At 37.0% G+C, this 65,720-nt stretch overlaps 4 protein-coding genes, 2 long non-coding RNA genes and 2 pseudogenes across 16 annotated transcripts; 5 read left to right on the top strand and 3 right to left on the bottom strand.

Annotated features, from left to right (window-relative positions):
* Positions 1 to 4,592: 4,592 nt before the first annotated feature.
* LOC103965420 lies at positions 4,593 to 11,550 on the bottom strand. The gene is made up of 3 exons (XM_048590240.1): positions 11,393 to 11,550; positions 11,209 to 11,262; positions 4,593 to 5,118 (listed from the first exon to the last, which is right to left on the bottom strand). Exons 1-3 carry the CDS (start codon positions 11,444 to 11,446, stop codon positions 4,879 to 4,881), a joined length of 348 nt encoding a protein of 115 aa, XP_048446197.1. The 5' UTR covers positions 11,447 to 11,550; the 3' UTR covers positions 4,593 to 4,878.
* A 1,307-nt stretch (positions 11,551 to 12,857) lies between these two features.
* Positions 12,858 to 15,036, top strand: LOC125480028. The gene is made up of 3 exons (XR_007260452.1): positions 12,858 to 13,257; positions 13,414 to 13,475; positions 13,618 to 15,036. It is a non-coding gene; the product is annotated as an uncharacterized LOC125480028 (long non-coding RNA).
* Positions 15,037 to 16,250: 1,214 nt separating this feature from the next.
* On the top strand, positions 16,251 to 19,199 carry LOC103965454. 11 transcript variants are annotated; one of them, XR_007260448.1, is made up of 7 exons: positions 16,251 to 16,324; positions 16,433 to 16,525; positions 16,652 to 16,705; positions 17,154 to 17,217; positions 17,540 to 17,637; positions 17,835 to 18,846; positions 18,982 to 19,199. It is a non-coding gene; the product is annotated as an uncharacterized LOC103965454 (long non-coding RNA). The 11 variants fall into 11 exon arrangements; XR_007260446.1 differs by having other exon boundaries at positions 17,835 to 17,908; positions 18,753 to 19,199; XR_007260451.1 differs by having other exon boundaries at positions 17,019 to 17,217; positions 17,349 to 17,637; positions 17,835 to 19,199.
* A 10,062-nt stretch (positions 19,200 to 29,261) lies between these two features.
* On the top strand, positions 29,262 to 30,482 carry LOC103965419 (LRR receptor-like serine/threonine-protein kinase EFR). The gene is made up of 2 exons (XM_048590239.1): positions 29,262 to 30,149; positions 30,321 to 30,482. Exons 1-2 carry the CDS (start codon positions 29,582 to 29,584, stop codon positions 30,479 to 30,481), a joined length of 729 nt encoding a protein of 242 aa, XP_048446196.1. The 5' UTR covers positions 29,262 to 29,581; the 3' UTR covers position 30,482.
* A 327-nt stretch (positions 30,483 to 30,809) lies between these two features.
* On the top strand, positions 30,810 to 33,718 carry LOC103965455 (receptor kinase-like protein Xa21). Its single transcript, XM_018651935.2, has 3 exons — positions 30,810 to 30,963; positions 31,059 to 33,059; positions 33,156 to 33,718. The coding sequence occupies exons 1-3, from the start codon at positions 30,810 to 30,812 to the stop codon at positions 33,524 to 33,526; spliced, it is 2,526 nt and encodes an 841-aa protein (XP_018507451.2). The 3' UTR covers positions 33,527 to 33,718.
* A 3,327-nt stretch (positions 33,719 to 37,045) lies between these two features.
* LOC108868556 lies at positions 37,046 to 42,883 on the top strand (annotated as a pseudogene).
* Positions 42,884 to 43,080: 197 nt separating this feature from the next.
* Positions 43,081 to 47,255, bottom strand: LOC103965456 (annotated as a pseudogene).
* An 8,202-nt stretch (positions 47,256 to 55,457) lies between these two features.
* LOC103965428 (lysine-rich arabinogalactan protein 19-like) lies at positions 55,458 to 56,159 on the bottom strand. Its single transcript, XM_009378484.3, has one exon. The coding sequence runs from the start codon at positions 56,157 to 56,159 to the stop codon at positions 55,458 to 55,460; it is 702 nt and encodes a 233-aa protein (XP_009376759.2).
* Between the last annotated feature and the right edge of the window lie 9,561 nt (positions 56,160 to 65,720).

A 65,720-nucleotide genomic window follows, 5' to 3' on the forward strand; every position in this document is an offset into this window, starting at 1 on the left:
CCACCAAGTTCTCTCCATCAACTACTCTGGGTCTTTGAAATTTGATTCCATGGCTAAAAACAAGGATCCACTTTAGAAGTTATAATACCTTTAGCTGTTTGATCAAATTTCAAGAACCCGAATTGATTGATGGGAAGGACTTGGTGGAAGGGATCCGGAGATGATCCCTTTCCCTGTAGCTATAAATTCACTTGACTAGATAGAGGGAGACACACACACACACAAACACGGATACCAAAAGCAGTGACAGAAATAGAACGTGTGGGTGGTGGCCTTGGTGGGCTTCCTCCCAAGCATGCAAAATCATGAAACCCTGGTAAAAATCTCTCTAAGCAAATGGCATATGGGTTATCTCTTTTATTTCTTTAGATATTTCTTGTAATACCCTGGAAAATTTTAAATATATGATTATATGGAATCTTTTTTTCAGAATGTGAAATGACGAAAATGCCCTAAGGGGGCTAAACGTAATTTTACGAGGATGTATTTTATCCTCATATATATATTTTTGTTATGTTTCTTGACATATTTGGATAGAGTTCGATCCTATGAACACGTAAGCAAAAACCGTTCGTGAAATAAAATTATAACGAAAATGTAATTAACGATTAAAGTTGAAGATAAAATAATATTTTTCTCCATTAATTTGGAGAACTCCAGATTTTTTTTGGAGCAAAGAGTGTGCCACTTGGAGGGCTATGAGAGTGGGGTGAAACATGGGACCAATCAGATGGAAAAGGGCGGAGGGACATGAGAGAAGGCAAGGGGGGTGAAAGGGGGAAAACGGGTCTGTTGACCCGTGTGACCCAAACCGGCGGGAGCCATGAAATCCGGTGGTCTCCCAGCCAAATTCAGGCGAGTTGCGGCCACTCACCACCTGGAACCAACTCACCATCATCTCCTCTTCCTATTACACCCCCAAAAATCAAGAGATTTAGATTTCAAATTGGGAAAACCGCACCGGTGGGTGCGGCGGTTCTTGCCCAAGATTCACAACTTTTGAAATGATTTCATCCAATTACTACCACCATTAGACTTCCCTTGAGCCCCTGAACAAAGCCCAAGCATTGGTTGGGACGTCGGAGCGGTTTTGGAGTCGAATCAAGAACACCCAATTTAAGGGTTTCTGGCAGGTCGAGGCCGATTTGAGCTATTTTCAGGCCGAATTGGACTTCGACCAAGGTATGAAAGTTGTTCCTCTCATTGAATTCTACAACCCTGTGAAATTTGGTAATTTTTAGAGTTCGTCGGAATTTGAGATTCCGTTCGCCAGAAACCAATACGCACGGCGGCACGTGACCAGAGGACCGATGCGGCCTTTTAAAACTAATTTCGATATTCTGAATTCATATTTGGAATGTATTTGGTGTGATTCACTTGTTTAAACCTACTTAGTGATTGTTAGTCACTTGAATGATTTTTTAAAATAAGTTAGAAATTGAATTTGTGAACTACGAATGGTGTGATTCTTTCGTAGGGAACGTAGGCAGTCTAATGGGGTTAGATGCAGCCATAATAAAATAACTAAGATTAATCTGTTCTTGGAAATTGTCAGGGAAAAGGAATTTGGTGATTATACTCTGAAATAATTTTTGGGCCTATCTTAGTATTTGCTTCCAAATATTAAATTTCAGGATGTTACATTTCTCTTATTATTACTTGTTTTAATTTCTTCTTGATAATTTTATATGAGTGTACATTTGTATGTGTGTGCATATATAAAATAAGAGTTGGTTTTCTGAGTTTTTCTCTCGTTTTTTTATTTGTTTATGGAATTTTATTCCATGCATATCGATTTCTTCTCAAATTTTAGAGACCCAAATATATTATCTTCCCCTTCTTCCATTTTCCCCGAAAAATTGTTTGTTCAAGCCAAATCCCAAAGAATTTGCATTCGATCCTGCATTTGATGGTCTTTTGCATGTAACTTTGTCTTTGTGTTTGTCTCAGCTGCTTATGTGCTGATATCATAGATATATCTCAGTTCTCCTTAGGGTTTTCATTGTTTTGTCAAGCTTTTAACACAATATTTTTTGTTGATGATTTTCACTGCTCGTGTTATTGTGTTTGTATTTGTGTGTTCGATTTTTGGAGGAAGTCAAATGTTTTTCTTCCCTGAATAAAATTAAATTTCATGTTATTTTTTTGGCATACTTTAATTTTTACATTATTTTTCTCTATGGCTATCTATTTTTATTTATTATTTTTGGCTACAGCTCTTTGCTTTTTGGTCGAATTTTTGGGTATAGCAGCTAGCTAGTTTCAGTGTAACGCTTGCGCTCAAATATTGGAATATCTGGTTCTAGGCCTGCAGTTGGCCAGTTGCTCTGTGATGGTCTGTAATTTTAAGCCATATTATATATATATATATATATATACAGACACTTTAACAAGAGGGATCTTCATTTAAAAAAAAAAAAAGAACATTCTCTTGACTGTTAGATTTGACTTTAATAAAATTATGTGGTTGAGATTAAATCACATGTCACAAAATCTTAACCACAAAATTTCATTAAAGCCAAATCTAACGGTCAAGAGGGTGTGCCCATGTTTTTTTTTTTTTTTAAATGAGGATCCCTCTTGTTAAAGGATTCCTATATATATATGTACAGGCTTATTTTTTTGTCTGATTATAATTGGTTCCTACTATTAAAAACTTCAATAGCTCTGCCTTTACTTTCATTGTTAGAAATTATAAGGGTTTCCATCACTCAAAAATCAGTATTTTTCTTTTACAATATATATATATGTTACAAATAAGTTTTCTAGTGTAGAATAGCCAAATCGAAGGGCTTTAGTTTTTTTCCTTTTCAACATTTTATGAATGCCATAAAGATGTATATGTGTGTTTACATATATATATATATATATATGTATATAATACATATTAGTGGAAATATATTCAAATCTGAAATATTTTACTAGTCATAAGGCAGCACATGAAAAACCTTGATTGAATTATTAATTAAGTGTTGATTAACGTGCTTGTTTCTTATTGGTAACATATCATTTGGTTTGCAATTTGGTTTAAAAATTGGGAATTGTTATTAGCACTCTAAAAATCTCGTTTGGCCTTCTAAACTTTCTATAATTAGAAAGAAAAATATAATTGTGAAAAGTGTAGAATGAAATTTTTGGGATGCTGTTACCAGTTCCAAAAAAATTTAGTTTCCTTAACATTATCAATTTTCTAGTGCTTAGCCATTTCATAGCTACGACACGTAGACATGCAAGCGCGTGAGTTATCAGTTTATTCGTTGTTTGGAACTTAGGTGGAGTAGCAAGCAGGCCGAAAAAGAGTGACAAGGAGGAACCCTTCCTCTTAAAAAGGCTTTGACCTCTTAGGCCTCGTTTGGCAGCTCGGACTGTACTGACTATTTCTGTCGGATAGGATAAATAACCACCGGATAGTACTGACTAAATTAGTCTGGTGTTTGGTGCAGTATCGGACTAGTGACCGTATTATTTATACTGTGTTTGATATTATACTATATAGGAGGCATCAAACTTTAAAAAAAAAAAAAATTAAAAAAAATGAAATCATATTTTTGTTCCCAGGTCTCTCCGCACCCCCCAAACACCCTCCTCTCTCTCCCTTCTTCTTCCCCGACGGTAGAAGAATCCCAAATAATTGTTTCCCAACTCTCTCCACCCCCCCCCCCCCAAACTCCCTCCCTTTCTCTCCCATATTCTTCTTCCCCGACTAAATAATCCGGATGTTTTGGTTGGTTTTATTAAGCGGGTGTATACCGTATTATCCTATCCGACCGGTTAAATTAATCCGGTGCTTATTTAGTACGAGTGAACGCCAAACACCGGGGTCCGTATAACTAATCCTATCCGATCCTTTATCCGATTTGCCAAACAGGGCCTTATCCTTTTGTCTTGACCGGAGTAACCGTTATTGTGGAAACATAACTACGAGCAGGTGAGCATTGGAATTGTTACGCGCATGTTAGGGTTTATGGTACTGCACATTGTTGTCTCGTCAATCACTATATTCAGTGCGGTTATTTAGATTAAGGAAAATTTTATTTAAATCCCTGCAACTTCTTTTTATACTCAACTTAAAATTTTGAATGTTAATTGTTTATTTTATCCTATTGCATAATTACTATTAAGTACAAAATGAAATTAATAATAAAACTCAAATTTATCAATAAACTCAAACACTATAATTAAACCTTACGATCATTTTTTGTTTATCCTATGTTCATTATAGTTAAAACCCTAATAGCTCTCATAAATAGGACTAGGTTTCACCACTACAAACATAGTTTTTCTTCTTGTAAAGACTATTGGTAAACTTTATTCTCCGTTTGAGATTAAATTTCATTCTACTTACTAGAATATGAACGCGAAATTCGTTCAATTCAATCAATTAGAAAACTATCCCAATGATCTGGTCTAATGTTCTTGCTGATGACTAACTTTTGATTGATTAACGCTTACGTGGCCTCTAATATCTACAGACACTTCCCACGAATTGTATTATCTGGACATTTGCAGGTCAAATGTAGTATTTTCAGAGGTAAAAACTCTTCAGGTACCAGTCGTGTTGAAAAAGATATTTCGTTTGCTAAAACGCGAAAGCTTTTTCATTTAGGACAGTTTGAGTTACTATCTATCTGGATTCCTAACGCCAAACAGAACGTAGTTTGTTGCTAGTTAATCATAATCAGGAAAGCAACAATTTCCTGATTACATTACAGCGTTAGGGTACGTATACAGTTTGAGATCAGATTAACAATTAAGCTCAACGGGTTCCACAAATACAACATAACAAGGGGACATTTTTTCGAAGCTTCTCACAAGATATGAGGTCTGGATATTTGCTGAGAGAAAACATTGCACCTCCAATGATGCCCTTTGAGTTCTTTAGGTTGGGATTTCGATATTGTAATTTGCAGTAGTTTCAAGGTACTGGTTGTTGCCAAAAGTAGATAAGAGCCAAAATTTCTGTTGCATCTTTCCAAGCATTCTTGAGATCATATTCTTCAAAAGGGCTAGTGCTGCTGAAACCAATCTTTGGTTATCACATATCGTGCTCCACCAGTACTCAAGAATCCATGTATTCGGATCTAGCTGCACAGCTGAGGCACCCCAACTTCTCTGCACCCAGGAAGTGTTTACCGACCTTTCCAACCGACCACTTCTCAACAACAACAATGTGGTAAGAAAATAGTATATGGTTGTACATCATGACACAAAACTCAAAACATCTCAAGGCTGACCATACAACACTAACATACATAATCTAGTAAAAACGTTTTCAGCTTTACCTCTGTGACTCTGCCGGATAAGATTGTGAAAGACCGGGAAGAAAACCCACTCGTGAGTAACCCGGCATTGTGCAAAGGCCATCCCCATATCCGCACCTCCTCAATCGCAGATTTATACAATGTGCAATGTGAGCTTAGAAGCAAACCATCCTAACATTTCATCATTAACAAGTTTGTGAATTTTGGAACAGACATTTCAAGTTTATCACCGAATAATGCTGAATTGCTATTAAACTTGTAAAGCAGAAGTTTGATTACCAAGTTCCTGACTATGTCCTATATAGAACTAGGATAGCTGCAATTCGAAACCCTCCCATGAACAAGACCCTGCATCTCTTTCTACAAGAACCTTAGCCTGCCATTCATATCATCCACAACCCAAGATTTTTCACTAACATTTCTCACCATCTCCGGCGATAGAATTGGTTTCAATGCACCCGAAACCATCTTATAAAACCCGCACATCGCCACATAAACCAAGCTTAAACCCAAAATCAATCTCCAAAACTCACACCCAAAACCCCATTTTCTCCCCATCTTCTTAGTCTTCTTCTTCGATTTCAATCTTACATCCGTTGAAAAATCAATGAGCTTATTTGGTGGTAACTATTCAGCAGTCAAGTGGCAGTTTCTGAGTTAAAAATCTAATGGGTGTAAAAATAAATCTCCATATTGGATTGGGTTTATGGGGATATATTAGGTATTAAATTTGGATATTAGTAGTCTAGTTAAAAATCAAATGGATGCAAAGAGTAAGTTGAGTGTATAAATAGGTTAGATGAGTTTAAATAAAATTTCTCTTTAGATTATCAATGATACATGGTTGATAATCGTTGATTATTGCGAATTTTATAGTAAATTTTAAATAAATTAATTATTCACTGAATTCGACATTTCTTGCAAACATAATATTGAACAAATTTTAAACAGTTAAATTAGAGCATTTTAAATGGTAGGTTTACTCAACAAAATTGAATTAGCAGAGAGAGAGTCTACGAGAGAACGACTAAGGTGCAATGAATTTAACGCTATTGTGGCATCCCAAGCTACTGCATGAACTTTTTTGGTCAGCCATGACCTTATTTAATGTCATCAGTTTATGGTAGGAATTAATGGCAAAACCTCTTTGGTTGGCCATGCATTCTTCACATCCAAAGACAATTTATGATTCAAAGCCCCATTAATATACACCCTGGTCCTGATTAATTTAACCATACACCATGTCCTCCTTATCCATTAATATACACTCTGTTTGATATTGGTTTTGAAAATAGTGAAAACACCATAAAACAAACTGATTTTCTCCACCGAAGATTATGATATATGTTTCTAAGCGGTTGGCCTTTGGAAAGTAAAAAACAAACTGAGCAATTATAAGATTTGACCAAGTAAATGGTTTCGCATTTGGTTATTTAGGATAATTACATGCGTGAGGATTATTAAATGATACATTTGATAAATTCGTCTAATTTTATGGTAGGAGGCTTTAGATTAGAACTCACTTTATGGTTTTGCATTAGAAGACAATCTGTACTTAACTTCTTAAGCAAGTCTGGAGGAAATCTGCTCTTAGTTGATGCTATGTCTCCGTCTCTTTTGCATGCTTTAATATGCTTTCTTCTGATTTCTAATTTTTAAAATTTTTTATTTTTGTTTTATTAATTTTATTCGGAAGATTTTCACAGAATGGCTTCAATTGAGTTAGGTTTTGTTCAATTTAATCTCATTAGTTTCATTCCAATTCAATGATTTTGTGTAACACTGAGTTTTCTATTGGAGAATAAATTTTCTTCATAGTTCATTCAATTTTGTTTTATTTTCTGATTTGGATTTTGAAATTGAGACTCCTAGCTTTGCGCTCATCAAGAATTTTTTTAGTAAAATGCAGGTGCAGAATGAATGACCAATCAATGTGGGAGAAGCTTTTAACTTTTTTGGGTTCAATTTTAAATGGATTGTTATCAACCATTGAATTGCTTTTGAAGTTTTCATTTGATAAGAGAGATGGAGGGGTTCTTTTGGGTGGAACTTTTGATCCGTGATATTTTTAGTTAGGTTGTGTTGTGGGTTTTCGCAAATTTCTACCGTGTTTATGCATGCATTTTTTGTTATAGATTTGGAAGAAAATAGCATTACAAGGTGTTGAGGGTTTGTTGGCGGGGGAAGGCAGCAGCGTTAAGATTTTGCCGGTGAGATATTAGGGTGAGAGAAAAAGGGGACAAAGAGCATCGAAGACACATTTGGGATTAGGGGTAGCAAAACAGGGGAAAAGAATGTGACAGAGGAATGTGGACTCTTAATTTTTTCTTAACTGGTTTGGGATTTTGCTTGCCTTTGGGGTCGTCGTTGGCGTCAAGCCATTTGTGTCAAGCGGTGTCTGTTTTTTCATAACTTTTATTACTAATTTTTATGTCATTTGCGATTTTGTGTCCTAGGATTTCTGAATTTTATCGTTCATTGTCGGTTTTTTAATTTTTTTTTTCTCTTCGTTTGTTTGTTTCATATGTTGTGTTTGTGCTGGGATGCCGTTTTGCAAGTTCTCTTTCCATTGGGACAGCTGCATTTTTAAAGTGTTGAGGGTGAGATTTAGATACTCAAAACACTCCTTTTTTTTTTTTATTTTTTTTATTTTTAAATTTTCCCTTCCAAATATTCGCATTTGGTTCTCTTCGGTTTTAAATGTTTAAAATTAAGTGGTTATTTGGATAAAATGGTTTATTAATTTATCTTATGTGTTGTGATTTGGAATTCAATTGGATCGGGTAAAATGCTTTATCAATTTACATTATAGGGAATTTTGTGTATTATGGTCGTTGAGTTTTATTGCTTATTGTTTGTTTTTTTTCCCTGTTTGCTGGTTTCTTTTGCAGGGGATCACTACAGTTTGGGCATCTTTTCGAGTTTTAAATTGCTTGAGGGTAAGATTTAGATAACAAATTTCGAAACGAGGCGTTACTATTCTTTTTGGAAACTAATTTAAAAGCTGTGCATAGATCTTAACTGTGTTGAAATGTCTTGATATAGTAGATCCACGAAATTGGAAATATCAAAGTTGTCAAAAATCAGGCTAATTCCTTTGTGATGACAAAATGTTAAAAGTGCTGGGAAAACAATGTTTGCATTAATTAAATGATAATATACCATTTTAAGAACCATGATTAATGCAACCCAATTGTAGTAATGATTCTTCCAACATAACTTATTTTGATGAAATTCTGATGCAGTCAACGAAAAGGACCATACCTGCATGTTTTGATGAGTTAAGGGATTAATGGTCATGGATTTTTAGTTAAGGTACCATTGCTCTAATTGGAATAAAATTGTGGAACCATTGCTACAATTTTCTCTGAGTTTAATATATGTCATTTGAAGGGAATAAGCTTTTGAATTTTAAATGAAAACAAATTCATTTACCGGGTTTCTTCCTAGCACGCTCTGTTCCTTGAAAAACCTTGAGTCTCTTGTCTTGCACTCGAATAATTTGACAATTGATGCTTCTACTCCACAAGCAGCAAGCACTCTTTCTTGCTTGTTTAATCTTAGAAATTTGATAAGATTACACTTGGCAGTTAATCCACTAAACACCATGATACCAGCTGCTTGCGGGAATCTCTCTACATCACTCCTATATGTTAATTTAAGAAATTCCAACATCAGGGGTAACATTCCAGTTGATACTAGCAACTTGAGCAGCTTGGTATCACTAGAGCTAGGAAACAATCAGTTGAGTGGAGCAATTCCAACTTCTATACAAAGGCTACAAAATCTCCAAGTTTTGTATTTGTACGGTAACGAACTAGAAGGACATATCCCGTATGAACTCTGTCAACTAAACAACCTAGCCGAGTTACATTTGGGTGGTAATCGGCTCTCTGGTTCTATTCCTTCCTGCTTGGGTACTTTGGCAGTAGCTCTAAGATATTTATCGTTAGGGTCCAATTTGTTAACTTCAAAAATACCATCTTCCTTGTGGGAACTCAAGTATATACTGCACCTAAACTTGTCATCCAATTCTCTAGTTGGACCACTCTCAGAAGATATCGGAAAGTTGAAAAATGTGGTGGATATGGATTTATCAAATAACCATTTCTCCGGAAACATTCCCAGTAGCATTGGGGGTCTTCAGAATATGATTAATTTCTTCTTGGAAAACAATCATTTAGAAGGCCCTATTCCCAGTTCATTTAAAACCTTGCTAAGCCTAGAATTCTTGGATTTGTCCAAAAACAATATATCTGGAGTGATCCCAAAGTCATTGGAAGCACTCTTGTATCTCAAGCATCTGAATTTGTCTTTCAACAAACTCCAAGGAGAAATTCCAACCGGCGGGCCTTTCGGAAACTTCTCTGCTGATTCATTTGTATCAAACGGTGCCCTCTGCGGTGCTTCCCGACTCATTTGTATCATTTGACACTCTAAACTTTCTATAATTAGAAAGAAAAATATAATTGTAAAAAGTGTAGAATGAAATTTTTAGAATGCTGTTAACAGTTTCAAAAAAATTTAGTTTCTTTAGCATTATTAATTTTCTAGTGCTTAGCCATTTCATAGCTACGACACGTAGACATGCAAGCGCGTGAGTTATCAGTTTATTCTTTGTTTGGAACTTAGGTGGAGTAGCAAGCAGGCCAAAAAAGAGTGACAAGGAGCAACCCTTCCTCTTAAAAAGGCTTTGACCTCTTATCCTTTTGTCTTGACCGGAGTAACCGTTATTGTGGAAACATAACTACGGGCAGGTGAGCATTGGAATTGTTACGCGCATGTTAGGGTTTATGGTACTGCACATTGTTGTCTCGTCAATCACTATATTCAGTGCGGTTATTTAGATTAAGGAAAATTTTATTTAAATCCCTGCAACTTCTTTTTATACTCAACTTAAAATTTTGAATGTTAATTGTTTATTTTATCCTATTGCATAATTATTATTAAGTACAAAATAAAATTAATAATAAAACTCAAATTTATCAATAAACTCAAACACTATAATTAAACCTTACGATCATTTTTTGTTTATCCTATGTTCATTATAGTTAAAACCATAATAGCTCTCATAAATAGGACTAGGTTTCACCACTACAAACATAGTTTTTCTTCTTGTAAAGACTATTGGTAAACTTTATTCTCCTTTTGAGATTAAATCTCATTCTACTTACTAAAATATGAACGCGAAATTCGTTCAATTCAATCAATCAGAAAACTATCCCAATGATCTGGTCTAATGTTCTTGCGGATGACTAACTTTTGATTGATTAACGCTTACGTGGCCTCTAATATTTACAGACACTTCCTACGAATTGTATTATCTGGAAATTTGCAGGTCAAATGTAGTATTTTCATAGGTAAAAACTCTTCAGGTACAAGTCGTGTTGAAAAAGATATTTCGTTTGCTAAAACGCGAAAGCTTTTTCATTGAGGACAGTTTGAGTTACCATCTATCTGGATTCCTAACGCCAAACAGAACGTAGTTTGTTGCTAGTTAATCATAATCTGGAAAGCAACAATTTCCTGATTACATTACACCGTTAGGGAACGTATGCAGTTTGAGATCAGATTAACAATTAAGCTCAACGGGTTCCACAAATACAACATAACAAGGGGACATTTTTTCGAAGCTTCTCACAATATATGAGGTCCGGATATTTGCTGAGAGAAAACATTGCACCTCCAATGATGTCCTTTGAGTTCTTTAGGTTGGGATTTCGATATTGTAATTTGCAGTAGTTTCAAGGTACTGGTTGTTGCCAAAAGTAGATAAGAGCCAAGATTTCTGTTGCATCTTTCCAAGCATTCTTGAGATCATATTCTTCAAAATGGCTAGTGCTGCTGTAACCAATCTTTGGTTATCACATATCGTGCTCCACCAGTACTCAAGAAGCCATGTATTCGGATCTTGCTGCACAGCTGAGGCACCCCAACTTCTCTGCACCCAGGAAGTGTTTGGCTTCCGAATCACATACCTACCGACCTTTCCATCCGACCACTTCTCAACAACAACAATGTGGTAAGAAAATAGTATATGTTTGTACATCATGACACAAAACTCAAAACATCTCAAGGCTGACCATACAACACTAGCATAAATGATCTAGTAAAAACGTTTTCAGCTTTACCTCTGTGACTCTGCCGGATAAGATTGTGAAAGACCGGGAAGAAAACCCACTCATGAGTAACCCGGCGGTGTGCAAAGGCCATCCCCATATCCGCACCTCCTCAATTGCAGATTCATACAATGTGCAATGTGAGCTTAGAAGCAAAGCATCCTAACATTTCATCGTTAACAAGTTTGTGAATTTTGGAACAGAGATTTCAAGTTTATCACCGAATAATGCTGAATTGCTATTAAACTTGTAAAGCAGAAGTTTGATTACCAAGTACCTGACTATGTCCTATATAGAACTAGGATAGCTGCAATTCGAAGCCCTCCCAGGAACAAGACCCTGCATCTCTTTCTACAAGAACCTTAGCCTGCCATTCATATCATCCACAACCCAAGATTTTTCACTAACATTTCTCACCATCTCCGGCGATAGAATTGGTTTCAATGCACCCGAAACCATCTTATAAAACCCGCACATCGCCCCATAAACCAAGCTTAAACCCAAAATCAATCTCCAAAACTCACACCCAAAACCCCATTTTCTCTCCATCTTCTTAGTCTTCTTCTTCGATTTCAATCTTACATCCGTTGAAAAATCAATGAGCTTATTTGGTGGTAACTATTCAGCAGTCAAGTGGCACAGGCTGCTGCGGCAGTTTCTGAGTTAAAAATCTAATGGGTGTAAAAATAAATCTACATATTGAATTGGGTTTATGGGATATATTAGGTATTAAATTTGGGTTTAAAGAGATATTAGTAGTTTAGTTAAAAATCAAATGGGTGCAAAGAGTAAGTTGGGTGTATAAATAGGTTAGATGAGTTTAAATAAAATTTCCCTTTAAATTATCAATGCTATATGGTTGATAATCGTTGATTATTGCGAATTTTATAGTAAATTTTAAATAAATTAATTATTCACTGAATTAGACATTTCTCGCAAACATAATATTGAACAAATTTTAAATAGTTAAATTAGAGCATTTTAAATGATAGGTTTACTCAACAAAATTGAATTAGGAGAGAGAGTTTACAAGAGAACGACTAAAGTGGAATGAATTTAACGCTATTATGGCATCCCAAGCTACTACATGAACTTTTTTGGTCAGCCATGACCTTATTTAATGTCATCAGTTTATGGTAGGAAATAGTGGCAAAACCTCTTTGGTTGGCCATGCATTCTTCATATCCACAGACAATTTATGATTCAAACCCCATTAATATACACCCTGGCCCTGATTAATTTAACCATACACCATGTCCTCCTTACCCATTTTTTTACCTCCTCCGTACCCATTAATTAACTGACCACAAAATGTTACTTTCAAAGGAGAAGGTACCGGTACACAAGATTGCTGGTGTCCCTCACGAATGGCACATGACACCTGAGTTTCTTCTTTTTATACGCGCGGTGGTTGGGTGAGTTCTTGAAGGCGGAGGATGCGTTGTGCTGTGAAGGTAGCTGAGGGTGATTGTTTTCAATTTTTGTTTCATTAAGGGTAAATTAGGAATTCTGATTGACAAAAAAGTATACTGGTTGACATTTTTTTAATTTAAAAACTAGGTAATTAGGTGTCTGGTTTTTATTGGTTAGGAACACCAGCTGGTGTACCCAGTACCCAGTAAAATTTCTCCTCTCTCAGAAACCTTATTTTCTCACAAACCTCTCTTTGCCTTCTCTCCTATCTCCGCTTCCCTCTGTGCCTTCCTTTCTTCCAGAAAACGCTCGAGTTAGTTAAATTGTAGTTAATTGATTTAGATCTTTTCATCGGGGGTTACAATCGGCAACGCTCTCTTGCTGAAAATAGCGAATTTGGTCTCGATTTGAAGAAAATTTGAAGCCCATAAAAGATTGCATCTCCTACTGCCGATTTGATTTGGGTAATTGTTTACCTTGAATGTTATGTGCTTGCGAGTGTAAATTTGGATTTTACATGGGTTTTTTGTTCAAATTTTTTGGTTCTAATTTTGGGAGTTTTGATTGTAGCTTCGGCTTCTGGGTGATAATGGTTAATTTGGTTTTGTTTTCGATTTCAGGAGCTGGGGTTTTTCGAATTTGTGACTTTTCGTTGAAGTCTGCAAAGACCTCTGTGTTTAATGTGAGTGGTTTTGAAATTCCATAGTTTTGGTTCTACTTGCAGCCTGAGGCGTGATTTTAGATATGAAATTTCCAAGCTTTTTGATTAATCTTAACCCAGATTAGTTAACTATAATTAAATTAATTTTTTTCCGGTTATGTAGCTGAAGTAGCTAAAGTTAAGAAAGAACAATTGTGGCTTAAAGTCTTGATAAGTTGAATCTCAGTTCGATTCTACCAACAGCCGCAACCGTTCAGACTTTGATATTGGTTTTGAAAATAGTGAAAACACCATAAAACAAACTGATTTTCTCAACCGAAGATTATGATATATGTTTCTAAGCGGTTGGCCTGTGGAAAGTAAAAAACAAACTGAGCAATTATAAGATTTGACCAAGTAAATGGTTTCGCATTTGGTTATTTAGGATAATTACATGCGTGAGGATTATTAAATGATATATTTGATAAATTCGTCTAATTTTATGGTAGGAGGCTTTAGATTAGAACTCACTTTATGGTTTTGCATTAGAAGACAATCTGTACTTAACTTATTAAGCAAGTCTGGAGGAAATCTGCTCTTAGTTGATGCTCTGTCTCCGTCTTTTTTGCCTGCTTTAATATGCTTTCTTCTGATTTCTAATTTTTAAAATTTTTTATTTTTGTTTTATTAATTTTATTCGGAAGATTTTCACAGAATGGCTTCAATTGAGTTAGGTTTTGTTCAATTTAATCTCATTAGTTTCATTCCAATTCAATGATTTTGTGTAACACTGAGTTTTCTATTGGAGAATAAATTTTCTTCGTAGTTCATTCTATTTTGTTTTATTTTCTGATTTGGATTTTGAAATCGAGACTCCTAGCTTTGCCCTCATCAAGAATTTTTTTAGTAAAATGCAGGTGCAGAATGAATGACCAATCAATGTGGGAGAAGCTTTTAATTTTTTTGGGTTCAATTTTAAATGGGTTGTTATCAACCATTGAATTGCTTTTGGAGTTTTCATTTGATAAGAGAGATGGGGGGGTTCTTTTGGGTGAAACTTTTGATCCGTGAGATTTTTAGTTAGGTTGTGTTGTGGGTTTTCGCAAATTTCTACCGTGTTTATGCATGCATTTTTTGTTATAGATTTGGAAGAAAATAGTATTACAAGGTGTTGAGGGTTTGTTGGCGGGGGAAGGCAGCAGCGTTAAGATTTTGCCGGTGAGATATTAGGGTGAGAGAAAAAGGGGACAAAGAGCATCGAAGACACATTTGGGATTAGGGGTAGCAAAACAGGGGAAAAGAATATGACAGAGGAATGGACTCTTAATTTTTTCTTAACTGGTTTGGGATTTTGCTTGCTTTTGGGGTCGTCGTTGGCGTCAAGCCATTTGGTGTCAAGCGGTGTCTGTTTTTCATAACTTTTATTACTAATTTTTATGTCATTTGCGATTTTGTATCCTAGGATTTCTGAATTTTATCGTTCATTGTCGGTTTTTAATTTTTTTTTTCTCTTCGTTTGTTTGTTTAATATGTTGTGCTTGTGCTGGGACGCCGTTTTGCAAGTTCTCTTTCCATTGGGACAGCTGCATTTTTAAAGTGTTGAGGGTGAGATTTAGATACTCAAAACACTCTTTTTTTTTTTTTTTTTTAATTTTCCCTTCCAAATATGCGCATTTGGTTCTCTTCAGTTTTAAATGTTTAAAATTAAGTGGTTATTTGGATAAAATGGTTTATTTGTTTATCTTATGTGTTGTGATTTGGAATTCAATTGGATCGGGTAAAATGCTTTATCAATTTACGTTATAGGGAATTTTGTGTATTATGGTCTTTGAGTTTTATTGCTTATTGTTTGTTTTTTTTCCCTGTTTGCCTGTTTCTTTTGACGGGGATCACTACAGTTTGGGCATCTTTTCGAGTTTTAAATTGCTTGAGGGTAAGATTTAGATAACAAATTTCGAAACGAGGCGTTACTTTTCTTTTTGGAAACTAATTTAAAAGCTGTGCATAGATCTTAACTGTGTTGAAATGTCTTGATAAAGTAGATCCACGAAATTGGAAATATCAAAGTTGTCAAAAATCAGGCTAATTCCTTTGTGATGACAAAATGTTAAAAGTGCTGGGAAAACAATGTTTGCATTAATTAAATGATAATATACCATTTTAAGAACCATGATTAATGCAACCCAATTGTAGTAATGATTCTTCCAACATAACTCATTTTGATGAAATTCTGGCGGAGTCAACAAAAAGGACCATACCTGCACATTTTGATGAGTTAAGGGATTAATGGTCATGGATTTTTAGTTAAGGTACTATTGCTCTAATTGGAATAAAATTGTGGAACCATTGCTACAATTTTCTCTGAATTTAATATACTTCATTTGAAGGGAATAAGCAAGGGACCAGTTTGTACATTACTCCTTTAAATAAAAATCACGTTGAATTTTTTACCGATGTCATTCTAAACATATGTGCAAGGACCAGTTTGTATTTAAAACTCGCTAATGGCTCTGCTGGAGGCTAAGAAGATTGCATCCTCGTATCAAAAGGAAGCAGACAAGTGCAGTTCAGGGATGGAAACATGTGAAGAAGCAAGGGAGAAAGCTGATGCAACATTAGAGGCACAGCAGAAACAGACTGCATGTACTGCCTCTTCCGTTCTGATTTGAAGAAGATTTCTCAAGCGGCTATAATTTCATGGCAGGTTGGATTAAAGCAGTTCCAAAATTTGGGATCGTTTGGGATATTTTTAGGTTTTTCTTATTCTTGAAAAGACCATGGTTAAGAGCAAATTCATCATATTTTAATTTTTATTGAATTCAGGTAACCATCTTCAGTTTTTTCGGTTTGATTTAAAGGAATTTTTTAGGCAGAGAAGCTAGGGCTTTCCGGTGAGTTCTTCGGGTTGTACATCCGGTTGGCTTTAATTTGTTTAAATTTGGGGCTTTTGTGATTTGGGACTTCTAAATGGTTTGAAATTTATGTTTTTCTAATTTCAGTTCCCACTCTGAAGTTTGTTCTACCTCATCATTAGAACTGTTTCCTTCTGCTCTTCTTCTTGAAACAAGGTCACAGATCCACAGGCCATCAAGGTATGTCATTTAATTATATATTGTATATGTATGTATTGTATTATGCATGTGTGTGAATGCGTTTTTCTCTGTTAATCTGTATTGGTTTTCTTCTGATTTAGTTAATGGAGTTTGTTTTTATTTCAGATAATTTGATTCATGCTAAAGTTATTGAACGTACGATGGAAACCTTTCAAAAAGGTTGGTTCTTCTATATTTTTATCCTTTTGGTCGTTTTGAATGGACGTCCTGTATGCTAAATGAAGCTAAATTGAATAGCTGTTTTTGTATACCGTATTTGCTTTGTTAAATTAGTTCTTTTTTGTTGAAAAATGTTATTTGGTTTTGCAGATCAAAGTTTTTCAGCAAGAAAATTGTCTGTCAAAATTAAATTTAGATGTGAATACTTATATTTATTTAGCATTTTCAATGCGTTTTTAGTTTTTGTGCATTGTGGGTTGTAAATGTCATTTAGTGCATTGTGGTCTTAATTTAATTGCGTGGTTGGTTTCAGGATTTCTTGAGTCTAATAACAACCTGGGTGATCAAAAGGAAAAAAACCATTTAGTCTCTGCTTGCAAGATGACTTCTTTTCATGCCTGTCCTCCCTCTACTTGAAATGTTTGTTTTAAATAGGGTTTGGTTTCAGGAGACGGTGGTTTTTCGGATTCTGAGGCTTTTATTTCCAGGCTGCGAAGCCCTGTGTACTCAAGGTGAGCAATTTCAATTTCTAGGGTTATTGAATTGAGAGTTTTCTTTAGTTTTTCATTATTTTGGAGTTGAGTTTGGTATTTTGTTTTGGTTTTATTATATTAATTATCATAAGCTTCTTTGAGATTACAAGATGTTATTGGACACATTACTGCAATAGAACAAAAAGTGGCTGATTAGCAGGCTTGAAAACGAGTGTGAAATTACATTCCGAATATTAGGTAAAAAACATTTTAACAAATCATCTTCAAAAGCTGTAAATACAATATAATTACGATTGAAGTTTTGTTTTTGGTACTTCCCTAATCCTGTGATTGAGTGCAGGGTAGAGCTGAAACTGGAAAAGCTTATGTACATGACTTTCTTTATGTTAATGGCAGACCAGTTCTCATAGTGGATGCTTCTGAGCACATCTTTCTGCTGTAAGTTTTATATTTTTCGCCATGTCCAACTCCATACCATAAAATCTTAATATTCTTGAGGTGTTGCATACAAATTTATATCAACAAAATAGTGTTAGTTTTTATGTCGTTTTGAAAATTATGATCAATTTTTTGCTACGCTTGCCTTAGATCAAGTTTTGTATGGTACTGTGGTCACTGAACAAAAAGTGCCATAGGTGCATGATCCTGCCCGTCCAGAAGGGAGCAGAGAAATACTAGGAATCTTCAATCTACGTTGGGTCCAGCAAAGGTAATAGGCATACAAAAGAATTTTTTTTACTATGAAAATTATTTTATAAGTAATGGATATGGACATTCTTTTAGACATTCAAGCCCCGGGCTTTCAAACTCTACAAAACATGTTTGATTTTACTCGAATGAGAGTCTCCAAGGAGGAGAAAGAGAAGGATCCGAATGGAAAGCAAGGCACAACATCGAACAAGCAATCTACCTTTTTGACGTTTATTTTCATTTACTTAAACTTAACACCACTTCAATAGAAAACTAAACTTTAATTAGAGAAAGAGGAAGAGGAAACATAGGAGTTTATCACTACAATGATTTATCGGTAAAATCCTCAAACCCAATTCTCAATTTTCAGTTTTTTTTATTTTTTATTCTTAATTTTTTTTCTTCACATCAATTAATTCCAGTAATGTTAGGGGCTGAATTTTTTAGGTTAGTGATTTTTTCGCACATAAATTTTCTTTCTAATCATTTTGGGTGAAATAAATAGATATGGGTCTTCTATTATTATAGTATTATAGTTTTATTTCACAATTAAATGACATCTTGCTGTTTTTTGGTAGGTTTTTCTGTGAGCTTATTCGCATTGCATATTTTGTTTACAAATGTTCGGTTTAATGTGGTGGTAATATGTGCTATGATTACCACCATAGTCCAACTGATGGCTTATTAATTTGGTAAATTATTTCAGATTTAGTGTCTGCAAACCTCAGGAAGTCTAATATTAAATTGTGAAAGTTGGACTGTGGCTTGGTTCTACTTCTGCATTTCCTCTTCATTAAAATGTTTACTTACCTGCTTTTAAGCGTCTTTATTTATGTATCTATTTTTTAAAATGAATTTGAAAGATGTTATGGAAATGGGAAAGAGCAGCAGTTTGAGAACATAGTATGGGAACTTTGGGAAGGAATACTCGAAAGGAAGACCGACAATGGGTTAGCGGTAACACCCTTTTTAAATCATATTCTATTTCGTAATATTACACTATTGCGTCAGGAATAGCAACATTTATTTGGTGTCACGTAGAAAGTTCGTTGTTGTATCATGTCATGTTTTTTTAAGTTGGAGATTTTGTAGGTAGCCAGTTCGAGGAAATGGCCCTCAGTTTCTAATTACCGAGCTAAAGTTCATGCTCAATCACCAAAGTAGAAATGATTGCTTCTTTGTTCAACTCTGTTGAATCAAAATGAATAGGGTTATAATTAGGATAGCTTCTCTCACCACTTACATTTACTTTGCTACATTGATATTTTTGTATTCTATTATCTAATTATAAAAAATTTACTTCTGTTGTATTTGTTTTATGGAGAGAATAAAGTTGGATAATTTTTCATACAGTTTTCCGTCCCGTAGCAACGCGCGGGTACAATTTCTAGTAAAAGCTGAACACGTATTAACCACTAATCAGCATTTGACGTGTGGCAAAAAACAACTCCCTTGGGTTAGCATTCTGGTTTTTGGAAAATATAATCGGTGCATTTGTTATTGAACTACCTTTATTATCCCTAATATTCATTGTTTCATTTCTCAAAAAAGAATTAGATTAAAGAAAAACAAAAACATAAAAAAATCCCAAATTTCTCTTCACACTCTACCACTTCCGCCGCCGCACCCTTTGCCCCAACCCGTGCATCCCTTCCTTCTTCCTCACCTCTCTCTCTCTGACCTTCTCTCTCTCTTCCACTTTTTCTTTCTCCTCCTCTCGTAAGCTGGGGAAGGACAAAAGGAACGCTGGTGAGTCAATGAGCTCATTAGCTCTTGAGTTGCCACGAACCATTTCTCGGGTTGATGTCGAAGTAAGAGTGGGATAAATGGAGGGAAGAGGAGAAAGAATAGTAAGATAGAGTATCCAGTGAACTCATTGACGGGCGATGGTTGCTTTGTGATGGGAGCTTGGTGTCAATGGCGTGGTGGGGGTTGGTGGTGGATTTTCTATATTTTCTTTCACAGTAGGTTGGGTAAATTAGGAAGAGTAAAAAAAAAAAAATCTAGTTGGCAATTTTTTACCTAAATAAAATAAAATAACACATGTCAAGCCTTCATTTGTTAGGAACACCAACTCAGCTAGTGTTCCCAGAACTCAGAAAAATTTCTCCATATGTTGCATGTGTATGTGTGTGTATATATGTCGAACTTTGCATTCTGCAAAGAAAACTCTGAAATACAAATTCCCTACCTGCAAATTACAATTCTAAGTTGCACCTTAGAGGGAGTGACCGAATGGCCCAACGTTTATTACCTGTTATCTTAGATTGACTAGAATCAAAATGAAAGCCAGTGCAGACGCCCTCGATAGGAGTCGAACGGTATCTAGATAAATTAATCTCTTTACGAGTTGAGTAAACAAAGAAGCAATCTCTGATTATAACAGTCTAATGAGGAAGAATTTGTTCACGTCAGGTCTTGTACTGTTTAATCAATATTTTATTGGTGTTCAGCTTCGTGGGTGCACGAAAAAATGAATTAGGTAAACAATCCCAACCTTTCCCTACTACGGTACATATCCAACTATCTGGCGACATGCTTGGATAAGTAACATGATGAACCGTGCATGTATCTCTACGTGCTATGATATCTTATTATGTGGATCATGTCTTGCTTGAGGGTTCCAAACCCCGCCCTTCTCTCATATAAGAAAGTTCAAAAAAGATACGGTAGTCAAAACTGCTTCTGTCCCTAGTTTTTTTCTTGGGCTGAGAGCAAGAGAGAGTAAGTTGTCTCCAATAAATGTATATGGCGATGTTTTCACTAGGCAACTTCATTCTGTTGAGGAGTGCGGGGCTAGGATCGTTGGGGAAGCGCTTTGTAAGTGAATTGAGTTGAAGCATGTTGATTCCGCTCAATACTTGGCCCAGTCAGAGCACCAATTGACCTAATCCTAGCCCACATCCCTGTTGTTTCGAGGAGGTGTTCCTGTTTATGTTACGAGAAATGGCTATGTTTTGATAGAGTGTATTGCCTGTTGTTCTTAGCAACCCTCACTCACGAAAGATGTGCAATAGTATTTTTTTTTGTCTTTTTAAGGAAGGGTATACCCCTTGTATTTCCCTAAACACCATTCACTAACCAGTATGTTGTGCAAAGGCAAAGAGATATTATATATATTATCTAGTGGAGAGGATCATACTCAGGTCAAATGAAACTCCATAGGCTTCCATGCATAGCTTAGTGCCTAAGAAGCCCTTCAGCTGTCCAGCTTTCTATTCTCGATGCCACCAGCTGTTCCTCAACCACATTCGAGCTCCCAGCAGATACCCATGCAGCTTGACCCAACAAACCTTGACAACCTTCTTTTGTGGTTTTTTTTATTCGGATATTATAATTTTTTTGGGCTTGTACGGAAATTTTCATATATATTATAAATAAATAATTTTTTTGTTTATTAATTATTGTTTATAATTTAATTAAAATAATTACAAAAAAAATAATTAAAATATGTAATTTAAAATAAATAAATAAAGAGAGAAAGAAATTAAAAATACCTTTTCCTGACAAAAGATCTTCGACACATAAGATTAAAAGCAAGGAAAGCTTTCGTCGCAAATCATCATGAATGGTGAAAATTTCATAATTCAAAGATATTAAAATTACTCGAAAAGCAAATATTATAAGGACAAATTTCGTTGCATCCTTGTAATTCTATGTTGTTTATTTTGATGTAGTGTGAACTGAAGACTACAATTCCACAATTGCGCATCTCCAGCTATGTGCACAAAATGGATGGAACTCATCGGCTAGCAACACATATTATTAAGAAAATATCAGTTTGGGTTTCTTGTATGTAATCATTTGCCTACATTAATGGAGCGATTAGTGCTGATAGTTGGTGGAACAGTATGTGCTGATAGTAGAGCAAGCAATTAGTGGAGTTGGTAGCCATAGCGGAATCAGTAATTATTTGATGGGTGGGCTACTAAAATTATTACTTTTAATTAAACTACCAATATCTTTTTAGACCCAATTTACTACCTAAACTACCCTCACCTCTCTCTTCCTTCTTCCTCGGCAAGCACCGAACGGGTGCGACCACCTTGAAACACCACCACTAGCATCTCGCCGGTGAGCCACATCACCATCACCCCTAGCTCATCCCATCTCTCTATTCTTGAGCCCAAAACCCAAACTCAAACAACTCTCGGACCTCGCATCAGAGAATAATCGGAAATGGAGAACTCCGGCAAGTTCTCATTGTCCCTGCCAAAGGTAAGCCTTGAAAACCCCCAAGATCTTCATAGATCATGTTTAGGAGTACGATTAGGATGTTTTTCAGATGTTTTAGTGTTGTTTGGACGCAGAAATACTCCGAGAGTAGCAAACCCAGTTTTCCGACCGCTTTCGAGCTGTTTTCTGGCCAACTCTGGCCATAGCCGAGGAGACCAAAGGTATGTTCTTATTCCTTGTCCCCTGAGCTTCGATTTGATATATTGGAAGGCTAGGTTTAGTGAAGATTTTGAGTGGTCGGAGCCAGGATTTATCCCAGCGGTTGCAGCAGCAACCGGCCAGAAAAAAAGAAGAAAAGAAAAAAAAAAAAAAAAAAGAGGAAGTCTAAATCTGTGACCCACATCCGGATCCGAACTCGGGATCTGGCCCAGCCCATCTCTGAATTATGCTTGGAATATTTTTTAGAATATTCTTGGAGTATTCTTTGTGTTGACTTTTTCAAAATTTTCTCAAGAACCCTCATAGGCTAATTTCGACACCCTAAGTCCGTTTTTTGACATCCATTTAGTGAAATTCCAAAGGTTTTAACATAGTTGACCATCGGGGCATCTCAGTTTACTTTTCAGAGTTGACCGTCGACTTTTTCATTGACTTTTTTATAAAATTTGCCCGGGACACCTTTTAGCATATTTCGGCATCCTGATTCCAAATCCATACTCCATTTTCCCAAATTCAAACATTTTAACCAAGTTTTGCTAATAGGTCCCAATATTATGCTTAGGTGCGATTACCACCTGAGACTCCGGCTTTTCTAGTTCAAGCAGCTGCGATCTCGCGAGTATCAGTGAGTGGGTTTTTTTTTTTTTTTTTTTTTTTTAATTTTTTTATATAGTATATATATAATTGTTAGTTTCCAATTATACATTCAAAAAGAGTTTTCTATAATTCGCCTAGATTAGTGTGATTATGAAGTTATGCTACGTCCTATGGGATGCACAGGTATGTGTATTATTATTGATGCCTTAATTATATTTATGGTCATAGATAGTATTATGGTGACATGAATTATCGATTTACCACTGTATAATTTTATTTACGTTATCTGCTCATCGTGTGCTGCATTGGTGTTAGTACTTGTCCCAGCCACAGCTAGTCTTTCACGTGTATGTTCACATCACACTGTACGCTCACTTTGGATCCATTATAGTTGCCAGTCTTGTCCTAAATTGCTATAGGCAATTAGGACTCGTCAAGTGATGCGCATATTGCCAGTCTTCACGTGATTATAGTACGAGAGCGTAAATCATTATTACACCAATCTTGTGCATGTCAGAATATTTCTGCATGAACTCATGTGTCAGCATATGTCGATGAGCACTCATTATGATATGTTAGTTTATGCGAGGTTACATGACACTGAACATTAGGCATTTATTTACGAAATATTATGACTTATTAAATTTCTGAGATATTGCAGGCTATTGTAAGTATTTTCACACTACACGTAGAATGTATATTTTGGAAACTATACTTGTTTTCGCCCCTCCAGGTTTAGTAGCTGAGTTTTCGTGTTGACGAGGATTCTTGGTAAACTTTGGAATAGGTGATTACCTTCGATGGTATAATTCTTATCCTACCTTTACTGTACTTTACTTGTGCTCTGATATCATGTGTGGAATGAGTTCATTCCCTTTCACAAGCGCACTTATACATTTAGGCACTTTTAGTTTTAAATATATTAATATTTTTCACATCACTATACTCTCTGACTTCGTCACCCTCCTGGTGTCGGTCAGTACAACTCGATTCGGAGTCTAGGCAAACATTCCGAGTGGAGGTGTGTCAAGTGTGAACTAAAGACTACAATTCCACATTGGGGCATCTCCAGCTATGTGCACAAAATGGATAGAACTCGTCGGCTAGCATCACATATTATTAAGAAAGTATCAGTTTTGGGTTTCTTGTAATGTAATCATTTGCCTACATTAGTGGAGCAATTAGTACATTAGTGGAGCAATTAGTGCTAATAGTTGGTCGAACAGTAAGTGCTGATAGTAGAGCAAGCAATTAGTGAAGTTGGCAGTAATAGTGGAATCATGAATTATTTGGTGGGTGGGCTACTAAAATTATTAATTTTAATTAAGCTATCAATATTTTTTTAGACCCAATTTACTACCTAAACTACTCACACAAACCCAATTCAATATATAAATTTATCTTTACACATATTTAGAAAATAAAAACTCAAAATCAATATTCTGCCACTTCGTCTAAGTGGTACACATCACTCAATCTTTTATGAAAGATTAGCATCGAATGACACTGCTAGCCACAACATTCACTTGAAGTATTCATTGAATTTTTCCTCATCATAGTTGAAGGAGACGAAGATTATCTCAAACTCTGTCTTCCACTCTAAGCATTTCATAAAGTCTCACCAGCTGAGGGTTGATAGCCTTCCAATGCCTACATCAATTTGCTGAGAAGTAGAGGCACACATTACATGACTATAAGGGTACCTACTAATCTCATAATCAAAACATGATTATGTTTTGATAATCAAGAGAAAAAAATTCACCCCTAAAAATGAAGGCATATTTTCTATGCCTGCTTGAACCTCACGTTCCTATATTTTCATGAAATTAATATACTTTCAACATCCAACAACCGAATTAAATTATGAAAAAATAATATTGATTGAAACAAAACGAAGACAGGGAAGCTTTTGGAGACTTTACATTTGTTTCACCGGATAGAAGGAACTCAGCACCTTCAAATTCAAGACAGTCGCTATATTGCTGCTATGCACTACTGTCAAAACTACAAGCAAAGTATGGCCTCTGTTGAAAAAAAACTTAGAGTACACAACTCTAGCACAAGTGTTGGAGAGACAATACAAGTAAACAAATTACTTGTATTACACAAACAAAATATTACAACACAAACTATCAAAGACACTCTTGAGAAGCTATGATGACACTCACTCACTTTCTAGAGACAAACTCTAGAACACTCACACTCTTAAAAGACTATTCTTTCTTCTCACTCTCACTTGCTTGCTTGCTTACAAGCTTGCTTGTTGATTTGTTGATTTGTTGATAGCACCACACCCATATTTATAGGGCATGTTTGCCGACTTTAAACATGCTAGAACTCTCTAGCTACTTATCATGCATTGCACCATCACCGACATAGGCTTTGTAATATCCATACAATACTACAAACTGCTAGAACCTTCTAGCTTATTATGCATGCACACCGACTTTATCATGCAAATTTGAACTAGAATGGTCTAGTTCATTTGCAGCTGGACAAAGCCTTCTAGAAGCTTCTACCTTCCAAGCTTGCTGCTTGTAGTTGCTAGACTTTTCTAGGATCCAAACACCAATTGGGCTGGTGTTGATCTTTAACACTCCCCCTCAACACCAGCTTATTCTTTCCTCCATGCCGAGTTGACGACAAAGCTTTTTCTTGAACACCCATTTGCATGATATGGGTTTCACATCTCTTCGCTTTGGCACTAGATTCCAAGCTTGATTTAGCTCTACCGTAGTGACCTCTTCTCCCAACTTTGAAGCACTCAGGTCCAGTTGCTTCTTCTTCTATGGCTGCGCTAACGTATCTCGGATTTTGCTTCCGGATTCTTGTTGACCTCCTTAGTTGTGCTTGTGGAGTTGATACTTCCACTTCACTAGGTCTATCTTCTTCTGGTTGTTGATATACGTCAGCTTGCCAAGGGTTTTGGGGTACTGCTTGCTCAACATCATCACCATCAAGCGAATCTTCAGACTCATCAGGTCTCGACTGGATTTGAACAATTTGCTCCCCTATCTTTTGCTGCAACTTATCTTCTATCTCTCTTGAATCAGGCAACGCCTCTTTTTCTGAGGACCACCAAGAAGATGCTTCATCAAACACCACATCTCGTGACGTGTAACACCTTCCATTCGTAGGATCACAACATTTCCACCCTTTTCTTTGGCTGTCGTATCCCACAAAGATACATCAGACTGCCTTCTTGTCAAACTTGCTACGTAAATGACTTGGAACAAATACGTAGCACACACAACCAAAGACTTGAAAGTAACTAACTGTAGGTTTCATATCCCACAGTTTCTCAAAGGGTGAGACAAATTCTAACCTGGGTTGAGGAAGCCTGTTGATCACATAAGCTGCAGTTCTCATTGCTTCGGCCTAAAACCTTCCTGGTACATTCTTGGCATGGAGCATACTTCGACATATTTCTGCAAGATGCCGGTTCTTTCTTTCCGCTACGCCATTCTGTTGTGGAGTATTGGCACATGTGAACTGGTGACGTATTCTACATTCTTGTAGATACTGGGAAAACTCATTCGAGGTATATTCTCCTCCATTATCTGTGCGTATGCAACGGATCTTCTTTCCTACTTCTCTTTCAATTGTCTCCTTAAACTCTTTAAATTTTGAAAATGTTTCAGATTTTTCTTTCATAAAGAAAACCCACACATACCTCGAGAAGTCATCAATGAACGTCACCATGTACCGCATCCCACTTATCGATGGTTGCTTGACGGGCCCGAACACATTAGAATGAACCAACTTCAACGCCTCTTTCGCTTTAAACTTCGACTCTTCGTATGGTAGTTGATGTGCTTTACCATACTGGCATCCTGCACAAACCGTGTCTGTTCTCACGTCAAGCTGAGGTAGCCCCTTAAGCATTGACTTCTTCATCATCACATTTAGCTTGTGATAGCTAACGTGTCCCAATCTCATGTGCCATAAATCTGCTGTCTCGTTCTTCCTTGTCTTGTCTATGTATGCAATTTCTGCTGACATTACATAGACTGACTGCAGTCGCCGTCCCTCCATTTTTGGCGTCCCTAAGATCTTGAGGTGTCGATACACCTTCACATCTCGTGGACCAAACAAGACATAATTTCCCAACAACGTCAGTTGCGGCACTGAAAGCAGATTTTTCTTCATACCTGGAACATGGTAGACATCTTGAAGCGGGACATGGTTAGTGCTGTATCGGGGCTCAATTACTGTTTTACCGATGTGAGCAATCGGTAGCCTCGAGTCATTAGCCGTCACCACTAAGCGGCCTCCTTTGTACTCAGTCAGACTTTGTAACTTTTTCTCATCACCTGTCATATGGTTTGAGCAGCCTGAATCCACGATCCAATCATTCTGGTAGTCAATTGATTCCAGACTTGTTGCTGTGAGAGCTGACTCTTTCTTCTCTGTAGCAATAGATGCTTTACCGTCCCATTCTTCCTCCAGGGCTAGAGACGCAATGACGTCCCAATCATCTTCACTTTTCTTCTCTGAGTTGGCGACATTACTTTCTGCAAGCCTTTTGAACCAGCAATCCTTCACCATGTGGCCATTCTTTCCACAATTGTAACACTTGCCCTCAAATCTTTTATTATTCTGGGACTGACCACGGTTGCCGTGATACTTCGGAGCTCCCCCTGGCCGAGAACTCCATCCTCCTTGATGACCTTTTTCCTTGTCACCATTTCTTTTAGATCTACCACCAGCACGCTGCTTAAAGCTGCCTTTACTTTTGGTGTAGAACGCTTCCTCCTCACCTTTTAACGAGACCCCTCCCATTTGCTTTGCCAAAGCTTCTTGATCGGCAAGCAAATTCTCAAACTCAACAAGTGATGGTTGGGTCAGCCATCCTTGTACAGCGGCAACGAAGCCTCGATATTCGAGTCTCAATCCATGGATAATTATTCTTTTTATCTTGGATTCTACAATGCCAGCACTAGGATCTAATTCAGAAATTTCACGGCAAATAGACTTTACCTTGTGGAAATACTGCGCAATCGTCATGTCCCTTTGGGCCACTGATAATAGCTCGTTCTCGAGAAGCTGCAATCTTGTATCGTTCCTCTTTGAAAAGAGTGTGGCGAAGGTGTCCCACGCTTCTTTTGGTGTCTTGGCCTTCCGTATGTGCTCCAACATGTCATCTTCAACTGTGGTTTTTAAGGCAAACATGGCCTTACCTGCCTTGATCTTCCACTTCCTCAAAGCGCCGGTGGTGTCTTCTTCTGGCTGCGTAACTTCATTACCGTCGACGACATCCCAAAGATCTTGGCCTTGTAGGTAAGACTCCATACACGTCGCCCACGTGTTGTAATTTTTGTTGTTCAACTTCTTGATTACTCCAACAACTTGAAGATCTCCCATCGTGTCGGCAGAGCTTCGATAAGCCGAACAAGATTAACGAATAATCTTGCGAAGTACTAAACTTTTCACGATTCTCAAAAGCTTCAATAGAGACGGTCCCTGATCGTACCGCTCTGATACCAATTGTTGAAAAAAAACTTAGAGTACACAACTCTAGCACAAGTGTTGGAGAGACAATACAAGTAAACAAATTACTTGTATTACACAAACAAAATATTACAACACAAACTATCAAAGACACTCTTGAGAAGCTATGATGACACTCACTCACTTTCTAGAGACAAACTCTAGAACACTCACACTCTTACAAGACTATTCTTTCTTCTCACTCTCACTTGCTTGCTTGCTTACAAGCTTGCTTGTTGATTTGTTGATTTGTTGATAGCACCACACCCATATTTATAGGGCATGTTTGCCGACTTTAAACATAGAACTCTCTAGCTACTTATCATGCATTGCACCATCACCGACATAGGCTTTGCAATATCCATACAATACTACAAGCTGCTAGAACCTTCTAGCTTATTATGCATGCACACCGACTTTATCATGCAAATTTGAACTAGAATGGTCTAGTTCATTTGCAGCTGGACAAAGCCTTCTAGAAGCTTCTACCTTCCAAGCTTGCTGCTTGTATTTGCTAGACTTTTCTAGGATCCAAACACCAATTGGGCTGGTGTTGATCTTCAATAGCCTCCACCCTTCACGAATGAAACGAAAAGAAAGCGTGACATTCACACAAGTAGCCAGACTTTAATATTGAAAATCTCATATATGTTTCGACTAGTAATTATACTTTGGAAAAGGCGCTGATTTTGTTTCTAATTCCTAAAAAAAAATTGAAATCAAACTTGGATAAATCAATTCATACTTTAGTTTGATAATTGTTCAAAAAGAGCTTGTTTTTCTCTATGTTAGGGTTTGATTATTGGTTGTGGGTTTATTAATAAATTTTAGTTTTATTAATGTCATCTTGTACTTAGTGGTAATTAAGTAATAGGGTATAAAAAACAATTAACATTTAAAATTTAAGTCGGATGTAGATAGAGATTATATGGGATCAAATAAAGTTTAAGTTGGTAGAGCAATTAGTGCACACTAGACAGTGGAACTTTAGTGGAATAAGTTAGGTCTAAGTCCTCCTTACTTCAACGTTGAAGCCGGGCAAGTCTGAGTCGTGCATAAGTCTTGGTAACACCAACTTGCTTCCCTATATAATGAGTTCAAGTTTTCTCTCGAATTAAAGCTGAAAGACGAAAACTACTACAATTATAGAGAGCATATACCCAGTGTGTGCGTATATACGGAGGAGAGAAGTAATTTCCTATTGTCGAAAATGTTGTCGATGATACACTACTGCTTGTGTTATATCTTTATGATGATTATGGCTAATTACTTAACTGCAGATGCATTAGCAATAGCTCATACCAATTTCAGCACAGATCAGTCTGCGCTCCTTGCTCTCAAAGCTCACATCACTAGTGACCCTCAAAACATCTTGACAGCCAACTGGTCCTCTGACTCCAATTCCGACATTTGCAAATGGGTTGGTGTTAGCTGTGGTGCTCACCACCACAGAGTCACAGCCTTAAATCTCTCGTACATGGGTCTTGCCGGGGTTATTCCTCCGCATCTAGGCAACCTCTCATTTCTCGTTGAGTTGGGCCTTGAGAATAATAGTTTTCATGGTCCCCTACCCCAAGAACTGTCTCGTTTGCGCCGGTTGAAGGCGATTAACTTTCAAAACAACAACTTTATGGGAACCATTCCTTCGTGGTTTGGGTCCTTCCCTAAACTTCAAACCTTCAAATTGTTGGATAACGGCTTCTCTGGTTTCATACCCGCTGCTATCTTCAACTTATCTGCACTCAAAATAATTGATATGAGTAGTAACCAACTATCAGGTACGTACGTAGCACTATTACCAACCACCTAGGCATATAAATTAGTGTTGCTTGCTTCGTTACATTTAACATCTATGTTACATTTTAACTCTATATTATAAAATGTATAGCAATCATCTCGTTTGTTTTTTTCCCTTCTTTTTTGTTGGCATGCATGCACATATTTAACAGGTAGCATACCCAGAGAAATCGGCAACTTAACAATGGTGAAGGGCATACACCTTGACGACAACAAGTTCGAAGGTATACTGTATGACTTAGGTTTTGTTATATATATATATAAGACCCTTCTTAGCTGGGATCTTGTTCAACTTCATCAAAAAATGAGATGAAAGGACTATTGTAGGATCGTATATTTACCGTGTAAGACCATCATATTCTAGAGCAAAACAGAGGTCATATATAGTGAGTACATGGTCCTTAGAATGCATCCCACTTTTGCTACGGTACAACAGGATTCCCACTAAGAAGCTGCTCCTATATATGTATACATGATTTTAACAATATAAATGCATTGATTTTATAGAACTTCCGAACGAGATAGGCAGATTAGGTCTGCTGGAGGACTTGTTTGTGCAGGACAATGCCCTAAAAGGCTCTGCTTTTGTGCCTGTCCTCAACATTTCTTCTTTGACTACTTTCAGTCTATACGGAAACAAAATGAGTGGCAGTCTTCCGGAAAATATGTGTGAGCATCTCTCGAGTATTCGAGTAATTAATTTCGGTCAAAACCAGCTTCACGGGCCTATACCCAAATGTCTTGGCAATTTGACCTACTTAACCGAGATTCGTCTTGGTGATAATAATTTAACAGGTAATAAATTTGGGGGCGTTTCATAATCAATTTGTTTTTAGTTTTTAGTTGAATGAAGTTACAAAGTTAATACAAACGTTCTGAAATCGTGACAGGTACAATACCAGATGACATTGGCGATCTTCCACATTTAGAGATATTGACACTGCATACTAATAGTCTCAGTGGCGTCATCCCATCCAAACTCTTCAACAACTCCATGATAAAAGTAATAGAGGTTTCTATTAATCAGCTCTCAGGTAGCCTCCCAGCAAACATAGGTCTTCACGTCCCAAACCTAGAATTCCTTTTTGTAGCCCAAAATAACCTTATGGCTGGACCACTCCCTAACCTCTCCAATGCTTCCAAGCTCAGGGAGCTAGACATGGGTTTAAACACATTTACCGGGTTTCTTCCTATCACACTCTGTTCGTTGAAAAACCTCGAGTATCTTTCCTTTTACTCGAATCATTTGACGATTGATGCTTCTACTCCACAAGCAGCAAGCACTTTCTCTTGCTTGTTTAACCATAGAAATTTGACAGGATTATACTTGGGAGATAATCCTCTAAACACCACGATTCCAGCTTCTCGTGGCAATCTCTCTACGTCACTCCTGTATGTTGATTTAAGCATTTCCAACATCAGGGGTAACATTCCAGTTGACATTGGCAACTTGAGCAGCTTGATAGCATTAGACCTGGGAAACAATCAGTTGAGTGGAGCAATTCCAACTTCAATACAAAGGCTACAAAATCTCCAAGCTTTGTATTTGAATGATAACGTACTGCAAGGACATATCCCGTATGAACTCTGTCAACTAAACAACCTAGCCGATTTACGTTTGGGTGGTAATCGGCTCACTGGTTCTATTCCTTCCTGTTTGGGTACTTTGTCAGTAGCTCTAAGAAGTCTATCATTAGGGTCCAATTTGTTAACTTCTACAATACCATCTTCCTTGTGGGAACTTAAGTATATATTGCACCTAAACTTGTCATCCAATTCTCTAGTTGGACCACTCTCAGAAGACATAGGAAAGTTGAAAGATGTGGTGGATATGGATTTATCAAATAACCACTTCTCCAGAAACATTCCCGGTAGCATTGGTGGTCTTCAAAATATGATTAATTTGTCCTTGGCAAACAATTATTTAGAAGGCCCTATTCCCAATTCATTTAAAACCTTGCTAAGCCTAGAATTCTTGGACTTGTCCAAAAACAATCTATCTGGAGTGATCCCAAAGTCATTGGAAGCACTCTTGTATCTGAAGTATCTGAATTTGTCTTTCAACAAACTCCAAGGAGAAATTCCAACCGGCGGGCCTTTCAGAAACTTCTCTGCTGATTCATTTGTACCAAACGGTGCACTCTGCAGTGCTTCCCGACTCCATGTTCCACTATGCAAAAATAGAACAAAAGTTAAGCCAAATTGGAGAAAAGCTAAATATATCATCTCAGGGGTCATATCAGTAATACTGCTAGCAGCCGCTGCATTGATTCTGATACTATGCAAGAAAAGGAATGTCGAAGTTGTTAGAGAAACTGCCTCGCTACATCAAGTTCTTTGGAGAAGAGTTTCGCGCCTAGAACTTGTAAGGGCAACAAATGGATTTCATGAGAGTAACTTACTAGGCACGGGGGGTTTTGGCTCAGTATACAGAGGAACACTTTTAGACGGGATAGATATTGCCGTCAAGGTATTTAATTTACAGCTAGAAGGGGCATTCAAGAGTTTTGATAAGGAATGTGAAATGCTAAGCAATCTCCGTCACCGGAATCTTATTAAAATCATAAGTTGTTGTGATGAACTTGATTTCAAAGCCCTGATACTTCAATTGATGCCTAATGGAAGCCTCGAAAACTGGTTGTATTCTCCAAACTGCTCCATGACTATCCTACAGAGGTTAGACATAATGAAAGATGTTGCATTGGCACTAGAATATCTTCATCATGGTTACTCGATACCTATCGTTCATTGTGATGTGAAACCAAGCAATATACTACTAGATGATGATTTGGTTGCACATGTTGCTGATTTTGGCATTGCAAGACTCATCGGCAGTGCAGATTCGATGACAGAAACCATGACCCTAGCCACAATTGGATATATGGCTCCAGGTGATGTATTTTCTCAATTTTGTATACGTTGGTCTTATTAGGAGTTATAATTTTCTTTTTATCATTTATAAGTAAATTCACATACAAATTTTGCAGAGTTTGGGATGGAAGGAAGCGTTTCGACAAGAGGGGATGTGTATAGTTTTGGTATTGTACTCATGGAGACATTCACAAAAAGGAAGCCAACAGATGAGATGTTTGTTGGGGAAATGGATTTAAAGCAATGGATTGCAGATTCGTTATTTCCAGATGCTGCAATAGGTGAAGTTGTGGATGCCGATATACTTGGGGTGGAGGAAGATAGTGATTTTGTGAGCAGAAGGGATTGCTTATTATCCGTTATGAGATTAGCTTTAGCTTGCTCTACAGCATTGCCAGGAGAGAGGATTAACATGAAAGATGCCGCAATCACACTCACCAAAATCAAGACGAAGTATCTGAAGGACTGTGGAGGAGTGAACTCTTAGTTCTCTTTGTTCTCCATATTTTCGGATCCATTTTCTTATTGTTGTTTTCAATTTGCAAAGACTATATTATTTTCTCATAGTGACGGATATGAGAAGATGACGATATTCCTAAAATTGAAATGTCGTACATGGATTTGTCAATGCAATGAGACCAGTAGTACCAAAATTGCAATTCCAATTATTTTTCCCATATTTGGTAGTAAAGCATTCAGTTTCTACGGCCAACCAAATCCATTTCAAAAAATTTACACTTCCAGCTCAAGAATGCCTGTCATGGGAACACAAACTTATTTCAATCAACATATAAGGAAGTTACAAACTTGTACACATGCCCTTGACAAAAAATTATAGGGCATTGAGGCTGCTCCTTTAGGTAGTTCAATAAACTTACTGGTAAGTTGCGTTTTTTGGCTGCTTTACCAATTTGTTCTCATCTTTTTAACAAAAGGAACGAAGTTACTCCAATTTTCAGCCCTAAAGATTTAAAATATATATTGCAGGCCCATATTGTTTACATGCAGAAATTTTTAAGTAAGCTGCTTTAATTTGTTTCATACAAGGAAAAAAACACCCATAATCAGAAAGAAAGCTTTCCTCTCCCTCTCCAAAGAAAGGGACTTCAGATGGGAGTGTTGTAACAGCCAACCTTTTGTGGTCCCTTCTCTTCCCACAGAGGTTTTCCTTCCTTGCGTACGGCCATCTTTAGGTCACCCATCCTAAAAGGAACATGGTTGTAAATAGTAAAAATTCAATAGCAACCAAATTTCCGTCAGAGGAATGAAAAATTTTTAAGATACATGTACTTCTCATAGCACTGGAATTCACCGATTCCAGGAAACTTCCAGCTACCATCACCAAAACGATGTGTAGGTTATCTGTGTGAGCAATGTAACAATGTTGCATAAGAAATCATTGGACTGGCTTCATACTCATAGTTCTAGTGCAACTATAACATACTTAAGTTCACCAGAAGGACCAAGACCAACACTAATTTCTTCTATTACAGTTCCGATTAAGAATTCAAATTTCTTAGCAGAACTTGACATGAAATCTTCCTAACAATGTAACAATGTTGCATAAGAAATCATTGGCAGTCCGTTCGCAAAAGAGAGGAACATGATCGACTCCCAGTGTAAGATAATCATCTTTGGAAAATCCATTTTGGTCCCAATAATATATATGCTTATTCTGATCACCAATCTAGGAGGAAAAAAGAAGAGGTCAACTTCTTTATCTAGATTCAAGATTCAAACTGATAGGTTTGTAATGAAGGCCAAACTATAGTTTTTCTTTCACATTCCTTTGCATTGATAAACTTTTTAGCCACATCAAAGCTAAAATCAAGTATGCTAATGGGGAACACAATACTATAGCACGTTGCAGAGCACGAAATAGAAGAAACATTGATATTATCTCTAGTCATCCAAATGGGTTATAGTATGACCAGGTAAATTAAGCTTTGCAATACGGCCATGTGCATTGTACCAGACTAACTTCAAATGGGATTTCAAAATATCAAAGAAGACAAACCTCTATGATCCAAAGTGGAAGAGTAACACCCCCTTTTCTGCTAGAAGAAGAGTTAACGTTTGAGTGAAAAGATAAGGCAACATGCAACTTCAAACCTAACCTGAGTCAGAAATCAGTTTGAAAAGCTCTTCATATAGAGACCAATCATATGCAAGAGGAGAAAGACGCTCTATGATTCCCCACCAAACCTCAACTGCAATTCCATGGACACATGCCAACTTGAGTGCTTTCAGATTAAGGCCTTGGTTCTGAAACAACTGTAAATCAAGCAACATATAAGGAGTTTCTGTCTCAATTGAAAGGAAACTAAATTAAAAAAAAAAAAGATTTAGAAACATTTTGCAACCTTGAGTGCTTTTAGAGCTACAGTTATGGCCTTCACACACTTATTTCTACTTCTCACACATCACTTATTAATTTATGTCATTTGACTATTTTAATTGATTGATAGTCGGGAAATAATGGAGGTGTGTGAAAGGTAAAAATGGGTATATGAATATCACCACCCAAAATTATCTTTCTTTGTATTTTTTATTTGTCAAAAGATACTTGCAATAGGATAATATCAAGTAACTAAATTTTTAAACCAAATTTACAAATGTGTTACCAATAAAAAATAAACATTTTGATTTGATTCATGATTTTCAAGTATTGAGTTACGAATCAACTAGCCCTTTAGATTCCATGTTTGTTAGTAAACACGCAAAAAGTCGAGAACAGGGTGAAAGCTTGAGTTGGTTCTCCCCCATAAACCTAATAGAAGGTTGCTTCCATTGCTTGGGAACCTCCTGATATTCGTTGGTATAAGCTTAGTGTTGATGGTTCAAGATTGATACGGATGGAGTTCTCTGGCAATTTGGGACAAGGGGATTTTATTGACACAAGTGTTTGTTGTCACTTTGTTCTAACAAAATCTAGTTGATAGCTATTATCCTCTTGATACTTGATACAATTGTGAGCAGATGCAAAACATTGATGAGTCAATTGGTTAGATGTGAGCTGAGCTGAAGCATGAAGCATGTTTTCAGGGAGCGGAATTGTGTTGCTCATCAGTTGCCAAATTGGAGTTTTAATATGGATCTTGGCATCTTTGTCTTCAATAACCCCCTATACAGCCTGCCTAGATTGGATCAACTCTCGTAGATGATTTTCTTGGCATTGCTAAGTTGCGTTTTGCTTGTACAGATGTTTTACGTTAGGTTCTTCAAATGTCTTCATTTGAATGGAACTAAGATTAAAATGGAATGACACCAAAATACAATTGGAAAATAGAGAGTTGGAAGATAAGGTTGGAACAACTGATTTCCTTCTTATAAGAACAAACAAAGTGCAAAAATTTGAAAATTGATCCATTTCCTTCTCTCGTTACTTCTTACTCTTAGTAAATCAGACACAAAGACATAAGCTAAATTCTCAATGTGTATGTAGTCGTCAACAACGCAGAATTATCAGAGAGATACCCATTTTCAACAACACCGATACTGTCGATGTGGGAGTGGGGTTAACATATTTAAAACTCTTCTTTTCTCATAGATACGATCGATGTGGGACATTTCAACATGCCTCCTTACGTGAGACCCAATTAGTGGGTCACACATGGGAGATCCACACATGGACAACCACGTAAAGTCAAGGGGACTCACCCTACACGTAGGGCCAAGGGACCACTATCATCGTGCGGGGCCAAGGGGACCCATCCATCACGTGGCAATACAGTATGTGCCTATTCCTTGGTTCTAATACCATGCTAATTAGGCCTTATCTTAGGGTTTAATTCTGTCTTATTATTCTTCTCACCAAGGAGGAAAATATATATTGTATAAAATTGATTTACAAGGAAAGAACATATATCCTAATTACATCCTGATTACAAGGACCCAAACAGGTAACTAAACTAATTACAAAGGTCAACTCTCCAACATTCCCCCTCAAGTTAGTGCATAAATGTCGTTCATGCCCAACTTGACGAGAGAGTTGTAGAACGCTTGACTTGCAACTTTAGTTAAGATGTCCGCTAATTGATCCTTTGACTTTAGGAACAGGAATTGAATAATATTCCCATTCAACTTCTCCTTATTGAAGTGTCTGTCAACTTCCACATGTTTTATAGGATCATGTTGGATTGGATTGTGTGAGATAGCAATAGCTGCTTTATTATCACAAAACAAATTGGATGCCAACTTTGAAGGACACCTAAGCTCTGCAAGTAACCTTCGAAGCCATAATAGTTCACATACTCCTTTTGCCATACCTTTATATTCCGCCTCTGCACTTGATAAAGCAACCACTTTCTGTTTCTTACTCTGCCAAGTCACTAAATTTCCCCCCACAAATGTAAAGTATTCAGATGTGGACCGCCGATTAGTAATGTTCCTTGCCCAATCTGCATCAGTATAACCTTCTATCTAGCAATGACCATTCTTGGAAAACATGATGCCTCTACCCGAGGATGACTTTATATCGTAGAATGCATTCAACCACACCCATATGTGTATCATTCGTGGAATGCATGAACTGACTACCAACACTTACTACATATACCTTTGATAACGATCTCTGTTAGTAGGAACTTGAACAGGGTGCATGGTAAGGTGGTGATTTTGGACAATGGGAGTGTAAGCCAGTTAACAATCAAGCATTCCAGTTTCAGCTAACAAGTCTAGAACATATTTTCTTTGAGGTAGAAATATACCCTGTTTAGATTGAGCTACTTCTATCCCCAAGAAATATTTCAATCGACCAAGATCCTTCATCTCGAACTCAGTTGCTAGGTAATCTTTCAGCCTTGAGATTTCCTCTTTATCATCACCCTTAACAATCATATCATCCACATAAATAATACGTGCCATCAATTTACCCATTTGACTTTTCAAGAAAAGTGTATGCTCGGAATTACTCTACATGAACCCATATTTCCTCATAGCCGACCGGAACCTATCGAACCATGCCCGAGGTGATTGTTCTAATCCATACAATGCCTTATTCAACTTGCACACCACTTTGGGTTGTGAAACCGATGCATAACCAGGAGGAATATCCATATACACTTCTTCTTTAAGATTACCATGTAAGAAAGCATTTTTCACATCAAATTGTTGTAATGGCCAATCCAAGTTAGCTGCCAACGAAAGTAACACTTTTATCGTATTAATCTTTGCTACTGGGGAAAATGTTACTGTATAATCAACACCATACATCTGAGTATATCCCTTGACCACTAATCGTGCTTTGTATCGTTCAATGGACCCATCAACTTTATACTTGTACCCATCGACATCCGTCTGTATTCTTTCCTCGGGGTAACGGAACTAAATCCCATGTTTGATTTTTCTGAAGTGCATCCATTTCTTCCTCCATTGCCTTGGTCCTTTGATCATCATATAGTGCCTCTTTCAATGAACTAGGTGTGCTATCATTGGATATTTGTTGTACAAAAGCTTTGTCGAGCTCCAATAATTTATGTGATGACACATAGTTGGCAATGGGGCATTTAGAGCCTTTCGTTGTTTTTGGTGAATATTGATTGGGTGGCTTTCCGTGGTTGTGCCTGAAAGGTAACTAATAATTCGAAATATCGGATAATTCAACAAGGATAATAGAGCTTCCCTCATGAATATTCTCAGGAGGATGGTCATCTGGTGGTACTATATTTGGAGATGAGGGGAAGTAGTATCAGTAGACCTCTCAAGATAGGCAAGTGGCAGAACTGTTGCTGTGGGTGAGGATAGCACTGCCGTGCCTGCCGGTGGTTCCATAGGCAACGATGCTGCTTCTGTTGGTTGGGCTGGCAATGCAGCCAATGTAGGCTCGATTGCTGGCTAAGCTAGCAATGGCAACAAAAGATTAATGGTAACATCCATGGTCCAATCCTGCTCGTCATGCAGTGTCTCCCCCTGAAAAGTAAGGTTGGAAGAAGTCGAAGAGTAATACATCTCGTACTCGGAAAAATTAACATCTATGGTAGTCTACATCCGACAGGAATGAGGGTGGTAGCAATAGTACCCTTTCTAATGTAATCTATACCCCATAAAAATACAACGGAGAGCACACGAGTCAAGTTTCGTCCATTGATTTTTATGTAGATGAACAAATGCGACACATCCAAAAACTCGTGGTGGAAGCATCAAAATGGACAATAGAGGCATGAATGTAGCAAGCACTTGTAAAGTGTAAGAAAATCCAATACCCTGGATGGCATGCGGTTGATATGGTAAGTGGTAGTTTGAAGAGCAATTTTTTAAAATGAGCGGGGAACATGCGCCCCAATCAATAGTGATCTAGCCATTTTTAATAGATGATGGTTTTTGCACTCAGCCACCCCATTTTGTTGAGGAGTCTGAAGACAAGTAGTCTCGTGGAAGATTCCGTGATTAGTTAAACAATGTGTAAAATCACTACTAACATATTCATTGCCATTATTAAAATGCAAAATCTAAATTTTAGAAGAAAACTGTGTCTGAACCATGGTGTGGAATGTCTTAAAGGTCAAAAACACATCACTTTTATGCTTAAGAAGGTATAACCATGTCATCCGTGTGCAATCATCTATGAAAGTAACAAACCACCTAATACCAGATGAAGTAGTAATTGGAGATGGTCCCCAATACCAGATGAACAAGACCAAAAGGAATAACACTTTTATTAGAATTCAATGGATAAGAAACACGACGACTCTTGGCAAGTATGCAAGTGTCACATTTAAAGTCTGAAATTGAACAACCAACAAATAAATCCGGAAACATATGCTGTAATTAACTAAAAGATGGATGATCCAAACGGTGATGCCACAACCTTATATGATGCCGCTTGTGATCAACGGCTCCTTGGGAAGATTAACCCATCATGTACTGACATCATCCACAAAATAGAGATCCCCCTCTTAGTACCACGATCAATGATCTCCTTCACGAGCATATCTTGAATAAGACCCTCTTAGTACCACAAAATAGAGATTAACCCGTCATGCACTCGAAGAAATTGATCTGAGAAGTAACCAACTATCAGGTACGTACGTAGCACCATTACCAACCACCTAGGCATATAAATTAGTGTTGCTTGCTCCATTACATTAACATCTATATTATAAAATGTATAACAATCATCTCGTTTGTTTCTTTTCCCTTCTTTTTTGTTGGCATGCATGCACATATTTAACAGGTAGCATACCAAGGGAAATCGGCAACTTAACAATGGTGAAGGGCATATACCTTGATGACAACAAGTTTGAAGGTATACTGTATGACTTAAGTTTTGTTACATACATACATACATACATAGATACACACACACACACACACACACACAAGCCCATTCTTAGCTAGGATCTTGTTCAACTTCAACAAAAAATGAGATGAGAGGACTATCATAGGATCGTATTTACCTTGTGAGACCCTTGTATTCTAGAGCAAAAAAGAGATCCTATATAGTGAGTACATGGTCCTTAGAATGTATCCCACTTTTGCTACGATACAACGGGATTCCCACTAAGAAGCTGCTCCTATATATGTATACATGATTTTAACAATATACACGGATTGATTTTATAGAACTTCCGAACGAGACAAGTAGTTTAGGTTAGCTGGAGAAGTTGTTTGTGCAGTACAATGCCCTAATAGGCTCTGCTTTTGTGCCTGTCCTTAACATATCTTCTTTGACTACTTTGGCTTTGAGCAACAACAACATGAGTGGCAGTCTTTCGGATAATATAAGTCAGCATCTTTCGAGTATTCAACGACTTTATTTGGATGGAAACTAGCTTGACGGTCTGATTCCCTCCAAACTGTGGCAATGCCAATGCAAAGAGCTTCGTGAAATCTCATTTCTATCTAACAATTTCCGTGGAAGCATACCCAAAAGTCTTGGCAATTTGACCTACTTAACCGACATTATTCTTACTGAGAATAATTTAACTGGTAATAAATTTGGGGGCGTTTCATAATCAATTTGTTTTTAGCTTTTAGTTAAATTGAAGTTACAAAGTTAATATGAACGTGCTGAAATTGTGACAGGTATAATACCGGATGAGATTGGTGATCTTCCACAGTTAGAGACTTTGGGACTGGAGATTAATAATCTCAATGGTGTCATCCCATTCAAACTCTTCAATAAGTCCACGATAAGAAAAATAGGGCTTTCTTTTAATCAGTTATCAGGTGGCCTCCCAACAAACATAGGTCTTAATGTTCCAAACCTAGAACTCCTTAACCTAGCCCAAAATAACCTCGTGGCCGGACTACTCCCTAACCTCTCCAATGCTTCCAAGCTCTGGGAGCTGGACATGAGCTAAAACTCATTTACCGGGTTTCTTCCTAGCACGCTCTGTTCCTTGAAAAACCTCGAGTACCTTAACTTGCGCTCGAATAATTTGACAATTGATGCTTGGCAAACAATTATTTAGAAGGCCTTATTCCCAGTTCATTTAAAACCTTATTAAGCCTAGAATTCATGGATTTGTCCAAAAACAATCTATCTGGAGTGATCCCAAAGTCATTGGAAGCACTCTTGTATCTCAAGCATCTGAATTTGTCTTTCAACAAACTCCAAGGAGAAATTCCAACCAGCGGGCCTTTCAGAAACTTCTCTGCTGATTCATTTGTATCAAATAGTTCACTCTGCGGTGCTTCCCGACTTCATGTTCCACTGTGCAAAAATAGAACAAAAGTTAAGCCAAATTGGAAGAAAGCTAAATATATCATCTCAAGGGTCATATCAGTAATACTCCTAGCGGCCGCTGCATTTATTATGATACTATGCAAGAAAAGGAATGTCAAAGTTGTTAGAGAAACTGCCTCACTACATCAAGTTCTTTGGATAAGGGTTTCGCCCCTAGAACTTGTAAAGGCAGCAAATGGATTTCATGAGAGTAACTTACTAGGCACGGAGGGTTTTGGCTTAGTATACAGAGGAACACTTTCAGACGAGTTAGATATCGCCATCAAGGTTTTCAATTTACGGCGATATTGAATGTGAAATGCTAAGCAATAGTTTTGATAAGGAATGTGAAATGCTAAGCAATATCCGTCACTGGAATCTTATTAAGATCATAAGTTGCTGCGATGAACTTGATTTCAAAGCCCTGATACTTCAATTGATGCCTAACGGAAGCCTCGAAAAGTGGTTGGATTCTCCAAACCGCTCCATGACTGTGGTGCAGAGGTTAGACATAATGAAAGATGTTGCATTGGCACTGGAATATCTTCATCATGGTTACTCAATACCTATCATTCATTGTGATGAGAAACCAAGCAATATACTACTAGATGATGATATGGTTGCACATGTTGCTGATTTTGGCATTGCAAGACTCATCGGCGGTGGAGATTCGATGACAGAAACCATAACCTTAGCCACAATTGGATATATGGCTCCAGGTGATGTATTTTCTCAATTTTACTTATAATTTTCATTTTATCATAATTAAATTCACATACAAATTTTGCGGAGTTTGGGATGGAAGGAAGCGTTTCGACAAGAGGGGAAGTGTATAATTTTGGTATTGTACTCCTGGAGACATTCACAAAAAGGAAGCCAACAGACGAGATGTTTGTTGGGGAAATGGATTTAAAGCAATGGATTGCAGATTCATTATTTCTAGATGCTGCAATAGGTGAAGTTATGGGTGCCGATATACTTGGGACGGAGGAAGATGGTGATTTCATGAGCAGGAGGGATTGCTTATCATCCGTTATGAGATTAGCCTTAGCTTGCTCTGCAGCATTGCCGGGAGAGAGGATTAACATGAAAGATGTTGCAATCAGACTCACCAAAATCAAGACTAAGTATTTGAAGAACTGTGGAGGAGCGAACTCTTAGTTCTTTATGTTCTCTATATTTTCGGATCCATTTGCTTATTGTTGTTTTCAATCTGCAAAGACTATAGTATTTTCTCATAGTGACGGATATGACAATATGACGATATTCCTAAAATTGAAATGCTGTAACTGGATTTGTCAATGCAATGAGACCAGTAGTACCAAAATTGCAATTCCAATTATTCTTGCCATATTTGGTAGTAAAGCATTCAGTTTCTACAGCCAACCAAATCCTTTTCAAAAATTTACCAAGTCAAGAACGCCTATCATGGGAACACAAAGTTATTTCAGTCAACATATCAGGAAGTTACACACTTCTGCACATGCCCTTGACAAAAAATTATAGGGCAGTGAGGCTGCTCCTCTAGGTAGTTCAATAAACTTACTGGTAAGTTAGGTTTTTTGGCTGCTTTAACAAAAGGAACAAAGTTACTCCAATTTTCAGCCCTAAAGATCTTATCATTCATTCTCAAAAACGTAAATGATCTTACTGCTTCGGCTTGAGAATGGTAACAGTTAGCATGTGTTTGCGATAAACCAAACTGCAAGAGAAAAGAAAACGCGTGAATACGCAGGACAGAATGGGCAAAAGAAAAAGTGGTGAACTATTAAACGCTATCAGAAGCCATGTGTTTCTAGTTATATGACATTTGCAATATCCAATATATGTCTAATAGAAATAAATGGTACCTGAAATTTTCTTTTGTTATTGAGCAAAGGATGAATTTACCCTGTCAAATCGTTCATCGGTATTTCTCCCAATCAAATGTACCCTTTTCTTTGAAACACTCCATATCTGGTGCAAATCGAATCATGTTAGGTAACATTGGAATTGTATAATATTTTAAATATACAATGAACAAAGCATAAGGCCAGACAATTTATTGAAGAAAGCCATCAAATAGCCACCACTACCACCACCCAACGGTGTAAATGGACAGACCCTGCCAATCCAAAGTAGTAAGATACTGATATATGGTATAGTGATTCAATTCTATATTTGTTCTTTATTAATATCAAATTTGTATTTCAAATTTCAATAAAACAGAATATGATTATTGATGAACTTGTCATATGTTTCTTCTTTATTATCCGGGCAAGACAACCCAATTAAAACTATAGATTTACCTCATAATGAATTATAAAATACTAAAAGAAACCTAATAAACTGATCAATAATACCCAATATCTGTAATACTAAAAAAGCTGATATTGGCCCGTTCCAAGCCCATGTTGAACCCAGAGACCCTGCACGATCTGGCGTGCCAACCACAGCAGCATGGGCTAGTCCTACGTAACTTAAAAGCTTGAATTATACAAAAAATATCTAAAGTAAGTCCAAAATAAGTGCCAAGAAAACAACAACCTAAGGAAGCATTATTTATCAACAGGCCTCGTACCTGTTAGAGTAATCCTTCTGGGCTACAAAGACAGGATGCGGGTTATCACCATCCATCATTTCTAAGCAGCTGTAATAAGATATTTAGTATGTGAACTTATCAGGTTGAACAACGAACAAAATTCCAGTCAGAACCTTCAAACTTAGAATCTTACAGAACATGCAAAGCAGCTCCATGATGAGACAAAAGTGAAGCAACATGATCATAACCATCTCTAACAGCAGTGTTGTAGTATCCTGCTATAAGTTCAGCACGGTATGCCATCGCCTGATACCACCAATTTTAGCCACCAATATGATTGAAGTTTGCATGTTTTCTTGATATTTCTTCAGAATGTTAGCTGCCTTTGCAAGAATATCATCTGCATGATGGAGCAACCTACCATTGTCAGATCTCCTAAGCTCCACAGTGTTTTCCAATAAGTTTAATCATGTTATGCCAAGTAATGCATGACAAAGAATCATAATATAATTTAATTTTCCACTTATACGCCACAAGTGTCCTTAGTTTACTAACCAGTACATCCTATGATGATTTTTTTTTCTCTCTCTAGAAGACAAGCATCAATGCATTTTCATTCTTAATCAAATTGAATTAACTTAGTGCAGTTTCTTAAAAACCCGTTCCCTTAGTGCAGTTTCTTAAAAACCCGTTCCCTTGTCATGACTTCATATTAAATCATTAAAACATATCTACTTTTTAATCATGTTGTGTAAGAGTAGTTAAGACTTAAGTAGCAAACAATCTGCAAGTACAACCCCTAGAAGCAAATAGAGTTAGTTATAAGAAAAGTTCCAGTAAAGATTGAAAATATATATTGCAGGTCCATGTTGTTTACATGCACCTACACAAAAATGTTGCCTGGCTAATGAAACACAACTTCAATTCAGCGTTTGCATTTTATTCTAAGTGGTAGTTTGAGGATGAAATGTGCACGAACAGAATGATAAAAGCAATTATGTCATGCAAGTTACACTAGGCTTTAGCTATGCAGAAATTTTTCATGGGAAATAATTAAGCAAGCTGCTTTCATCAGTTTCATACAAGGAAAAAACACCCATAATCAGAAAGAAAGCTTTCCTCTCCCTCTCCAAAGAAAGGAAGTTCAGATGGGAGACTATTGTGACAGCCAGCCTTTTGTGGTCCCTTCTCTTCCCATTGAGGTTTTCCTTCCTTGCGTGCAGCCATCTTTAGGTCACCCATCCTAAAAGGAACAAGGTTGTAAATAGTAAAAATTCAACAGCAACCAAATTTCCGTCAAAGGAATGAAAGATTTTTAACATACATGTACTTGTCATAGCACTGGAATTCACCGATTCCAGGAAACTTCCACCTACCATCAGCCAAAGGATGTGCAGGATATCTGTGTGAGCAATGTAACAATGTTGCATAAGAAATCATTGGACTGGCTTCATACTCGTAGTTCCAGTGTAACTGTAACATACTTAAGTTCACCAGAAGGACCAAGACCAACACTAATTTCTTCTATTACAGTTCCGATTAACAATTCAAATTTCTTAGATAAACTTGACATGAAATCTTCATAACATTGGAGGACAGTCCGTCCGCAAAAGAGAGGAACATGGTCAACTCCCAGTGTAAGATAATCATCATTGGAAAATCCATTTTGGTCCCAATAATATATATGCTTATTCTGATCACCAATCTGGGAGGAAAAAAAGAAGAGGTCAACTTCTTTATCTAGATTCAAGATTCAAACTGATAGGTGTGTAATGAAGGCCAAACTATAGCTTTTCTTTCACATCCGTTTGCATTGATAAACTTTTTAAGCATATCAAAGCTACAATCAAGTATGCTAATGGGGAACACAGTACCATAGCACGTTGCACAGCACGAAATTGAAAAAACTTTGACACTATCTCTAGTCATCCAAATGGGTTATGTTACTTAAAGTATGACTGGGTTAATTAAGCGTTCCAATACAGCCATGTATATTGTACCAGACTAATAACTTCAAATGGGATTTCAAAATATCAAAGAAGACAAACCTCTATGATCCAAAGTGGAAGAGTTACACCCCCTTTTCTGCTAGAAGAAAAGTTAACATTTGAGTGAAAAGACAAGGCAACATGCAACTTCAAACCTAACCTGAGTCAGATATCAGTTTGAAAAGCTCTTCATATAGAGGCCAATCATATGCAAGAGGAGAGAAACGCTCTATGATTCCCCACCAAACCTCAACTGCAATTCCGTGGACACATGTCAACTTGAGTGCTTTCAGAGATACAATTAAGGCCTTGATTCTGAAACAACAGTAAATCGAGCAACATATAAGGAGTTTCTGTCTCACTTGAAAGGAAATTAAATTAAAAAAATAAATTTAGAAACATTTTGAAACGTACATTTATATAACTTGAATTGGGAAGAGACCAAAATAGTTAGCTGCAACCTTGTAGCTAATCAAACTCCGTCGTTTAAAAGAGTGTAACAATTAAATTAAGAATGAAAATGCTTGGAGGCCCCGTACCATCACAGCAAAAGGCATCGACAGGCATCATCACATATATGGGAATTCTCTTATCTCGGGAAGATGGCAAGCAACAAATCATCTAATTATCACAGACAAATTTATACGATCCAATTTGAAAATTCAAAAGCAATAGACTAGCTCAGAAACTTCTCATCAAATCAATGAAAAGCATTCGCGTCTAAATTTCAGTAAACTCTACAGAAGCTCAAAAATTTTATAAATTTTCCTGCGTTTTCTCAGGAACCAAACAGACCATGCAACTCAAAATAAAACGGAAAAAAATCGTAATTGTGTGAGATAAACCTGAGAATACTGTTTCCAGCAAGGGATAGGCTGCAGCGAGTGAATAGGCTTTTTTAAAGACGGGAAAGGCTGAAACGTTTCGGAGGAGGTTTCGGCGGTAGGGCTTGTCGTCGAAACTGACTTCTCTGAAGCAGAAGAAGCTCCTCCTTGCTGTTATGCATTTGCAGACGACTGCCATTGCCAGCCATTGCCATTGATCACAGAGAATCTCTCAGCGATAGAGAGAGCAAATCCCAGTGTTTGTAATTTTCATTTGCAACTGAAATGTACTGACCAACTCTCTATGTTGTGGTATTTTTGGGTATCTGTTTAGTTTTGTGCCCATTCACACACTTATTTCTACTTCTCACATATCACTTATTAATTTATGTCATTTGATTGTTTCAATTGATCGACAACTGGGAAATAATAGAGATGTGTGAAAGGTAAAAAGAAGTGTGTGGATATATCACCACCCAAAATTATCTTTGTATGTATTTTTTATTTGTCAAAAGATATTTGTATTAGGATAATATTAGGTGACCAAATTTGCATGCGTTACCAATAAAAATAAACATTTTGACTTGATTCCTGATTTTTAAGTATTGAGTTACGAATCAACTTGCACTTTAGATTCCATACTTGTTCATAAACACGCAAAAAGTCGAGAATTGGGTGAAAGCTTGTGTTGGTTCTCCCCCATAAACCTAATAGAAGGCTGCTCCCAGTGCTTGGGAACCTCCTGATATTCGTTGGTATAAGCTTAATGTTGATGGTTCAAGATTGGTGTGGGTGGAGTTCTCTGCCAATTTGGGACAAGGAGATTTTATTGACAAAGGTGTTTGCTGTCACTTTGATCTAACAAAATCTGGTTGATAGCTATTATCCTCTTCATACTTGATACAATTATGAGCAAATGCAAAACATCGATGAGTCAATTGGTTAGATGTGAGTTGAGCTGAAGTATGTTTTTAGGGAGCAGAATTGTACTGCTCATCAGTTGCCAAATTGGAGTTTTTATATGGATCTTGGCAGTTTTGTCTTCAATACCCCCCATGCGGCCTGCTTGGATTGGACAACTCTCGTAGATGATTTTCTTCGCGTTGCTAAGCTGTGTTTTGCTTGTACAGATGTTTTACGTTAGGTTCTTCGATGTCTTCATTATTAGCTAGTTTGAAAGGAAATAAGATTAAAATGAAATGACACCAAAATACAATTGGAAAGTAAGGATGGTACAAAAAACAAGTATTACACACTTATTCATTCCAAGGTACATTTCCATTAGCGAAACACTACTAGTTTTCAACGCTGGGACGGTACATTGTATTCAAACAAATCCACGATTTCCTTAGGTCTTACTTGGGCATATAATCGCCAACTTACAAAAATAAGACTGTCTAATAGATTCCTAAACTCGGGTTTAGCAGACTGATGATGGTAGTCATAAGTAGCAGCTCCAAGGGACAACATAAAAACCTAGGAAACTGGAAATTACGAGAATGAATTGTAAGCTTTGTTAGAGCTGCTCACTTGTTTAACACGTGCTTAAGGGATTGAGATCATAAGAGATTAGGATTGACTATACTTGTAAGCTATCAAGGAATGTATGTGGACTGATATATAGCTAAAGCAATTCTGATATGAGTAGATGTATCTATACTGAATAGTATGGTTTCTTGGTAATAAGGGTTATCAGTTTGATAGTTTGATAAGGATTACATGATGGGAAGTATCCTTATCAAACACCACCATTTAGGATATATAATAGGGTCCCCTGCTCTCACACTAATTACGCACAAAAAGATATCAAGCCCCATTGATTGTAGCAGTGCATTCGGTATGTGTTGAGAGTAGAAGAACCCTTAGTTCATTGCAGCAAAGGCGTCACAAGGTTAGTGGTTAATTTGGTATTGTGATTTACTTATTCCACATATATTGATCTTACATTAGGTATTAGAGCTTTCACATACCAATTAACCCTAAGAGGAAATCATAAAGAATTGTTTTTTAAAATTTTCAGGTTAAATACTAATTACGTATTATACAGGGAGAACATGTGTATGCATATGATAGCTAAAGCTATCTATGCAATATATATGATTCTCATTAATAATACAAAATTAGTGTTGGCACTGGGATTGAAGCATCGTCACTGATCATCTAAAGATGTTCAGTAGTCTATGTTTTGATCTCAAGTGGCATGGCACTTTACAATCCAAGGTATGAACACAGTTACTTCTTGCAATCCACAAAGGGTTGTAACAATGACTACAGAAAAACGTATGTTGGCTGTGAAGGTGCTATGATTAAAGAAAAATCTACATATAACTCGTTAATCCAAGGGTTCTTGAGTCTATGATATAAAGAATGGGGATTAAAGATTAATACTTTTCAAGTTGCTGCCATGAACCCTAGTTCCATGAGCCTCAACACTGTTGAACCATCACTGGTGTCAACTATAAGAAATGGAAACAAGACTTGGAAATCGTTTTGGGTGTCATGGGTATGGATTTAGCATTGAGAATTGAGGAACCCCGCTACCTGTCATTGGAAGCACTTCCAGCCAAAGATCAAAGTATGAAAAGTGGAAAAAATCAAATCGAATCTCGCTTATGATAATCAACGAACAATGATTGATGTTGTTCGTGGAGGATTCCCACAGGTAATGAATGCAAAAGAGTTCATGAAATCTATTGAGGAAAAGTACGAAGAGTCCAAGAAAACTGAAACTCGCAACCTCATGAATTCACTCACTAATCAGGTATGATGGTGAAGGAAGCGTGCGTCAATATATTCTCAAAGTCATCAACATTGCTTGGAAACTCAAAAATCTTGAGGTACCAATTTCTGAAACCTTTTTGGTCCATGTAATCATGAATTCACTCCCAGAATCATATACTCAGTTGAAAGTTTCTTACAATGCTTTGCAAGCCAAAGCCAAATGGGATGTGAATGAGTTAATTTCTATTTGCGTTGGGAAGGAAGTGAGAATTAAAAGGAGAGAATTGAAAAGGGTGAGTATGTGAACTATATTCAAGGTCGTACCAAAAGAAATGGGTCCAAGGGTGCCAGGAAAGAAAATGCTAGAAATATTCCCATGTCTAGGACTTTCAAACTTAACAATTCTACCGTTTTCAAATGTTATTTTTGCCAAAAGGCAGGCCATATGAAGAGAAATTATCCCAAGTATGCATGGCTTGCAAAACAGGAGGCAAATAAAAGTAAAAATGTTTTTCAAATGTTTTTTGCTTGTTTTGAATCAAATTTAACTAATATGGCTACCAGTACTTGGTGGCTTGGCTTTGGCTCTTCTATTCATGTAAAAAATTCGTTGCAGGACTTCATAATAGAGAGACCACCAAATAAGGATGAAGTCAAAAGTCTCATTTGACAATGAAATAAGAGTTAAAGTCATGGCAATAGGAACTATTAGGATAAAATTAGATTTTGGTTTTTGTTTAGAACTTGATAACGTGGTATATTAGAATGACATTAGTTTCATTTTGAAGTTGATTTTGCTAGTTTTTTATTTTACTTTGAATAATAAAGGCTTCAACATTTCTTTTTTAACAATTCTTCTCATTAATGCACCGGTTCTTTATGTGATGGTATGTTCAAATCTCAATTAAATAAAACTGAAAATATTTTCAACATTGAGAAAGAAACCACACGACCAAAGAACTCTTCAAATCTTTGGGACAAGAGACTTGGTCATATTTCAAAAACTAGAATGGAACTTTTGATTAAAAACCAAATCTTGCCTCCATTGAATTTCAACGATTTTGAATTTTATATTGATTGTGTCGAGAAAAATGACATGTAAAAGAAAAGAGGGTTCAACTAAGAGCAAACAACTTTTAGAAATAATCCATAGAGATATTTGTGGTCCTTTTCCCACACAAATAATTGAAGAAAATAAATATTTCATAACTTTCTTAGATGATTTTTCAGGCTACTGTTACATTTATTTGATTTCTGAAAAATCAAAAACCTTAGAAGTTTTCAAGATTTATACTATGAAAGATGCACACAAACTGTGGCAGACACCCTAGGCCTTTTGCTTTATTTTTACAAGAACATGGAATTGTAGCTCAATATATCATCCCTGGTACACCGGAGAAAAATGAAGTGGCTTAGAGAAGAATTAGAACCCTAATGGACATGGTAAGGAGTATGATTTGTAGGACTAATCTACCAAGTGCTTTTATCGAATTAGGGATGGACAATCATCAAAGCACTAGAACTAATAAATTCAAATTTGAGGAAGATGGTGAAATGGGGAATAAGGTAGAATAATTACCGAATGCAGCAACAATGATTGAATTTCCAAATCAAGTGGAAGAAAGTGAGAGTAATTATAATGATGATTGTGTCATTCAGCATGGCAATTGTAATATTGACGTGGTGTTGCATAGTGAGCAGCAAAGTAAAGATCATGCAGGGTACGTGTAGGTGGCAGCTCCAAGTGGCAATGACCACTGACTGGAGCATGGCACTAAAATCAGGAAATCAAGAAGCAGGGGACGTGGGGTGTTGTTGAATGATGAACAACATGCAGGAAATCAGAAAGCACATGTGGAGGAAGCACTGCCAATGGCAGCAACCACTGACTAAACTAACCAGTTTTGGCAGTCGGTGATGCTCCAATGCTTTTGAGGAAATCAAATAGGGTTAGAAAGTCAACATTCTCATCAGATTTTGTGTCTCTGGCAGAACCAGATTTTAATTTATCAGAGTTCGATGATCCTAGGACTTTCAAACAAGCCATCTCGGGTCCAAAAGCAAGCAAACAATTAGAAGCTATGGAGTCTGAATTATCACCAATGGAAGAAAACAAAGTATGGGAACTAGTGGAACCAAGAGAAGGCATGAAAACGAAAGGTTGTAAACGGGTGTTGAAGACCAAGAGAGACTCAAAGGGAAAATATAAAGAGACATAAGGTCAGATTGGTGGCCAAGGGATTCATTCAAAGAGAAGGTACCGATTATAAAGAAACTTCTAGTCTTGTACCAACGAAAGATGCATTCAAAGTAATCATGACGATGGTGGCACATTTTGACTTGATTTGCATCAAATGAATTAAAAACAACTTTCTTAAATTGTGATTTGAAGGAAAGTATATATATACGACACAACCAGAGAGTTTGAAGGAGAAAGGGAGAGAGCATTTAGTGTATATATTGAAAAAACCAATCTATGGTTTAAAACAAGCGTCGAGACAGTGGTATTTAAAGTTCTATCGTGTTGTTAAGGATCATAGCCTTGTGGAAAACCCTTATGATGCCCGCATTTACTTGAATGTCAGTGGGAGCAATTTCATTATTTTGGTACTTAATGTTGATGACTTATTATTGGCTACAAATAGTTTAATTTTCTTAGATGATACCAAGTCAGTGAGCCCTCTTATGTGATCGGCATCGAGATTAAAAGAGAGAAAAGAAAAAAAAAAATAGTGTTAGGGTTGTCAGAGAGAAGTTACATTGAGAAAGTTTTAAAGAGATTCAACATGTCAGCATGCGGCACAACTGAAATGCCTATATCGAAGAGTGCTAAGCTAAGCAAGGAGCAATGTCCCATAAATAATTTGGAAAAGGAAATGATGAAGGATAATCATTACACATCATTAGTAAGGAGCTTAATGAATACTCAAGTTTGTACTAAGCCAGGCCTATCTTTTACCATCAGTTTTTTTTAGGGAGATTCCAGTCTGGTGCAGGAGAAGCACACTGGAATGCTAAGAAAAGAATTCTAAGGTACCTGCAGAAAACTAAGTCTCATATGCTGGTTTATAAGAAGACTGAAAACTTGGTCTTAGAAGGATACAATGACGCGAACTTTGCTGATTACCCAGATGATTTGAAATCAACTTCAAGCTATGTGTTTATGATGGCTAATGGAGCTGTCTCTTAGAGGAGTGCCGAGCAAGACGTCATTGCATTCTTCGACAATGGTGGTTGAGTACTTGTCTTGTTGTGAAATTGTGAATTAGGTAGTTTGGTTCAAGGATTTATCAATGGTCTTCGTATTGTTGACTCAATCTCAAGACTTATTCAGCTTTACTGTGATAATAGTGCAGTGATTTTCTTCACAAAGAACAATAAGAGATACACTACTACAAGGAACCTGGAGATTAAGCTTCTTGTTGCTCATGAAAAGGTGATGATTGGTTTGGTTAAAATTAATTATTTGGAGACAGGTTCTATGATAGCAGATTCGTTGAACAAGGCCATTACAATGGCAGTATTCAAGAAACATATAAGGAAGATGGAAGTGCTAGAAGTTTTTGGTACTGCAGAACAGTGGGAGTTTTGATCATGTTTAAGACATTTGTTTTTCGGCATTGGTTGATTCAGGTATTTTTGGAATATGCATTAAAGTATTTATGTTTAAATCATCTTAACTAATAAAGTAATGCGCTGCTAGTTGCAAAGGTTTCCCAGAAATTGCAGTGTTATAGTTATGATACAGATACATTATGAAAGTGTATTTTGGATGACAAATTGTTTGAATTGTTGTAACAGAAAAGCAACTTAAAGTTCTCAGTACGAGACAATAAAGTGGACTAGTTTTAGCACACGAGAGCCTCAACCTAAGGAGTTTGACCCCTCTTGAACTTTCTTAGTAACTAAACGAAACCTTTCAGATATGTTTTTGCAGTTAAGCTTTTATACCAAAACCAAACCTTTTCTGGTGTAACAAGTAATATCACCTAACCATTCCCATCCAAATGAAATTCATAAAAGAGTGCAAAAGAAAATTGAGAGTTTGTTACCCCTAAAAGTGCTTTCACAAAGCTGCTTGATTGTTCCCTGTACTTTTCTTGTACCCGAGAAATGCAAGGACAAAAAAGGAAGTATATGCAACCGCATCAAATAGACAGCAAGCAAGAACAGTTGCCAACCTAAGTTTTGCAAGTTTTGAACTCATTTCAACGGAATTTGCCTGACGAAACATGTCAAATTATGAAGAGGAAAATCCAATTTATACGACTAGGAGGTTGATATTCTTATACATACAAGCAATTAACAATTCACTCAAAAAGAGAAGTAATTTCAGCAAAAGTGTAGGAATTTTGTATATTCATGTGAAAGCAAAGGGAAACACTATAAAAAGTAGGGCAGAAGCAGTCTACGAACGAAATTCTGGAGATTAACATCCCAAGGGCTGCATAGAGCTCCCACACAACGACTTCGTTGAACGAACTCTTTGATATTCCAAACTGATTTCTTGGTACAACTTACACTTTCTACAAACATGAATTCCTTCTATATATTACAGTTTCTACAAACATGAATTCCTTCTATATATACTTGGTCAATCAACTATTCCTAAACATTCGGTTTGACATGAATATCGTCTCTATACATACATGTATCGTTAAGTTCACCCATTATTCATACAACATATCACCACATTCAACTCACAACTACAACTAATTAATCTTGCATTCACCAATGTCTTCAGCATTACAGAAATACGACATCGAAGACTATGAAAACTTATAAATGCAACTGAAGGAACTCTTGAGTGAAGCTGAGACTCAGTAGTGGTTTTTGTGGAGAAATGCAAATGCAGGGAGCTACACGAGGAGGAGGATGAAGTTGCCAAATTCTTGGGGTGGAATCTACTTTTATGTCTGCTTTTTTCAGTTGTTTTTGTTCAAAAAATCCATATGGATATGGACCATCTAATTCACCATTTGGGTCTGAATACTGAAAACCATTCCAAAATTTTGATCACCACACCAAGCCTTTCCTCAAATTTAATTACGCACTGTAGTCAGAGAAGCTAGACTAAATAGGTTAGAGCCATAGTCATAGCAACTATAAAGGCATATGCAGTGCACCAAGAAAAGTAGGAAAATGTTTTTTTACACCCTCAATTTCTTACTATGTATTGATTTTCTTTAGATTTATTTATTCCGTCCTATAGAACTTAAGCAAAGCAAATGAAACAAGATGCAATATTAGAAGGGGTGATGTTTAATATTGATTATTTAGCTATGCATTTTGATTTTGTTAAGTTCGGGCTTGTTCGTGCGGAAGGTTACTTTGCTACTCGCATGGTGGCTTCGTTTGCTACCAAGCATGGTGGCAAGTTTCTTTGGGATGAGATTGGTCCGGATTTTTTATAGTATTCTTTCAGCTAATGTAAATCTTGTTATTCGACTTTAATAAATTTCTATCTTTTCAACAAAACAAAAAATCCATCTTTTCAACAACAAAAAATAAAAAATAAATCAAAACAAATTAAGGAGTAAATAAATACTGATAATAAACGAATATTTATCATTCAATAGAAAATGATAGAAAGTACACCAATGGTAATCAGTACAGGGCTAAAAAAAGAGAATTAAGTCCTAATTAATAAAATTGTTTATATCTTTTCTTGAGAACAGGAAATGAAGTGTATTGATTTAGAGAGCCAAAGCAACCCAGACAGACAGCCCGCTCAAAACAACCCGAACCGCATTCAAACCAGAAGCAAACGATTCATCGCTTGATGGACCCTGGGCAGCACTATCAGGTGACAGACTTGCCGGCGCCGGAATCGGTGGGCTACCCCCCCTTGAAGGGAAAATTCCCGGGGATCCTGCCGGTGTTGCAGAACTCGAAGGAATGCCCACTGGTAACGATGGGGTCTCTGCAATCTCAGGACCCTCTGCAACTGGCGAAGCACCGACCGGACTTTTCTTAGGAGCGCTCACCGGAGTTTTGGCCGGAGAGGCAACGGTGGGCGTAGGGGGCGCCGGTGATTGAGCCGGTGGAGACACACTCTTGGACGGGCTCTTCGCCGGAGAAACCGATGTGGGAGGGGACGCCCGAGAGACGGTGGGTGGGGTCGCCGCCGAAGGAGTTGGGGTCGGCGGGGAAGTTGGCGGAGAGGTCTTGGGAGAAGGCGAAGGCGGCGACTGAGTCGGAGGGCTCGGAGTGGACGCGGGAGGCTTTGCAGGAGAAGTGGTCGGAGAAGAAGCAGGAGAGGGTTGCGGAGGCGGCGGCTTTGTGGGGGTGTTGGTGGGTTTTGGGGAAGGAGCAGGCGCATTGCCTGCTTGTACCACATTGAAATGCGGGACGACGCACAGGAGAAGAACAGAGAGTACTACAACAAGTTTATGCATCTTTGGAATCTCCAAATGATACCTCAGATTAATATTGTTGTTGTGAATGATTGTTCAGTTCTGAGAGATTGAGGAAGGAGATGAATTTAAAGGGAAAAAGTTCTCTTCTGTTTTTTTTTTTTTTCCGAAAAATAATTGGGATTTAAAAACGTTGTGAAAAGAAGTGTCGGAAGTTTGTTCGCGGGACAAATCAGAAAATGCGACCGTTGGGGAAAGGTGGAATGGGGTGCCACTGGCTATAATCGGTAAAGTAGCCGTTACTTGGTACGACATGACAGGCTTGTCCGGTTGATTTGTCGTCGAATAACTGTAAGATTCGCGGTCGTCCACTGGGATGTAATCTTGTTGACTAATTTGTGAATGTTGTTCTGGTTTGGACCCCGTGGTGGATTCAAGAATTTTTTTTCAGAGGATCAAAGGGTAAAAGCTCTTCAACATGTTTAGAAAAAAATTAATTTTTAATTCAACAGTACTATTATCATTCACCATTGATAAAAAAATTAAAACATTACAAGTCACAACTGTCCACGATGAATTTTCATATACTAAACGTAACATTACCAAATTTGCTAAAAAAATACAATATTACAAGTTACAACCGTCCACGATGAATTTTCATATACCAAAAACGTAACTTTATAAATTTGCTAATTTTCAAAACAAGCTGCATAGAGATTTCATACCATTAAGTCATTGACAATGGTTGGTACAATTTTTATCTCTTGCATGATTTGTTTCCAGTTTTCAGTAGGGGTGGTTCGGTATGGGATACCATACCGAAACTAGTATCCCGAATCCCAAATGAAATTTTTCGGAACGGAAATTTGAAGACCAATCCCAAACCAAATTTTCGGGAATCCTGAAATATTTTCGGGATTTTGGGACAAATCGGGAATCCCAAATTGAAATATGAAATTATGAATTGTTCTTCAAATATATAATTCAAGAACACATTCATGAACTAGGAATTTCATTTCATTCACACTACCATTTAATTGAACACTGGCATGCTTGACTGTTTTTATCATAGTCAAAATTCAAATTAATTAAACCCTTTTTGCAATCTGTTGAGAGACAAAAGAATCAAGCCTTCTGAAATCATCAGTCATAGCAGCAGCAATAATAAAATCTACATGAATATCAAACAGAACATGAAAAATATGCAAGGTGTAGGGCATTCCAGGTTGCCGAGCATGAATTAGAAACTTCTAGCATCAATTATAAAAAGAATAATATATATATATGTATATGAATATATATATAATAATTAATATTATATATTTTCGATTTGGTATGGGATTCCCGAAATATCGAGAAGCCAATCCCGAATCCCATACCGAAATTTTGGGCTTGGTTCGGGATAGCATTCCGAAAATTTCGAGAATTTCAGTTTGGGAAATTTTTGGTTTGAGATCGGGATTTTTTCGGTTTGGTTCAGGATTTTCGGGAATTTTTTCCACCCCTAGTTTTCAGCCATTTGCCTAACTTTTGTTCCAAAATTAAACAAAAGAATTTGCACTACTTAACTTACACCAAACTTTTAGCATGCACCAGAGTCTCTAATTTCAATCCTTAAAAAGAGATCTGTAGGCTAATATTAATGTTTGTAAGAGAAATAAATCATCTGATATTTACATACTTTTCAGGCGTGAGATTGACATTTCTTTAATCGTATGGCGCAACGCATGACGTACAAAATTGTATTTTATCACGTGTATTCTGCAGGGGATAAAGATTTATGAATAGACTTTTTTGCTTTCATACATAACATTTGTGTTTTGGAGCCTATTGTTTTGTGCATTTGTGCTACAAGTATTATTTTAAACATTTAGATACAGTCAACTTACGTTATTGCATCATATGCTTATGATCGAGTGGCTAAGTAAATATTTTGTCTCATTATCATACATCATTCACACATTTGTCCAAGTTAGCTGAAAGTACAAAATTGATAACGCTTTTATTGTTAGAGATTAAGTGCTACACTTATTCTCTATTTGTAGCATTATTTGTACCATCTTTATAAAAGAGGTACGACTCACCAACATATGTGGATCTCATCTTTATTAGAGAAATGATACAAATAGAATATAAAAATAAAAATTTTGTTAATATATTTGTACAAAAGAAAAAAAAAATAAAGTGGGGAGCATAAATGAGGTGGGGATTTTTTTGTTTTTGTTTTTTTTTTCATACGATAGATTTTGTTAGATTAGCGTAGTAAAGAGCCGCTTGCTCATGATCTCGTTGTTGGCAAGTTCCATCTCCTCCTTATTCATCCGAGTAGCGTTATTAGAGAAATGATACAAATAGAATGTAAAAATAAAAATTTTGTTAAATATATTTGTACAAAAGAAAAAAAAAAAAAAAAAGTGGGGAGCATAAATGAGGTGGGGATTGTTGGGGATATCAGGGTCTCCCATGATCTCGTTTTTTTTTTTTTTTTTTTTTTTCATATGATATATTTTGTTAGATTAGCGTAGTAAAGAGCCGCTTGCTCATGATCTCGTTGTTGGCAAATTCCATCTCCTCCTTATTCGTCTGAGTAGCATTGTTGTGAACTTAAATGAGGGCTGGACGGAGGGGACGAATTTTCTTTTGTGATTGAGCCTAGAGCAAGCTATTGGAGCGTTTCAACTCCTCCTTGAATTCAATGATGCCTCCAACAGGTACAATACGTATTTCGGCTCCCACATATTTGGAACAATGATTAAAAGATGGCTTTAATTAACAGATCTAACAACGGTTTATTGGTCATATACTACCTGAAAGATAAAAAGAAGACAAACTAATTAAAATACAATAAAGAAAGGCACGTAGTTGGGAAAAGAACGTATGTTCAATCCTTCGAAATGGCGCCAATAATTTATGACTCGCAAGTGGATATTCCAAAGATATAGGTATGGTTTGGCATTGAGGTGCTTAAGAAAAAAAAAACTGCTGATTTTCAAAGTTTTTATGAGATATAGGTATGGTTTGGCATTGAGGTGCTTAAGAAAAAAAATACTTATTTTCAAAGTTTTTATGTTGAAGGTGTTTGGTAAACTAAACAGAGAGGGGTGTTTGATAAACTAAACAGAGAGGAGTGTTTTCTGTTGTCGAGGATTACAGACAGGAATTAGGAAGGAAGGTGCGCGGGCTGAAGAAGGGTTTAGAGTTAAAATGGGTTTTGATGCCACTTAACAAATGAAGATGGATAAAAGAAAGGGAAGTGTTATTAGCACTCCAAAAATCTCATTCTACACTCCTCACAAGTGTATTTTTCTTTCTAAATATAGAAAGTTTGGAGTGTAGAATGAGAATTTTGGGGTGCTAATAACAATTCCCAAAAGAATAATAGGAGACTTCTAGAGAGACTATTAATAAATAAAAGACATGGATTATTAATAAATGAAGATGAATAAAAGAAAGATAGGGCAAGTGTATTTTTCTTTCTAAATATAGAAAGTTTGGAATGTCAATAACAATTCCCAAAAGAAAAATAGGAGACTTCTAGAGAGACTATTAATAAATAAAAGACATGGATTATTAATAAATGAAGATGAATAAAAGAAAGATAGGGCTAGTTTATTATTTTACATTTAACACTATCATACTGCTTTTTTTTTCTTTTTTCAAAAGCTCTTTTACAAAAAAGTTTACCAAATACTCTGTTGCTTTATTTCACAGCTGATTATTCTCATATCACAGCAGAAGCAGTTCTTTTGTAATACCAAACCAGCCTATAGCCTATCAGAATACGAGATTGTACTCACGACGATTGTTAACGTTTTCTTGTTAATAACATTCCTTGATTTACCAATCACAAGCAAGACACAAAACTAACTAATAGACAATAAACTAAAAACGTGATTTGAAAATTAGTTTGAAGATATTATTGAAAACAACAAACAAAATAACAACGCACTGCAAGGGGAGCACATTCTAGGGTGTAGTAGACAATTTTCGTCATCTTCAGTCTTGACGAAAAAGTATCTACAAAATAATCAACACATTTGATCAATTTAGGAGTTAGGCCAACAGATCTCTGATGCCTAAGTTAGTTCTCTGTATAGAGTGAGTGTTTACGGTTTTTTGTATTATAGAAAAACTTGCCAAAATTTGGTGGAGATAAAAGTATTTATACGGAGGTGTGACCGACCATGGGTGTAGAGTTTTGCTCTACACATGACGGCATCCTATTGGCCAATATGTGTCATTGGTTGGATGAATGAGGTAAGAAAATTCCTAAGATATTAATTAGGAGATAATATCTAGGGATGATGGTGAGAGTATCCCTTATTGATTGAAATAGAGATTACTTAATTGAACATAGTTGATCTTTAATTAGGAATGTATTAAAGATATGATTTAGTAATTAATCATATTTTTAATGCCGTTGACTTTTTCTTGCCATGAGCAAGAGAGCTTTGAGCAGTCGTCGTCAGCTAGTTGAACTTCCAAGGATGTTGAGTCATGCGTGGGAGTATCTAAGAAGTCTGCCCATTTAATGAGGGCAATCTTGTCTTTCTTAGGCAAAAACTCACATGTAGCCTTGTGAATTTTTGTTATTATTTATGGCTCCAAAAAGTTCCCCACACATGTTGGGGCTACTGGCAGAAAAGAGCAGTGGGTGTAAAAATCTCAAGTTGCTTAGGTGAGTAGAGAGTTGTTTCCCAATTTGATGTAGATCTTCTACTTCGACTTTGAGATAAATTCTCTAGGAAGGGAAACTAATTGTCTCCCAAAACTTATTTAAGTCTGTAGTAAGCAGGGGGTTGAATAAATTTGAAGAGCAAATTTTATCCCTACAAGAAAGGGAGAAAGCTAGAGGAAAATTATTTCCTCTCCCATAACCTTCTTTTTCACTTGCCCGTGCACATAATTATTTCTCGTTGTTTTGCTTCTTCTCCGTGCCGCACCAAGGTAAGAAAAAATTCAATTTTCTTCGTCTTCTTAATTTTCTGAAACTCCAGGGTTTGAAAATTTGGCTCCACAGGGGGCCGAGGATGGGGTAAAGCAACCACGGAGCTGTTGTGTTGCTGTTGTCGACTTAGCATGATGGGATTGGCTCAGCTTGGGCAGAGGGCTGGCGGCCCGAGCTGGGCTCAATGTATGGCTGGCTTAGGCATGGGCACTAAGGCTCTAGGCTTAGGCCTATGTGAGGAGAGAGATACGTGCTGGGGCGCTTGCCCTTTCCATGATGAACTGGGCCGAGAGGTCTTTGGGCCTAGAGAGAAAAGGCCAGCATGGGCGAAGCCTCCCTGCTGCACTACTTTACCTTGGGTCGGACGGCTTGGCGACGTTCACCTTTGGTTAGCCTACTATGCGAATGACGAGGAACTTATTTCCACCTATAATGATATGATTCGTCTCCAAAAGGTTACCAATACATTTGAGTCCAAGGATGTAGAGCTACAAGGCCTATCAAAAGTTCTCATAAAGTGCCTTCAATAGATAGCTCGGACTTCAGTTATGTGAACCAAATTGCTGGTATCTGCCTAGGGCTATGCAATATTGCATGCATCAATGTTGGTTAAGGGTAGGCACGATTCGACTCGATGCAGCTTCTAGTGAAACCGCAACTGAAATCAAAACTTTTTGCGGTGCTGTTTTGAAGCCAAAACCAAACAGTTTAGTTTAGTTTGGTGCAGTTTCAAACGATTTTGGTTCAGTTTTTAGAAGAAAAAAAAATGTACAATTTATAATTTACACCTATCTACGCATAAGACGGTCTCATTTTCCTCATATATTAATTAAAGAACCTGCATCAAAACTGCATTCGTGAAGCATCTTGCTAACAACATAACATGAAGATGCACCTAAATATCATACGTATAATTAAGCAAGGATAAAAGGTCATTAATCACTTAAAGTTGTATGCAGCACTAAGGTGGTTCCTAAAGAAATTAACAATTTAGAATCAAGAAGCTACTTGGGTGGTTCCTAATCTAGTTCCCCTTTTGATTCACAAAACCTATCCCTAAAACCCTAACCGAATTCCCCTTTTGAAAACGAAAAGGGATGACATTCTAGTCTAGTTGAGTCCATACTAAATGTATAGACTCTAATAAAGAATCAATTAAAATTAGTGTTCTAAAAATCTCTCTAGGTGACCGCCTAGGCATTCCACGGTGGAAGCCCGCTGTGATATGGGGCAAAACGTTTGAAAAATCGGCGGAGGCCTAGGTGGCCACCTAAGCGCTCGCTAGGCACTCTAGGTGGTCTGAAATTCTTGCCGTCACAAGTGCTCTGCAACTTTTGCCACCACTGAATGCTCTACAACTCTCGCCACCTTGAGCTCTTTTTGCATTTGCAACTCCAAGTTTCCAATCCTCGCATGTGGCATCTGCATCGCAAAGTATGAATACTCGCTAGAGGTTTCTAGAAAAAGAGAGAGGGATAGAGTGGGGGAGAGAAAGAGAAAGGAGAGAGACCGGTTTTAGGTTTTTTGTGTCATGGGCTCATGGAAAGAGTAAAAAACTAAAGTAGGAAGAGGATTTTTGTTTGACTTTGCCTCATGTGTGATTTTTCATAACTAAAACATAAGTGAATAAATTTATTTTTAATGGGGAAACCAGGTCCAATTGTTTTTCAAATGAAAAGCAAATTCTAACAATGAATAATATATATAGGTGAGTGAACGTTACAAAATTACAAAATTATACACATATACTTATATTTTATAATAAATATTATAAGTTTATGTAAATCTGCCTAGGCGCTAAGCCCTAGCCAGTCGCCCGACTAGCGCTTAGCGTTTTTTAGAACCTTGATTAAAACATGACATTTAATTTATGGTGCAGTTTCGATGCAGTTTTAAAAACCCAATACCAAAACCGCACCATAAATTAAATGTAATGTTTTAATTGGTTCTTTATTAGAGTCGGTGTATGGACTCAACTGAATCCAAATTGTTTCCCTAACCGTGATTCGATTTCAAAACCACAACAATTTCAAAACTGCAAAACCTAACCGTCAGCCTAGCTGCCTAGGTGCTAGGCCCCAGCCGGTCGCCCGACTAGCGCCTAGCGTTTTTTTAGAACCTTGATTAGAACATGACATTTAATTTATGGTACGGTTTTGGTTTCGGTGCAGTTTTAAAAACCTAATGCCAAAACCGCGCCATAAATTAAATGTAATGTTTTAATTGGTTCTTTATTAGAGTCTATACATTTAGTATGGACTCAACTGAATCCAAACCGTTTCCCTAACCGTGGTTCGATTTCAAAATTGCAACTATTTCAAAATTGTAAAACCTAATCGTCTGCCTAGCTGCCTAGGCGCTAGGTCCCAGTCTGCCGCCCGACTAGCGACTAGCGTTTTTTAAAGCCTTGATTAAAACATGACATTTAATTTATGGTGCGGTTTTAGTTTCGGTGCAGTTTTAAAAACTCAATCCAAAACCGCACCATAAATTAAATGTAATGTTGTAATTGGTTCTTTATTAGAGTCTAAACATTTAGTATGGACTCGACCGAATCCAAACCATTTCCCTAACCGTGGCTCGATTTCAAAACCGCAACCGTTTCAAAATTGCAAAACCTAACCTTTCGATGTGGTCCGATTTGATTCATGTTTCGGTTTGGATTTTCAGTTCCAAGTGCCTACCCCTAATGTTAGTCTGCATGAAGCCAACCGCTACCCAACCTCATTCACCATTACAGTCGGTTACTTGGTATGTGCCTAACATTTCGCACTTACGTTGTTTAGGTGCACAGAATATGCCAATAACATCGCCACTACATGCTAAAATAGGTCCTCAGAGAAGAATGACAATCTATGTCGATTATGATTCGTCATCAATTATTTGCTACTTAGAGCCCTTGATAAAAGATTTCTTTACCACATGTTTTGCAGATTGTCACTTCGTTGAAACAGTCTTCCTGTTGTTAGGGAGAGATAAGAACGCTAACATTCTTGAAGAATGCCATGAATTTTCGTGGATTGGTCCCACTATGTCTCATTTAGATCCTTGAACTACCCAGTCTGAAACTGAAGTGCGTCGTATTCTAGATATACAGAGCATTGCTTAGAGCATGCTGGATGCTTTTACTGATCTAGCAAAGGTGATGGGATCATATATACCAACTGTAAATGCACATGCAAGGATCGACATACCTATTGTATGCTGTAATATTGCCCTAGAAGTGACGAGCCATCCCCAAATGAGGGTCAGTCGCACCTCTCACGAGGCCCCGTACACTAGCAGCTAGCTAATCATCTGCTCCTACCTGATGCGTGGCAAATCCCTTGGTTCATAGGATTTGCAATACCGGGAGAGGAAAATGGCCAAAAAATTTACAGCTAGTGGGCTAGCTAAGAAGTATAAAAAAAGTTGGTTTTTGAAAAATGACTATACGTTAATCTTATAAGCAAAGCTCGTCCAATTATTCTACGTTCATCAACCTTTAATATGACAAATATATACATAAATAAGCAGAAAAAGGTTAACATACTATAAAACTTTTTTAGATAGATAAAAATCATGCATAAAATAATTCAAAAAACTGAAACATGCAATGAGTTGCTTTTTAAAATAATTAAAAGCACTATTAAAGTAAGTAAACATTGTCACAATTAACCATAAATGGATAGTATATGAAGTGTAAAATAGATTTGTAATTTAGGAAATAAATAGTATTAGTTAATGTAGTAAATAAATAAAAAAGATACATGGGCTAAAAGTGAGATGAATATGAAAATAAATGAACTATAGGGAATAATTGGTTTGTACCCACAAGAACTACCTAGGTTATAGCCCAGGGTAGCCTTGTACTTGGCTCCACCCTTGTGCACAAACTAGTGAAATTAGTATGAATCCGACCATTGCTTACTTAGCCGTTCCAACACATGAGGTTATTCTAGATTACAGTGACGTCCTAGACGAGAAAACCAGCCTCCCAAGAATCAAGAAATTTCGGTCCATTATTCAGTCTTGGATAAGGATTAGAATTAGAATGAGATGATAATCGGTGATGCCTTTCCATACACAGTAGTTACTGACATCATGCTTAACAATAACATTGAACCATGTTTTGTTGATGGACGTTGATGTAGAATTGACTGGTCAAACTGGAAACAAGCAATCCAGGTTGAACTTGATTTACTTACAAAACGCCAGGTGTTTGGACCTATAACTTCCACACCGCCACATGAAGCCCGTTGGCTACAAGTAGGTTTTCATGAGGAAACACAATGAGAAGAATGAAATAGTGTGATACCAAGCATGCCTCGTAGCTTAAGGTTTCTCTCAACGCCCTAAGGTTGATTATGAAAAGACGTATGCTCCCGTAATAGACCTCATTACATTCCGCTACTTTATCAGTTTGGTAGTTTCTGAAAAACTAAATATGCAACTTATGAAGGTGGTAACTGCATATCTCTACGGGGATCTTGATATGGAAATCTACATGAAAGTTCTAGAATGACTTACATTGACTAGATCAAATAGGTTTAGACCAGGGAACACCCTTTCAATTTGATTGAGGAGATCACTCTGTGGATTGAAACAATCCGAACGAATGTGGTATAATCGTCTGAGTGAATATTTGATAAGTCAGAGTTATTTGAACAATGAAT

Source organism: the organism of the source record quoted next, unplaced genomic scaffold (genome assembly GCF_019419815.1).
Source record: "Pyrus x bretschneideri cultivar Hongxiangsu unplaced genomic scaffold, Pyrus_bretschneideri_v1 Contig31, whole genome shotgun sequence".
Classification (NCBI taxonomy): domain Eukaryota; kingdom Viridiplantae; phylum Streptophyta; class Magnoliopsida; order Rosales; family Rosaceae; genus Pyrus; species Pyrus x bretschneideri.

Coding starts and splice junctions, on each gene's coding strand:
- LOC103965420 (XM_048590240.1), bottom strand. CDS start 11,446: ATGAGTGGGTTTTCTTCCCGGTCTTTCACAATCTTATCCGGCAGAGTC. Junction 11,263..11,392: donor TATCCGGCAGAGTCACAGAG/GTAAAGCTGAAA, acceptor GTTGTTGAGAAG/TGGTCGGATGGAAAGGTCGG. Junction 5,119..11,208: donor GGAAGCCAAACACTTCCTGG/GTGCAGAGAAGT, acceptor AACACTTCCTGG/GTGCAGAGAAGTTGGGGTGC.
- LOC103965419 (XM_048590239.1), top strand. CDS start 29,582: ATGTTGTCGATGATACACTACTGCTTGTGTTATATCTTTATGATGATT. Junction 30,150..30,320: donor GAGTAGTAACCAACTATCAG/GTACGTACGTAG, acceptor CATATTTAACAG/GTAGCATACCCAGAGAAATC.
- LOC103965455 (XM_018651935.2), top strand. CDS start 30,810: ATGAGTGGCAGTCTTCCGGAAAATATGTGTGAGCATCTCTCGAGTATT. Junction 30,964..31,058: donor TGGTGATAATAATTTAACAG/GTAATAAATTTG, acceptor AAATCGTGACAG/GTACAATACCAGATGACATT. Junction 33,060..33,155: donor AATTGGATATATGGCTCCAG/GTGATGTATTTT, acceptor CAAATTTTGCAG/AGTTTGGGATGGAAGGAAGC.
- LOC103965428 (XM_009378484.3), bottom strand. CDS start 56,159: ATGCATAAACTTGTTGTAGTACTCTCTGTTCTTCTCCTGTGCGTCGTC.